General features: G+C 46.2%; 2 protein-coding genes across 2 annotated transcripts in view; both read right to left on the bottom strand.

Annotated features, from left to right (window-relative positions):
• The window catches only part of Trpm (transient receptor potential cation channel, subfamily M), a 223,019-nt gene extending 204,067 nt beyond the window's left edge, over positions 1–18,952 (bottom strand). Inside the window, exon 1 of the mRNA XM_089545375.1 lies at positions 18,171–18,952. Within this exon, the coding sequence (XP_089401501.1) occupies positions 18,171–18,299 (129 nt within the window). The 5' untranslated portion in view covers positions 18,300–18,952. The remainder of the gene's footprint in view (positions 1–18,170) is intronic.
• Positions 18,953–25,697: 6,745 nt separating this feature from the next.
• On the bottom strand, positions 25,698–47,687 carry LOC149342859 (perilipin-5-like). Its single transcript, XM_089542247.1, has 5 exons — positions 47,439–47,687; positions 38,296–38,768; positions 29,872–30,183; positions 27,492–27,737; positions 25,698–25,956 (listed from the first exon to the last, which is right to left on the bottom strand). Exons 2-5 carry the CDS (start codon positions 38,764–38,766, stop codon positions 25,864–25,866), a joined length of 1,122 nt encoding a protein of 373 aa, XP_089398373.1. The 5' UTR covers positions 38,767–38,768; positions 47,439–47,687; the 3' UTR covers positions 25,698–25,863.
• Positions 47,688–72,089: the final 24,402 nt, after the last annotated feature.

Below are 72,089 nucleotides of genomic sequence, written 5' to 3'. Positions count from 1 at the left end.
GAGTACGAAGAGTGAACAGCGCTAGGTGGTTCGCGAAATCATTAACAAAAGGATGACATCATGCACGACTGCCACTGACACTGTAAACTGCCACTGAACGAACACAAATAGCCGCAGTAGCCTGCAAATTATTCGGAGGATTCGTGTACGAGGGCAAGGGTACTCAGCATCACGGTCTGAATTAGAGCTTCCGGTTTGAATTCCATTGTTGAAGTTTCGCCGGAGGGTGGAGACCAGGGTAGACAGGCCTTGCCCCCGAGCCGGCAGCTTTGTCCGTATTTATATAGTTGGCAATCTTTTTCCTGCGGGATGGGGGAGGCTGAGGGAATGGCGACGATGGCCCCGATGACAACGCAAAACCTGAAGAACTGAACTGATACAGGTATTGTGTTGTAAAAAACGACGTTCAGGAAGTTGAGTTTCGATCTGCACGGAGCGGCGAAAGCTATCGGTAATATGAGCTACTGAAATTTAATCGGCCCGGAAATTCACCCGAACAAAGTATAGCTAATTGCCACTGCCAAAAAACACGAAGTTACCACATTCCAAAGGAGGGAAGTTAAAGGTTCGGAAGAGCAAGATAAAAGGTTAGTTTTATCACAGAAAACAATTTCATAATATGGTCTTCAGTTGAGAACGAAAACTAATGTAAACGTTGCCGGAATATAAACAATCCTCGCTAATATTTTGCACCGTGCCACTCCGACTGTCAGTCTGACGACACGACAGAACCGGCAGTACATACGCTTATTTCGAATAAACCTCCAGCTTCTTACTAAAAACGCATTTGTCTAAAAAAACTGCGGCAGATACTTTCCTATATGAAGTTAAAGCCCACCAGAGATAGCTCGCTCAAATTCTTTTTGAATGAAGAAAATTTGAACCCGAGAAGATAGGCAAATTGACGTATATAACGAGCTTCAAATCTTGCACTCTGCCTGTCACGGTGCTACGGTCACGCAAGTACAATTACCCGCTTCTGCAATGTTGCTGACTGTGATCAGCAATATCTAAGCAAACTTTGCACCACTCCACAGTTTTAAACAATGTTTGGATGTGTAGGCGGCAGGCTAAATGGTGCCCCTTCTCCGAAATATTGGTAGCGGTCATGGCCTTAAATTGCGTGCCGCTGTCAGACTCTTCACTAAATATACTAGCAGAAAGTCGACATAACCAATAAACCCTAAAAAGCCCCCTTTAGAGTCACCCATTAATCCACCCTTGGAACTGTTGCACCTGAATCCCCAAGTAGTGGTCGCGAAAGTGGAACTGCTTTCAAAAGAAGTAGAGTGGCACTGCTGTTTTGAGGCAATAAGGTGTTAAATCAGGAGCCCATGGTGGTTACCCGAGGCTCATAAATGGCGTGGTAAAGTTCCACATGCGATAATACACGTTCTAAACACGAATAGTTCTGTATGAGAGTAAAAAAGGAGCAAGGTGTCCTCTGACGCACCCCCTTTTATAAAGGGGAGTGCGCCAAAGGACAGCTTTACTCCCTTGTTACTTCTTTCGGTTTAGAGTGCAGGCATTAGTTAGTTCCCTGAAGCTGCCCATGAGCTAGGGGAGACGCAGCAATAGCGAGATCCAGAATAATTCCGGCTACTCAGACCTCTTTGACGTCCACTGGCATCCCACTGCAGATGCATGTTTTTCGCATTGCGCCTCAGCCGAAATGCATGTCGCAGTGGCAGGTATTCGATCTCTAGACCTTGGACTCAGTACGCAGCCGAACAACATAGCCACTGAGCCACCTGGCAGGTGTTTTACATCCTGCTATATTCAGCTTGACTGCTTTCTTCAAATCAGAACATCAGCCGTCGCCAAGTAATCGGTAATAAGTGTTAGAGCGACAAAAATCGCATGCCGACGGATAGTAGAGCGGCGGCTCTACTTTGCAAAACGAAGATAAATTTGAACTAAAGTGTTTTGGTTTCTTGTTTTTATATGCGATGTGAGTATTTAAAGCCTTGCTCCGTGCGAACGATGTGAACAGGCATACTTTAGGTCCTTGCAGCCCTGTTTCCTTTTTTTTTGTACCAAATTCGCGAGTACACAGTATTGCAAATTTGGTTGCGAAACTGCCCGGGTTCTTGTCCTTTCGCTGCGTAAGCGGGAGAAAACTGCTAGAAAAACGCATCGCATTAAGGCTGCAGATAGGTGTACCCATAGATCAACGTGTTCTCCCACAGGGACTTCAGCAGTCTGCGGGCGTTTGACACCTTGCAACACCGCTGACACGGACGCGTGAGGGTTACACCCTCTTGCGCATGCTCTAGCCCTATATCGCGGGCTTGGTCTCTACCTCTACTCTCTCTTGCTCCTTCCTTCGACAGGGCAGTGTTCCTTTTTTTTTTTTTATGGCACTTCCTAACGTATGTCCCTTTAACGTATGTCCCTAACGTATGTCCCCCTCTGTAATGCGAAAGCCCTGAGGGTAAAATAAATGAAATGAAAATGAAAAATGCTAAATGCTGAGGTCAGGGCACTGTTAATTCACTTTTTTGTTCTTCCCCTCTTTAACGAATGTCTCTGTAATGCCTTTCATTCCCTCCTTGACGAAGCAGTTCGTTTGTTCACTAAAAGTCAGACACTGAATCCTCTTCTCTATCTTCGTGATCTCTTCTTTAACGGCGGGTAGAAAAAAGCTAGCATGTTTGCCTGATTGCCAAACAATGTCATGCACCTTTCTAGTGAACCACAGTCAAACGTAAAAAAAAAAAAACCTTATGTCCAGTGAATACCCGTTAATGGAAAACCACAAAGGACGAACTATCTCACTTGTGTACCTTCGCTAGAGCGTGTAGGTTTTTTCGAAAACTTCTTCACCTGTTATTATTTCGTTCCTATGTTTCCATAATCCACTCATTTCAAATTCTAAACCTTGATTATGACAGCTACAAGTTTTAAATCAATTTCAGGTATCCTGATGTCCGCGTTTTGAATGGCAACGAAACAGCAAAAAGTGGTCCACTATGTGAAACCAGGTGATACTTGTCTCATGCCATTCCATTTCACCTACAGTGAAGCGCAGATCATTGCTTCACCTCGCGTCGTTACTGAATAAACGGTGTCTTATTACCCCTTGACGCCGCGAAATCGAATGACCGTAGCAGACGCTTGGCAACCCACTCCGCGCCTTGCCACCACTTTTCCAACGGCTTCTCAGCGATATTGATTTCAATTAGGCAAGCAAATGGAAGGTCATTCCCTCGGCTGACCACACAGAACAGAAGAGGAGACGTTCGGCCCACGACGTCTGTGACAGACGACTTGTGGCTTCGAATTCACAAAGGCGACGAAAAGCCTCGCGAAGCACAAAAAAGAAAAAAAAAAACTCGGTCGGGCGCACCCCAATCCCAGGACAATTAGAAACCAAGGCACACCATTTTCCTCCGCAGACCAGGAACGAACGGGGCTACACACAGCGCGCGAGCAATGAGTTTTCGATGCTGCGGAAAGAAGAGAGAAATGGCAGTGTTGCTCGGCCATTGGCGAGTGCGAAGGGGACGCCATTAATCAGCACCCGTTGGCCGCAACTCGGCCCGCTCTGAGGGCCTCCGGTCGAGTGCACGCCTCCAATCTGCGCCTCGGCTCTCTCGTGGGGTCCTTATGGATCGGAGGCTGCTCCCAGCAAAGCGCCCCATTAGGCTTGCAGTCCCCGCCATCGCCGCAGCCCTTTTTGCTGCCCTCGGTTTCCTCCTCACAGCAGCGCTGTCGGCCGCGCCGGTCAAGCTACGCCTTTCCCTGGATCGAGCGCGCTAGCTCAGCTCCTATACTTGGCACGTTTCCGGAGAGCCGAACAGGTTCTTGGCCCGTGTATAGTGTGTTATACGCAACACTAGTCATGCTTGTTGTGGCAGACGCGCTAGACGATCCTCGAAGGAAGTAAGTCGAGATATATGTACACCCTCCGTCACTTGTCTCTGCAGGTTTCTTCACCTCCGCGTTATATACGAGTTTTTTTTTTCCTTCTTTCGCACCATAGGTCATTTATCGCAAAGCGATGTCCATAGCAGAACCGCGGGAGGTGGCTGCGTACGTGTAGTCCATTGAGCATCGCAGATATATGGGAAAGGGATAACCTTTCTGTGATGGTTTGTTGTGCTTGCGCCCTCATTCAGCTTTGTTCTCGTATCGCTGTATGTGCGAGGGTTAACCATCTTCAGCTTCGTTTCACGAGCTAAATTATTTAGTCTTCGTGACTGGTTTCCCCGCGAGTAGTCGCCAATCACTGATTTACGATTCCGGAATGTTCAGGACCTCTATCGACAATGTGCGCTTCTTACTGGGAAAGCTCTGCGAAGCTTAACAGCTTCCGAAACCAGCGTAAAGATCGCCTCCACATACGTTTTTAATATTTTTTAGTCAAAGTTATCCGCAATCAACAGTTTGCTCTCGGAACTCTTCGTCCGCCTATCCGTCTGATTGTCGAGAACGCCACGTGGCAATACTGCACATAGGAAGAAAAAAAAATAGCTTGGATGTTCATGATGATTATTTCCCTTTGTGCTGCGCTTAAATGCATTTTAACCTTCCAAACTTAGTGCTCCCGGTTTCATATTGTTTCGTCTCAATCAGGGGCACCTGAACTGTGCGACTTATCTGGAATCATCGCTTATATTAAACCTCTGGCAGTTATTTCTAGCGCTAACGAATTCTCGTGCGTGTGCAGTTGAACGCGACGTCTTATCATTGCTTTTCTTTAAATTAAATTAGCTTCTGTAGGAAAGATGGCGAAACTGGATGCTTGCTAGCTATTTGATTTAACTGCAGCTTTGTTCACTGCTGTTCCTCGTGAGCCTTCAGTGACAATTCACCTAATGCGGGAGGTATTGATACAGCTTCCACGCTCTCCCTAAACGTGTGTTAGCAAATAAAAGAAGCCATGTAAATGTAAGATGCTTTGCATCATCTGGTCCTTTAATGGACGAATATAGGCGTAAAGAAGGCGCCCGTTCAGTACAGTGTAAAAGATGTCAGGCCGCCACCATGCAGGAGATTATAAGAGTACTGCCTAAAACTCAATCAAAAAGGCATTAACAGACTAACTAGCAGAAGACCCTCATATTTTTAACACTTTTAAGAGATAACAAGAGATTGAAGCTATTGGTAGTGTTCGTATCGAGAAGTGCCGAGGAATTAAAGAATAAATAAGTGCTCTTTGGAATAAAAATTGGTAAAGAGCGCGCTGAACACTAGCAGTTGATAAGAATTAATAGTATTTTTTCGGTTTTCGATGGTTATTGCACGTCTCTTGTTGCTGATGGAGATGATGTAAATAATGGTGCTGATAAATTTTCTTCTAAACAATAACTAGAAATAACAGAAAAGGGACACGTCATTTCAGCTTCGCTCCACTACAACAGGTGTACGTGCAAGAAGTGGCAAAGAGCACTGGTCGAGGGGTGCTGGACTGATAACTGACTTCGTTCGTGTCATGTACAACGGCATTTCTCTTAAAGCTTGTTATAGTTTCTTCTGATGACTATTTAAGTCCCGCTCATGATGACACCGCCCAGAAAGTCTGCTGCTTGCACTTCAGTATATGAATTCTCCCCCTGACATTAGGCCGATGAGGGTGTTGCGCCACCATGTTGCATGCGTAGAAAGCCTCCACCAGCTCACATCCGTGTCCCAAGATCGATGCGGTACTAAGTGCCGAAGTGCCACCCTCATTGACTATAACGACCGAGTAAGTGCATCGCCACACCCCTCCGCTCCCACCTAATTGCTAGTAATAATACAACTGCTTGGCGCCGGGTTAGCTTTTGCTTTTTGTTCGCTTTTTCTTTCTAAACAAAAACCCAACGATAACTAAGTGGCGGTCTCTACATGGTAAAAGAGGCCCTCGATTGCTTTTACTTTGCCTACTTCGCATGCTGCGTGCTCTGGGAAGTCACGGAGGCGTCGACTATTTTTCTTTCCTTTCACCTCTTGATTAAACTAACAAAGTTCACGTATGGCCGACATATACACTGTAGTTTGATATGCGAGTATCTGTTGTTCGACACCAGGCTTATTAAATCTCACTATATTTTCCTTTCCAAAATACTCTATTCAACTCAATAAAAAAATTTGAGTCTAAAGCATAAAACACGCCCCCTTGCTTACATGTTTATGTCAGAGCTCGTACTTAGTATAACAGCATAACGTTAAGATGCTGTTAACGTTAACGTTGAGGACGTCAGTCAGCTTCCGTTGTTAGTATGCAAATGTGGATAACAGTTGTAATCCAATTACGTCCTTTCTGCACAATCTCAGCGTATCTTTTGCTGTTCGAGCGGCGAAAGAAACGCTTTGCTGCTCGATGTCAGTCAAGGCATTGACTGCGGTAGCAATAGTAGTGCCATTCTGCAAAATCTCGGCGTCGACGTGTGAGAGCAAAGGAAGGAAGCCACCATACCCCAGAAGCCTATGAGAGGAGTCCACCACCCACCGACACAATCACTCCAACTTTCCACCCCCCTCCAACCTCCGGTGGGCATCCATCCACCCTCCTCCAACCTGCGGAAGCATCCACCCATCAGAAACCCACGCAACTGCGGAACAAAAAGGCGACACGAAATCAAACTCAAAGACGCGATGAAAAGGCGACCAATGAAATGCGAAACGCTAAAGGCCCCGCTGTCGCCGCTTCGCTGCCTCTGTTCGTATAATCCTCCATCAAAGTTGAATTTCATAAGCATGCAGCAGAGTTCACTGTGCAAAGTCTACGATACCGTTAGGCGCGTCTCGAGCTCCATGTATGCTTACTTTTATTTTAAGGCGAAAGCCTTTAATGGCTCATATTCGCGGCCATGACTCGGTCCATCCATCCATTACATCTTAAGTGAAAGTCAGAACTATCATTGCTAGTCACAAGTCATGACTAACTAGTCATTAACCAGTCATAACTAGTTAGTCATGACTGGTTAGTCTTCAACCAATCATGACTAGTTTACCCCGCCGCGGTGGCCCAGTGGTTACGGCGCTTGGCTGCTGACCCGAAAGGCGCGGGTTCGATCCCGGCCGCGGCGGCTGAATTTCGATGGAGGCGAAGTTCTAGAGGCCCGTGTACTGTGCGATGTCAGTGCACGTTAAAGAACCCCAGGTGGTCGAAATTTCCGGAGCCCTTCACTACGGCGTCCCTCATAGCCTTAGTCGCTTTGGGACGTTACACTCCAATAAACCAACCAATCATGACTAGTTAGTCATGACTAGCCAATCCAAGTCGCCCCATAGCCGCCTCGTACGTATGTGCCTACGGCCGTCGTCTCTTTGGTGGCAAGGCTTTCGCCTCGCGCAATTTATATCTTTCAAATGCCACCTCAATTTTCCACCTCAGTTCTCATACCCAACAATTCTGGACAAAAATATCTTCAACGAAAAAGAGTTTATCAGCGCTATTTTTTCATATATGTGACAATTCACTATAAAAAATCAATAAACCATTTTATCTTCCCTTGGCAGGCTTGCATTTTTTTGCTATTAACATTTTTGCAATGGTAAAAAATGTTCCCCATTGGTTTTCTATGGCAGTCTTAACTGCTCGATGCGGGTGATGGAAACACTTTAAAAGGGAGATTTCGCTACGCACAGGAACAATGAACCATTACCTTGAATATTTCCATAACGGTACCTTACAATATTCCAATACTAAAAATTTTATTCAAGAAAGCTGCACATGCTAGGCACAGCAGCTATGGCTCAAATTAACTCGCCAAATTTCATTCATGAAATGAAACATGTCAGCTTCGTCACAAGCACCAACCAACTTCAGTTCTAAACAAAACCTTTTTTGTCGACTACAGAAAGCCCTGTAATATTTCTTAAAATTTAGTTCTTTTTATACGATGAAATCTTCTGTGTTACCGAGCAAATCAATTCATGAGCGAATTTTGATACGCCCTCCGCGTTGCCCAATCCATTTCGCTGAGTAATCTGCGTTTTCTTTCAGCTAACGATGACGTCAGTGTGCAACGTGGTGTCTCAGATTGCAACCACGCTTACACACTCCCACGACTTCCACCGAATATACGGAGACATAAGTGTTTACAGTAGCGTGAGGTGTGCTTCGTCGTGCAGCGACGGCAGAGTATTCACAGCTCTGGAGCGTGCAGACGCAGCCAGTCGCCTCTCTGAACGGGGAACCCGAAGCGCTAAGCTGTGCACACAAACAACGCCTGCGTGTACGAAAATACAGACAGGAACCCAAGCAAACACGCGCGTATGCAGGAGCCTATCTTCGGTAGCTATAATAAACGACGCCTGCGCATCCTGTCGCGGTCTTCGCTCTCTATCGGCAAACCAAAGCCGAAAAAGCCCGCATTTGCTATAAAAAGAAAGCAGCAGCCGTCTTTGCAATGCTTAGTATATATCGAAAGGGCTCGAATACTCTGCTGCTGGGGGAATGTGGCGACGTTTAGTGGCTGCTACAGAGCTTCATAAAGTAATATTCTAGTAACATACTGTACTTTATTACACTCAATTATATGCTTTACGGCACTATTCTAACTTACTGTGAGCATATGTAGTAATCTAAAACTATATTTTATTGCTAGCAATATTCCTAACATGGTTTTCTCGTACTACTGCACTTTTCTAGGAGGAAACCACTGAGGAACCACTGCACTGGATGAACCACTGCCAAAACGGTTGCCGCTGAGCATCTGGTAAGAGGGTTTAAAACCAAAGTCAAAAGTAGCCAGAAGTACAGGGTTGGCCAAAAGTTCTCAGGCCACAGGGTCTGCTGTTCAGCGGCATAATATGCTACTTGTGATAGAAATAAAGTTATTAAGGTTAACCTCAGAGGTGAGCATGATACTTCTGCTACCCTGTATAAAAATTTTGGGCTTCGGTTGTGTCGTAACTACTCGACTATAGCGCTCGAAAGCAGACCCTATGGCGTGGCAACTTTTGACCGACACTGTACCTCCGTCATTCATTTCTGGCGACAGATTTGTTGTCAACGACAGCGATATAAGACTAACAGCACAAAAGAATCTCTGCACGCTCAATCACCCGGGTGGAATAGATACTGACACCCTGAGTGGAATTTAGATTCATTTATTTATGAGCTGGCTAGGTACTTCGAAGATTGGGGACTTCTTTTCTTGTATCCTCATAGCAAGCTATATTCGGAGAACCATCAGAAGCATGTACACGCTCATCACATTTCGAAATTTTGATGCTGTTCTAGCCACCTGAGTCGCTTAGAGTCGGCGTTTAAAATTGAAAGTGACAGGGCCTTCAGGAAGCTTTCCGAATTGAGAAGGGCAACGGATGTTCACCGAAATGTCTTTGTGAGCCGACAAAGACATTTCGCCAAAGCCGCTCCGGTGCCAGAAACTCGAGCAACCTAAGTCTCAGGTGCTAGAAACTGCCTGCTAATGCCGGGCATCTTACTATGTATTAAAACAAAGCACCGTGTAAAAAAAAAAATGAAATGGCCGTTTCAACATATCCGCACGGCTCTTAGGGCTCCTAAAGGCTCCTTGATTTATACAGTTCAGCCTTGGAAGCACCGAACCAGCATTGGGAAGCCGCTTTCTGGGAAAGATGTCAGAGGCCGGAAAGATGTCAAAGCTAAAGCCTAAGGACCCAACCGGATCTGTCAAGGAAGAACAAGACGTACTGCAGCTAATGGAGCTGGTGACCGGAGTTTTGCGTCCCGAAACTGCACGCCAGCAACGAGGGACGCCGTCGATGTGGGCTCCGAGTTTAGACCACGTGCGATTTTTTGAAGTCCGTTGACATTGCACAACCCACGGGTGCCTTTTCGCATTTCGCCTTCATCCCCGTGATCTTCGTCTCAGCAGCCCAGAAAGTTCACGCGCTCTCTGGAGATTGGGGATTTCAAATAAGAAACATAATTACGTTATGCAATGTTCGCTGAATCAAAACTATGCATTTGGTTTCGCGCATAGCAAGGAGTGAAAAAAAAAAGATCTGAGTTACTCTTACAAAAATACTCTTACAAAAATATTGAAGGTAATTGTCCATTCTTCTGATATGCAGCAAAATCATTATTTTAAAGTGTTTCCATCGACCCCATCGAACAGTCAAGACTCACATAGAAAACCAATGGCGAACACTTTTCGCGACAGCAAAGACGTTAATAGAAAAAGATGCAACACATCCGCCGGGTGATCTGCGGATATATTGATTGTTATAGTAAAATTTTACATTATATGAAAAAAAATTGCGTTCATAAAAGGTTTCCCGCCGAAGATTTTTTTGTCCAGAATTGGTGGGTATGCATAAAACATGAAAGCGATGTATAGTGTTCGAGTGTTAATAGAATATGACTAACAAGTAGTGAAAAAGTAGCCAGGAAGCGAACCCGAACTTTTTTGCCACCGAGCGTTCCAGAAAGTGGCCAGCTTGGCGCGAGGTAGCCAATGACGGCAATCCTAAATTATTCACCCCGTATGCCTGTTCCTACCGGCCTCAAAGTGGCCTTCCGAACTCGGTCAATGATGAAAAACTGTAGCGCTCGAGACAAGGACACAACGAAGACGACAACACATGCGCTATTTAACGTATGCAGAACGACAAGGATCTTGCTCTGCACACTGCTGTTGTGATGAGCGACACAGTTTGAATAGGACTGGTGGGAAAACACACAAATGGGCCCGATGAACTAGAAATGAACTTGATCAGGGTGGATGTTTGGGCGAGTTGGTCGCTCATGATGAAAAACTGTAGCGCTCGAGACAAGGGCACAACGAAGACATAGCGCATGTGTTGTCGTCTCCGTTTTGTCCTTGTCTCGAGCGCTACAGTTTTTCATCATGAGCAACCAACTCGCCCAAACATCCACCCTGATCGGACAATGAAAATGTGTGTCTTTTAAAAAAATCCTCCTGTGAGCCGGTAAATGTCTCCAACATGACGACGGAGTATACCGTTAGAGCGCTTTAGATAAGCGCGCTTCAGACACGAAGAAAGTGGGGCACCTTTGCAGTAAGCGGGACCTCAGCCGCATTATACGAACAATGCGTGTAAAGTATGAACGGACGGTCTGCGTGCTGGTGCCTTTTCTTCCAGTATGTTCCCTTATGTTTTGAAAGTAACTTCATTTTTAATGTTTTGACATTACTACTGTCGGGAATCGCGAGGTCGCAGCGAACCGGGAGGAAATTGCAACCAGCGCAGTAGGCTTCCGGAACTGAACTGCTCGTGCCGTGCTTGCGTACACAGCACGCGCTGCTCATCTTTATTCTTCCGTTTCAGATCTCAGCTGGCGCCAAAGTGCCTTCTGTCGATATTAGCGCCTCCGCGATGCGGCAGAAGTGGGCGTTACACTACCCTCGCTTCAAAGCGAGGTGGAGTGGATGGAGACCTCTGGAGGGCTGAAGGCAAGTGGGTAGTGGGCGGAGACCCCCTGGAGGGTGGCGGCTGCATCACACAATAGTCGGACGAACTTGGTCGTCTGTCCGTCTCCTGTGTGGTACCATCGCTATCCTCCAGGGGGCCTCCACTCACTGCCCAACCAGCTTTGCCCTTCATACATTTCTACCCTCAATGATCTTCCACCTACCATCAAACAAACCACCCTTAACCGTCCAGGAGCTGCACCTGCATACTGTAGGAACTGCACCTACACACTCGAGAAGACCGCCGCACACAACCCACGCATCTTTGCCCTCTACCCATCATCACCGTCCAGAAGGCGGCACCCACCACCAGCCAACCCACATCCACCCTACAGATGCTTCGCAAACAAAGAGAGCTGCTTTTACACTTATCCCGCATATCCATGAACGAAAAAAAAATAATCTTGATGACGCGGTGTCTCCAGATTGCCTATCTTTCTCAAAGCCGCTCAGTCTTCGAGCTGAAAATTTTGTAACCGGTTAAGGGGCTAAAGATAATTACTTTGCACATTTTGTCGCTTTATTACCTTAATAAGCAATTGACGGGAATGAACCAAAGTGCCAATGACATAACTTCAGCCATTCGCATGCATAAGGTTAGCTTTTTTTTCTTTTTGTGTCTTACCCTAATTTCGCTCTACCAATGTGGCCGCAGTACTTGCACACTAAATGAATTTCCAAAAACAAATTCTTTTTACAACAAAACTCACCACCCATAAGTGAGAATGAAATCACTGACTAAATGGTCACGCAGGTAAAACCGGTGTGTTCGGCGAAGCAGCAGAAGACAATGCACGCTGAACTCGAAACCCCGATTGGAGGAGAGGTCAGCTTCAGGGCAGATAATGGGCAGTCCCCTTTATGCAAGTGTAAACTAATGAAAGTGAAAGGAAAGTAAAAAAAAACTACTCAACCCAATAAGAACTTGCTTTGGGGCTAGTTGGTTCATGATTGTAGTTCAGAATGGCGCAAAAGACACACACACAGGAAAAAAGGGGATGACACAAAGAGCGCCTACTACCAACTGAATTTATTTCAGAAACACCCTCTTCTATAAGGCAAGACATATCAACCACGAACCGGAAGCAGAAAAAACACATATTCATGGTTTGAATTCATATTTCGAAACACCATCGGCGGAAAAGAAAACCACAAGAACAAAAAACAGAAACTAGAACTACACGTGCCCGTCCAAGAAACCCAGCTCCTGGCGGCATAGTTTAATCGATGAAGTGCTAATGCACGTGGACCCAGCTTTCTGTATATGGTATGCTTCTATAATCTCTCTTTCAAATCGCTCCTTGCCTCTGCCGATAAACGTTGCCTGTTCCAGCATCGGTCCGCAATCTCTGCACTCCCTACAGTGATCCGGCAGGTTGTCCCTGTCATTGTTTTTAATTGTTCTTCTGTGCTCGCTAGCTCTCTCGTTGAAACACCGGCCAGTCTGGCCAATGTAGGCGGATCCACAGCTGAGCGGTATGCGATACACGACTTCGGACTTGCATTCGGTGAACCGTATCTGATGTTTGATAGCGCATCTTCGGGGTCGTCTGTTCATCATGGAGCAAACTTTTGCAAGCTTGCATGGTGCTGAAAACAACACATTTACACCATATCGACCCCCTACCTTCTTGATATTGTGCGCTATCTTATGCATGTACGGAATTACCACCACAGGCCTCTTGTCTTCCTGCTTGCTTTGCGTATCACCGCTAGAAGTGACCTTGATTTTTTGTAGCAGAGATTCACATATCGCTGTTATCATCATACACGGGTAGCCAGCGCTACCCAGTCTCACTAGCTGCTTGTCAAAGCCGGCCTGCAAAGCCGGCCTGGATGACCCTTTCCTTATCCGGAATTCTGACTCCGTTTTAACTGAAATGAAAGCAGGGTTGGACAAGGCATCGTGTGCCTTTTCAATAGATGTAGAAAACCTTTATTACTCTGTTCCTCACGATGGCCTCTTTACAGCTATTAGCGAGAAGTTAAACGAGTCTGATGAAGTAGAATTTCAAAACGCCTGTGGCATAACCAGTGACCACTTTATGTCATTGCTAGAATTTTATCTTCACTCTACTGTCATTGATTTTAACCAGAAGTTTTATTTGCAAAGAGATGGAATATGCATTGGCTCGTCTATTGCCCCTATTTTAACCGACATCTTTTTATCATTTATTGACAAGCGCATTAGTGCGCAGTTGAATGGGACACCTGTTAGACGGGTTTTCCGCTTTGTTGATGACTATTTTATTCTTTTTGACGGGACCTCTCCTTTTATCTTTGACGATGCTGTTGCTGATGTTCTTAACATTTTTAGAGACAGTTCTCAAGGCCTTACGTTTACTTGGGAACTGCCTCAAGAGGGCAAAATCCAGTTCCTGGACATTCTGTTTGATTTCTCTAAAAAAGACCATGTGTGTTGGGTGTACAACCCCCGTTCTAAGAAAAGCCTCATGCCGTTCAGCAGTGCCCACTCCAAACTGGTCAAACGCAGCATTGCCATCACGTGCCTACACGCAGCTCTCTCGAAATCCTGCGATCATTGTGTGCAGGCCGGCTTTGACAAGCAGCTAGTGAGACTGGGTAGCGCTGGCTACCCGTGTATGATGATAACAGCGATATGTGAATCTCTGCTACAAAAAATCAAGGTAACTTCTAGCGGTGATACGCAAAGCAAACAGGAAGACAAGAGGCCTGTGGTGGTAATTCCGTACATGCATAAGATAGCGCACAATATCAAGAAGGTAGGGGGTCGATATGGTGTAAATGTGTTGTTTTCAGCACCATGCAAGCTTGCAAAAGTTTGCTCCATGATGAACAGACGACCCCGAAAATGCGCTATCAAACATCAGATACGGTTCACCGAATGCAAGTCCGAAGTCGTGTATCGCATACCGCTCAGCTGTGGATCCGCCTACATTGGCCAGACTGGCCGGTGTTTCAACGAGAGAGCTAGCGAGCACAGAAGAACAATTAAAAACAATGACAGGGGCAACCTGCCGGATCACTGTAGGGAGTGCAGAGATTGTGGACCGATGCTGGAACAGGCAACGTTTATCGGCAGAGGCAAGGAGCGATTTGAAAGAGAGATTATAGAAGCATACCATATACAGAAAGCTGGGTCCACGTGCATTAGCACTTCATCGATTAAACTATGCCGCCAGGAGCTGGGTTTCTTGGACGGGCACGTGTAGTTCTAGTTTCTGTTTTTTGTTCTTGTGGTTTTCTTTTCCGCCGATGGTGTTTCGAAATATGAATTCAAACCATGAATATGTGTTTTTTTCTGCTTCCGGTTCGTGGTTGATATGTCTTGCCTTATAAAAGAGGGTGTTTCTGAAATAAATTCAGTTGGTAGTAGGCGCCCTTTGTGTCATCCCCTTTTTTCCTGTGTGTGTGTCTTTTGCGCCATTCTGAACTACAATCAACCCAATATTTCTCTGTAGAACGTCAGGACTAGTGCATGGCCAATCGGGTGGAAAGCTCATATTGTTGGGATGGTTGAGACATGCCTTCTCTGCTTTTCTTCCCGGTGGTTCACATGCAAGCGACAGAGCGAATTCAGCGATTGAGCGGCTCGTCGCAGCGAAAATTTCCAACTTGTTGGAACCTTGTCGCTCTCGCCGCGACGACTCGAAACAGGCTTTTGCGCCGCGGCGACAGGAATCGCTAGGGTTTTCGCTTGCATATGAAACAGGCTTTACGGGCTAGAGTGTATTTCGCTCACATACAACGCCATCTGTTGGACGCCACGTGACATCCATGTCTAACTCGTTCGTCAGTCGCACTTCAGGCTTTTCTTCTCGATCTAAGCCTAAACATAGGAACAAGAAAAATCAAAAGAATTCCAAACTTCCTGCGCGCCTTTGATGCAGAGAAATCAGGGCAATAGTTTGTATGCACCGAGTCTCTCCACCCCGCTCCATGATGTCCACTCCAATGCTCGAAGTGACCGCGACCACTTGTGTCACGTGACCTACATGGGGCACTTCTCTAGAACGTTCACTTCGCATTCTAACAGAATAAAGTTACGCCGGAGTCCTTAAAAATTTCATGCACAACTGTCCGGTAAAAATGCACACACAAAACCTTGTCCCTGTATCTGTTTTCTGCCGTTTCTGTTTTGTGAAAACGCTTCCAGGACGGCGCGTGGTCATAAACACACTAATCAAAGAGATGGACGTAAATTGCACTCGATAGCGTAATACTTGACTGTCTCTTGTGGAGAACCTTCCAAAGGAAGTTCCCATTTTTGCTTTTGAGAACAGAGTACAAGCTGTTTAATATAGATGCGTTTACGGTCCACGCAAGATATGACAGACGACGAGAAACTCGCTAAGTAATAAGCTCGTCAGAAAGTACCACAGTAGCCTGCTTAAAACTGTCAGCGATGCGCCGACCACCAGCCTTCTTCAACCGTTCCGCATCGACTTGCTTGAAACTGATGTCAAAATTCATTAATTCGTATTCTAGAAGAGTAACGCTTCAACAACTAGTGTAAAGTACAAACCATGCTTATGAATGTCAGCACCGCATGTCTTCTGCAACTGCATACCTTGCTTCATTGCAGTGACTTATGAACGGGTTTGATGCCAGAAAAAAAAAAAAACAAGTGTACATTATACAAATATATACAGCACATTGTGAAGGGTCTAACAGGAGCACTTAGCTGAAAAGAAAAAATTTACAATTGCACTCTTAAATAGCAAAAGCTTGCCACTACCACTGCACTGACAGCAATTTTCAGATGCAGATATGTCCGAACGAAAAAAAAAAGAATGAAGGAGCTCAAATGGGCTGTTGGTAACAAGGGCATTTTTTTGCTGAGCATTTTAATAAAATATTATTCAACAATCAAGAGTATGTTTAGGAGCGAGCATGAGCAGGTGGTTACGTTCGAATATGTCTTTTCTCGATCACCATAGGAATCGGAACGCAACAAGAGTAGTAGCGTAAGTCATTGATGATTGACACAGGCTCACCTTGGCAAAGTATATTTATAATTTTTTTTTTGCAATTTTATTAGAGGGGACGCATCGGCACATCGGGTTCATATAAGTTTGCAAAAAATTTCCCGCCGTTTCATTTTTTTTTTCTACTAGGCTCAAAGGGCTGTCGACTACCCGCAAACTTAATATCATGTAGTGGTGGAGCATTTGTATTGATCGATGCAAAAAGAAAAAGGAAACATATATGATCGTGCCATTCATTTACGTGTTATCCAAAGAAACCGCAACGGCCCTTAAGGCTGGAGCTTGCGGACGTTCAGCTCAGATGTTATCGACACTTCTTGATGAAGAAACGCGAACTTTCTCGCTTGTCTTGTGCATGCAACAATGCGTCGTGCACCTTCTATGCTAGGGCTCATTGATGCTTTCTTAGCGAGGGCGCTGGGAGCGACGAAGAACGATGGCGGGAGACAGTGTAAATCAGTGCAAGTCGAGCACCACCACGGGACCACCGCGGAGTATCGTGGTGTGTCTGGTCTCGCTAGGCCTATCCAGTGTCGGGCACTGTCCTTTTTCAAAAGTTCCGAGGACTTAAAGTTTGCTTCTGGGCTCTTGCAGTGTGGCTGGTGTCGCATCCACAGAGACCTTTCGAACTTTGCCCGTGCGACTAGGCCTCATATTCATGCATGGCCCAGCAGCAAACTGAGCGATTGGCCACTTTTTAAAAGACAGGTTCATCGAGAGGAAGAATGTGTGTACCGTGCAACTAATTTCCCTCGGTCGTTTTGCAACTAGTCTACAGGACCTAACATACGAGTGGAATGCGCATGATATAGTGAAAATAGTTTTACTTATACTAGATCATCCAAGCCTAAGCTTTGCTAATAGAGAAATTAAACGTTCATATCTGCGAATTGCTGATATCATTTTATTTTTTCAGAACTGACAAGGCGGTTCCGACTGAGAAAAACAAACTAAAAAGTCAGGTCTCTCAATGCAGATCGGGATGTCTGGCACAAGGCTACAGCTTTCGTGGGCCTTTTCTTTTCCGATTCTACACATAGGAACAGCGCAGCAAGCGGAGCTCAAGCTGTCAAAATCTGCGCTGTACGTTTTCTGCCTGGCTATTAAACCACCCGCCATGTCTTCGCAATTCCAAACAATGCGCTGGGCTCATTCTACGCCAAGCAAAGGTCGAACTGCTTCACCGTGTCCAACGGCACGATCTGCTCTTTCGTACAGCCTACTAAAGTAACTTTTTTTTTGCGCGAATGAGCTCCGTCGGTGAGAGACCAGGGTTCAAGGTATGAGCCATCAGAGCCATGACTACGCACTGCACCGCCATTGAAAGACACTGCACCACAAAAACCTAAAACATGAAAATCGAGCGTACACGTACATGCATTCGTTTGTGCCCCTGTTCGACGAGTACGAGACATCGTAACAAACCAATGTCCTATCATATGCACCACCAGGCCACAGCGTAACCACCCGGCACTGGTGCAGTCTTTGTCGAAAGTAAAGAGACCACCGACCGCATGACCGAGGCTGCATGAGGACGGGTCGCGCACTACAGGCTTCTGCAGCTGATTAGGCTCTACAAATTTCTTGAAACTGAGAACAGTTGCGCATATTCAGAACTTTGAAACACCTGAACTGTCGCATGAGCTTCGAAGCACAGCCTGCTGACGTCAGCTCCTATCGGCCGCGCGTTGCGTTCTGTATTTTTGAGAGACTCGACACTCAACGCCCGGTGAAGCGTCGATCCCAATCTAACTCTAAAAGCAGTGACTAACTTTCGGAGGTAGAAACTTCGCGCACCACGTTACGCTACAAAAATTCCACTCTTCGTCCCAAAGACGCTCACCTTTCTGTCAGCTGCGAAGGGTATGAGGCACACACTCTGTCGGCCGTCTCCACCCATGGCTCCGGCGATGCTGTATCGCACACTCCTCGTCACTCCCCCAACTTGGGGCACCTGAAGATTCATGGCCATCGCACAAAACCGCTTCTCGGGCAGCGGTGACGACGATATGGGGCAATGTGCACCAGAGACGACGATGATGGCACGAACAAGGCTACCACCTCCGCACGTCCACTCTCCCCCATTTCTCGCTTTCTTGAGCAAAAGTATCCGCAGAGACGCCTCTACAGACTCTCCCTGAAACGAGAGGTCACCCCCTCCGTGGCATGGGAAGTCTTCGCAAAGCGTAGCATTTTTCTTTTCTTTTTAACTCACTCGGTTCCGTTTAAATTCACGCTTCTGTTTTCTTCCTGTTTAGTCAACGTTGCTACCGCGAGAAACTTACTGCCTTTAATCTCAGCGTAAAGCAATGCGATGTCACACAGCGAGCTGTTGATCACACTCTTTTGCGCGCGTTACCGAAGATAAACTTCCCTCAACTTGAGCAACGGGACAACTTTCTCGGAGGCGCGGCGGGCTCTCCAAAAGAAACTGCATCCCACGCACGACAAAGTGGACCGACGCTCGCGGGACACTCCGGCGGAGCTTGTTGCGCGGTGACGCAGGTGCACCTGTCGCCGTAATCCATGGCCGGGATTCGCCGCCGCAAGCGCCGTCTTCGATGGTGGTGGTGGTGTTAGGTCCGAGCGCCAGTCGAAGAGCGCGCGCGCGCACAGCTGCCTGCGCTCGGCGCAGGGCTTGAGAGGAGACTGCTGGTGGTTTCTAAGCGGCGCCGGGATGAACCTGGGGCGCGCGCGGTTTGCGACGACGGAGAGGAGGAGGGGGAGAGTGCACCGCCGAGGACGCGATTGCGGCCCGGTTGGGGAAAGGGAGATCGATTGCGCGCTGTGCCTTGCTGGAGTCCCGGAGCTGCGCGTGGATGGGGGGAGAGGAGGGTAGAAAAACTGGGCACCTTTTTCGCGGGAAAGAGAGGGAGAGGAGATTTCAGGGAAAGCAACGGAGGTGTACACCTATGCCGGTGCGCATAACGCTTGGTGTGCTCGCTCCGTTTGTTTTTCTCTCTCTCTCTCTTTCTTTCTCCCTTCTTAACTCTTTACTCCCCTTTTCCCTCTTTTTTTTTAACCCTTTACTCTTTTAGTACAGCTCTCTGGCTCTGGTTCTGGATGAAGGGTTATAACGGCTGCAGTAGTTAGTACGTGCTCGGAGAAACATGAGGCTGTTTGTTTTGCCCGTGCTTTGCACTCCGAGTTCGGAACTTCAGGTGGGGTTGCTGCTTCTTTTATACGTTCCTCTCGCGTTTTATTCGAGCGTATAAAATGGAGCTGCAACACCGCTTCAAAGCAGAAATTTTCGGAGTTTTCCTCTCGCGGCGGCCATCACCTTGGCAGCGGTTAGCGTGCTATAAGTCGACAGGAATGTCAAAGAAGTTTTAGTTTTCTGGGAAGAACCAATGTCGGTTCCGAACCGGGATTTTAGAGTTATATCTCACGTTACTGCTTCAGGCGTCTGAGTTGGCATGCGAAGATTTTGCGCTCCGGGAAAGACCGCAGGACGTGTCTTGATGTATTTTATTTCTGGGAATGAAGCCGATTTGTATGTCTTTGTGGGTTAGTTGGTTCTTTTTGTTACTTTAGACTGCACCTCAGCGTCAGGTGTGACCACTTGTAGGTGAAGATCAGTACTTAGCCGACCAGCGCTCATTTGAAGCCTATGTTACTTTCTTCTTTGATTTCATTTGCGCTCACCTATTCGAATATTTTGTTCGCAGCACTGAGCACGCCAATTGGGCTGATGAGATTAGGAATTTGAAGGTGATGAGCTGGCTGAGGCTGGCGCAGGACAGGGTTAAATGCACAGATATTGGAGAGGCCTTTGTCGTGCAGTGAGAGTAGTCAGGCTGATGATGATGATGACGACTTAGTGCAAATGATAAAACAGTGGCGTAGCAGTTCCATCGATTCTTTCTGGAGGCAGGTCGTCGTTGGGCATGACAGTGTAAATACACTCCGTACGTATTATAAAGCGCCGATTGTCGACCCTAATGCGATAGTCCCTGAAGAGGAAAGAGTAGATGTTCTGGTAGCAGGGCAGACAATAATGCAAAGAGATTTTTGCGTATACCCTAGTGAGACTTAATCGGGGCGTGTTTTGTAGTTAAAAAGACTGCAGTGCTACGATAGCGCTAAACCAGGTATTCACGACCCGGATTAGAATGTGCATCGAATGCGATGCGGAGACGAATACATTAGAAGCATTTCTCGCTCGCATCTGCTGCCACTTTATGTGAGGAAGGAAGTCGACGTCATCTTTTGTTCCAATGAAATAAAATTATTTTTCCTGACCTTTGACAGGAGGAGGTCATGAGGTATGGAGGCATGTGTCCAGCGCTATTCAATGCATGTGAACTGAAAAAAATAAATTCTGTCATGTCTTATCACCTAGCACTGCAGTCATTGCGCCAATTCACTGGACCTCCAGCCGCATCAAACACACCCTAGCCGTGTATCTTCCACATTCCCAGGTGAAGACACAATCCAACTCCTTTTTTTTTTTTTGTAAAGACAGCCATCGGTTGGAACAATCTTCCCGTAAACGTCACCCTTCACTCTAGTTGGTTCAGTATCATGGGGTCTAAAATCCCAAAGTGACTCAGGCTATGAGGGACGCCTTAGTGAAGGGCTCCGGATAATTTAGAATATCTGGTGTTCTTTAACGTGCACGGACATGACACAGCCTCTACTATTTCTCCTCCATCGAAATGAGACCCCATCGCGGCCGGTACCGAACCCACGTCTTTCGGGTCAGCAGCCGAGCACCATTACCAGTTAGCCACCACTCCGACTCACCCTTCCCTCTGATCCCAGTCACTTCAATACCACCATAGAACAACTTTTCTGTTAATCTTGTCTAGCCCAACCCTCATATAAAACCCCGCACCTCCTGGATTGTGCGAGGTGCAGGAAATAATAAAGTAAATAACTAAATGCGGTAGCGCTCCTTATCAGTGTCGCCGCTGTGCAAGTGCTGTATAGTACAGTTTCTTCCTATATTGTCATTATGCGCGTACAAAGCAACAAGGTGCGCAAACATTTAAAGCGAATTTAATTTAACTTAGCACAGCATTCAGCCCTTTATACTTGGAGCAAGTAATAAATTTGTGCCGAGTCAAGTTCTCAGTCCTGCAAAGAGAATATCTTGAGCTGCATATTCATCTCACATGTTCATCTAACATGCAACTTCCATTCAAAATTAAATACAGCCTCTCAAGAAAAACCTCCAGCTACAACCTGCAGCTCCGCTAGCTTCTGCGCGCCGGCAACCAGTGACGGGTTTAGTCCCTGTGGGGCCTCAATCGAACATTGTCATCAGTCTATTCTTGAAAATTTGCTATTAAATATACATCTCATTGTCGGTGGCAGAAAGAAGTCTGCCATCTGTCGTTTCGCAAGCAAACTGCAATGTCGTCAAGACATTTTTTTCGCGGATCCCTGAAGCTAGGTCAAACAGCTACCACTTCCAAACGGTGATCACGGAGCCTTTTCCGTCTTGACGTCACGAGTTTAAATCGAGTAGCGGGAAAAAATTCACGGTTCTTAAATCCAATATTCTCATCAATAATTTCATGTTTTGCCGCCTATCAAACATCAGCATAGCCAGAAACAACCACAGGGCCGGTGTGCGACGGCCAAGTGAGAGAGCGTGCGTGTGTCGGTGTCGCCGTACGCAGACATTGGCCCCGCGCGATGTTTTGCCGGGCGCAGGACGTGCCATCAGTGCCGTCATGAAAGACATCGCGTAGGCCGCCATCGGCCGCTCGCCCCCACCAAGCAATTTGCACGCCCACGCGCCGAGAGCTATTGGCAGCCAACTGCGGGCGCCGCACCCCGCATTTGTTTTGTATATCTTTTATTTGTATGTAGTGTACATTATCGCCCTACCCCTATCCTTTCTTCTATAGCTCCCCCCTTTCTTTCCTTTCCCTCTTCCTGTCCTTTTATACCCGCTAGCCGCAGCTCAGGTGCTTCAGGGCCCGATGGCAGATTCCGCGGCTAGCAACATCTTTTCCTTCCTTCATTATTTTATTAATAAAGAGCCACTAATAATAACAAAATGAAAACGGGATGTCCTCACTGTGCACTTAAGTAATGGTGTGGGGTGTCTGCGGTGTTTGGTCATTATCTGGGAGCTAATCTCAGCCCTGCGTTTTCATGATAGCATCGGCCATGTTCTGGAATTCTGATTCATGCTAGAAACAAGATGAGCTCTTCTGCTGCCAAAGCCTCCCCATTTCTTAGTCATCTCATGCACATGGCGCCCATCCGATGCTGGCGAAGTAGACACATTTAGGTGCGAGATTGGAAAAACTCGTTAAATAACATCATTTTCGGAGCCCAAACCAAATGAAGGAGAAAGAGAGGGAAAAAATTTTTTGCCGTTATTGAAAATACCTGCAGCATAACCTAGAGAAAAGCCATTAATTACTCTCCCTATAGAAGTAGTTGTGTGGCGCCTTAGAAGTAGTGTGAAGTAGTTATTTTCCTTTGCTTTAACCCCCTAGTAACACAACTCTCTATTCACACGATAAAGGAATACCGCGTGTGCTCCGATTACTCACGGCGCAGCGAGCGGGCACCCTAGGAAAAAGCGAGGTTTACGAGGCCTGGGGCGTCTGCAGGTTTCTCCAACTTGTTCCCGCAAACGAGCTATGAGGCTCTTCTGGGCTGAATACCACTTCTTTGCTGTGCTTTGCTTCACCTTGAGGCAGTGATGTTGTTAGTGTGGTTTCAATTTTTGTTTTGATGCGATCCTTGCTGTACTTGCTCTGAACATTGCCCGAGGCGCCAACAGGCGCTTCTCTTGAAAGATAGAATGTGTGCCTTTCTTAGACTGTATGCTTGTGTGCTGCTTGATGCTTATGCTTCCGGAAGCCAGATCTTTTGTCGTGTACGGGGTGTTTCGCTTTCTAAATGCACTTCCATTCATGAGTAAACTTTCTTAGTCGTTGTTCAGGTAATCGTTTAGCCCTCGAGTGTTCTGATAACGGTTTCATCTCATGCAGCGGGATGAATGTTCGTGTAATGGCTCGAAACTCCGGACATTTAATATTGGTAGACTTGCAGGAAACTTCCAGAAAGAAACTCAGTCGAATAAGAACCATACTCTGACGTCTATCAAGCCAAACGCTTGCACGCATAGTGCGCAAGCGTGCATGTTATGGTAGTTAATTTCGGTCTATTATAAAACGTTTATTCCTCAACCAAAAAAAAACTAAAACACTTTCTTTTTTTTCTTACTAGTACATGCAGCTGCCGTCAGAAAAGCGCCCTTACTCGGGCACAGTGTTTCTTTTTATTTCAAGCAATTAAATTCGAAATTAACTTGATTATGTCACAAAGTCAGTGATTTATTACATACAAAGCTGCCTGAAAGATATACGTATTCTTCTGGACAGACCAAACAATGTCAAAGTTGGTGGTCTGTACCTATTATGACAAGTTTTCATTAAAAAAATCTGCATATTTAATGCCATGCACGATGAACGTCATCGCTATCATCGTTTGTGCCGAATCCTTAAAGTCTATTATTTGTTTATTGTAGGAATCAACTCAAAAGACGAAGGACAAAAAAATGAATGCACACTTGCGTCTTTCTCACTGGCTTCCTCTAATAAGTATGGAGCAACTGACCCAGGTATCGACTTGTGTCATTCTTTGTTTCGCATCCTCGGTACGACGAGCTTAAATTCATCAAGCTGTCACAATTCTCCAGTAACGCGTTAAAGGCCTTTAGAGCGATAGACACTGGTTCTCAGTGGGCTTCCCATTTCACGATCTCAGAGGAACCAGCGCAAAAGGGCAATGGACAAAAATGAAGACGATATGACACGGAAAGAAGGGTTGAACTTTCAACTTCATTTCGGAAGAAACTAGTGCAACGTATATATACAGTTTCCTCTTAGGGAGCATGACGCACAAGCAGAGCTGAACCATTTAGATGAGAAAAGAAAGAAAATGACTAAGGATATAAAAAGGGTGGCACAAGCGAGCAAAAACCTACACAGCTCTTTGCTATAACACATCAAGGAAATAAATTAAGGAATGCGAAGATGGACGGCCAACAATTAACACGCCACAAACCAACGGTGACACAAACATGACCTTGAAAAATCGTTTTTTTTTCTTTCAAGGTCATGTTTTTATCACCGTTGGTTCATAGCGTGTTCCTTGTTGGCCGTTTATCTTCGCATTCCTTAATTTCTTTCCTTGATGTGTTATAGTAAAGAGCTATGTAAGCTTTTGCTCGCTTGTGCCGCTCTTTTAATATCCCGAGTCATTTTATTTTCTTATCTAAATGGTCCAGCTCTGCTTGTGCGTCGTGGTCCCTGACAGGAAACTGTATGAATACGTTGCACTAGTTTCTTCCGAAATGAAGTCGAAAGTTCAGCGCTTCTGTCTGTGTCGTCCGCCTTCATACTTGTCCGTTGTCCTTTTGCGCTGGTTCTTCTGGTATCATGGGTTACCAACCAGCTCACCAACAAATGTCGCTAAAATTCATTCCCATGTCAGTTTTGCTAGGTGTATTCATGGTTACTCACTAACAAAAACAAACTCCATCTGTGACCTTAGTCAGTGAACAAGATGTTCCGTCGCATAGAGAACGGTTACCAATGCCAACGAAGAAAAAATATTATGCGGTCACTTAAGTTTAGGATAGGACGCGATAAAGTTAATGGCTCCCTTCAGCGGCCTAGGGTCCTGTTTGGATGCCACTACGCATACAGGGACGCTGTCGTACAAGACTCACAAAGCCTCCACTTAACCAAGTAGAATGAACGTGGCTCGGTGGCCTATTTACATGACCACGGCACGTAACATGAATTCGCTGTGATAAATATCATGCTTAAAAAAAAGTTTCTCGGTGAATCCAAGAGGCACGAGTTCCCACCTCACCCCAATTTTCTTTTCAGTGCGGTTAATTTACTTTACATTCTTACTAGTCACAATGACGTTTGAGTCATGTTGACTCCTTATAATTACAATTTATGTGATGTTTAATCACTTTTCAAATCTGCCGCTCTACGTGTGACGTCACTACCTCTTCGTCCAATCCGTAGTTCCTAGCATGGCCTGGTTCTCGGCCGGGTTTTCACATTAGAGAGATTTAGCATACCGGAGACGTACTAGCGGATACTTATACAGATTTTACGTACGCCTTTTGCGCACGCGCAGTCGTCCCACCCGGCCACGCATTTGCCACTGCGCATGCGCAAGTTCACTTACGTAAACCTGGCATACATCTCCGCTAGTACGTCTCCTGCACGCTACATCTCTCTATTCGCGTTAATACGAGCAAAAAGACAACACAAGCATGGATGTTTTTTTTTTCTTCTGAAGCACTGTCACTTTAATTGACATTCAAGAATTGTTGAAGAACACATGTTTTGATACTGAGATCAGGTTTTTACGGCTTCCGTGTTTACCCAGCACAAATTCAGGTTTTTCTTAATGTCAATACCTTATTCGTTTAGACTCAAGTGCCTGTATTGGTAAAAATTCGCATACAGTTGGACACGCGCGTACATATATACACCTGCTTACTTCCACTCTAAAACGTACACAAACGATCAAGGCTGGATTCATAATTCCTCTGAATCCGTCGATGTTTCGTCGTCATCATCCTCTTCGTTGCTCTTATCTTGCTCAGCAGGCTTTCTGTCGAAAGGCGCACGCTGGAAAAGGAAGTTAGAAGAAGAAGTCAGTAAGCTACTTCAGCTGTATAAAACAGTCTCATTGCAACTCCTTCTTTCAAACGTTGCAATAAAGTGTTTCAACGCACTTTGAATGTGCCGGTTCGAACTTCGCTGCAATTTGGCGACAAACGATGGGCTCGTTCGCACATCAGGTGTGATTGACTGAAGACCCCCTCCAATGAAAGTACGGTAAACATACTGTTCGGACAGGCTGTGTATCCCCATCGTCATGCGAAAATTACTGCTAGTTGTTCAGACAACAAAAAAAATCATCGCGTGTGAAACCAGCCGCATATCAAAAACGCATTGCCTGCCAATCTTTCCACACATGAGCTCGTTATTTTGTTTAATAATTTAACAGCTCACATTTAAAATTATGCTTCTCGCAATACAAAAAAAATACGTTACACAAGTACGCAACATGCGCAGAACACTAGGCATGTGTTCTTCGAGCATGTTCCCTTCTTTTTCCCAACTCCTATGTTAGCTCAATTCATTTGTCTGTCAGTGCGAAGAATTTATCTTTTGCACTATTAAAAATTAAAATTACATGTTTATTCAACCCTAAAAGAAAGGGAAAGAAGCAAAAAAGGTGCAGGGAACAATGAACAGAGTTTTTTGCGAACGGCTGCGGGGACAAACTCTCTATTTACCTTCTGCGATGGCTACATGCTTTCTAGCTCCTCGAAAAGCAACGCCTAGCGCTCACCCAGCTGTTTGTGCATTTTTGTGTATTTTGTGTGTGTGTTTGTGTATTTTTTTTTCGTAAAGCTGAAAATATGAGCGCACGTCGTGCACGCATAACTGTGAGCACACGATGGAAACAAAAACTTATCTTCAGTACAGAGCTGTGTAGGGGGAATTTTTTGATAAAGTAGATTCCCGTGCGATCTGTGAACAGTATGTAAGCTAGAACTCCTGGAAGCACTGGTTTCATGAAAAAAAAAACTGTAATCCTGACAGAATTCTGGAGAAAGGGCTTTCTTTTTAAACGTTTGATATACATGATAATATTTGACACATTTCTGAACTTTGAGGTTTCATGAGCTCCCGTAACTGAGCGAATAAGGTGAAATTGATGCTACTGCCGTTCGGACAGGAGGACACAGCAATACGCTCTCCACCTTGCTTTACAACCATGGCTGCGGTAAAGACACTTTGCAGGGTTCGCGGCGCTGTCAGACAAGTGAAACTAAAGATCGCAGGCTCCTTGCCAATCCCACCTGACAAATGATTGTGATCGACGCTTGCCGTTTCATGAGAATTTAGCCAATGAGAACATGTCATCTATGAACAAGAGATCGTTAGGCTATATGTGCTATATGGGTCGAGAACCGGGTGTGGTCCAAGAGGAGAGGGGAAGAGACGTATGGTTACGCAACGTAGTTATTACTGTCCCTTCTTTTGTCGTGGGAAAAACCGAAAACTCTGAAAGTTTTCCCTTACTGCGTTTTCGCAGTTAGAGCTAGGCTTCGCTTCGGATGGCAAAATTGTTTTGGTTTGCTTTAATTTACCAGGTGGCTTAAGAGGGCGTCGAGTGTTGATCGGAGGCTGTCGGTGAGGTAGGCAAGCTGGGCGTACGCCCTGGAGGCCGATTCGGAGGCAAGGTGAGTGAGTGGTGAGAGCCGCTTGTTCAGTTCGGGCGAGATCTTGGCGTACGTCTCCTGGATTCCGCGGGCCAGTTTCGAGTTTTCAGTGACGACGGTGACGGCTTGGTGAACGGCGTTTTGGGACACGAGCAGGACTCTGCCGGGCAAGGCCTGTGGAGGAATAATAAAGCAAGACACGGCTGCGCGTCAGCTAAGTGCATGACACTCTTCCTGCCGCAAATAGCCGCGCGTGATTCTAATTACCGCTTGAATAACACATCGCGGGCTAGTTGGTTCGTCACAAGGCAGAACAGCGCAAGCTACACACGGACAAGAAAGTAGACGAGACACACACAGCGCTGACTTACAATTGAAGGTTTATTTTTCCAGACACTTCGGTAAATATACCGCAGCATCAAGAAAATGACAGCAACCAAGTCTGATAAACAGTCATCGCCACCAGAAATCACACAGGAGAACTCCGATCATCCAGCTGCCGATAAGAACTGCAAATTCCTTAGCTATAAGGGCAATGGAGGGGGTGCTGAAACAACTTTCTTAAGATGCGCGATTTTCACGGTTTCAGTGATTTCTCGCGTGGTTTTGCAAGCGCACCTGCGCAGCACGCTCGTGTTACCTAGCTCAGGGGCACATTTACAATCTCGGCAGTGAATGCCCAGATGGCCTGAGATTCGTTGCGTCACATTGTAAGAGATTGTCCGAGCACAAATACAATGTGACGCAACGAATCTCAGGCCATCTGGGCATTCACTGCCGAGATTGTAAATGTGCCCCTGAGCTAGGTAACACGAGCGTGCTACGCAGGTGCGCTTGCAAAACCACGCGAGAAATCACTGAAACCGTGAAAATCGCGCATCTTAAAGAAAGTTGTCAGCACCCCCTCCATAGCCCTTATAGCTAAGGAATTGCAGTTCTTATCGGCAGCTGGATGATCGGAGTTCTGTGTGATTTCTGGTGGCGATGACTGTTTATCAGACTTGGTTGCTGTCATTTTCTTGATGCTGCGGTATATTTACCGAAGTGTCTGGAAAAATAAACCTTCAATTGTAAGTCAGCGCTGTGTGTGTCTCGTCTACTTTCTTGTCCGTGTGTAGCTTGCGCTGCTCTGCCTTTTAATTACTGCCTCGAATTTCCCGCTTTAAAAAGAGCGCATTTGATTATCTTTACTGCACTCACACCCCGAACAACTAAAATCTTGTGCAGCAAAGAATATTGCAAGACCTGCCATCTGTCACGAAAAAAGAAAAGTGAGCGTCACGCCTTGGCAAGTGTATAGCGAATGATCTTACCAAAAGATTCACACCGCTGAAAACTCGCTGCTCAAGGTGACATTTTAATATGTTGCGAAAGTTAAAAATAGGACATGCTTCAAAAACCCTTTATCGATAAAAGTTTTTCGGCAGTAGGTGGACAACTAGTCACAGCAATGAAGACAGAAGCGGGCGTCAGATAGTAATATATAAAGGATGTTTCAAATGTGTGGTTATTATCTTCGTGCGTGAATAGGGAAATGCGGTAAACACACTGCAGTATTAATACCCTTTACCTATGAACCCTTTGTGACATATCCTCGGCTTTTTGTTCTTCATTAACCATTGCTTTTCAAGCTAAAGTACCCAGAAAAGCATGCCGAAACTTCTACAGAATCAGTTAGACGGAAAACTCTCTTCTGGTAGAATTTCTCTCTTTACTATTTACAGCATCGAAGTGGAATGTTGTAGTCTCAAAACTCGCACAAATTTTCAGATGTCCCGAACCTTAGCGATGCAGAATTCTAAGGACGTTGGGGCACTTTCATGCTCGGTTGTAGTGCATACACTAAACATATATACAGACCGTAATCTTGCTTTAGCCGCACCATTGGGCAATCTCGATGCTCTCCCTGCCCTGGCCAGGCAGTCCAGAAATGGAGTCGAGACAATTGAAGGATCAGAGCAAAAACATCGCTGTCCCCATCCCGATCCACAATTTCTAACCCCTTCCTGATAACCTTTCAACCGATCCTTTGTACCCATCCTTCACGCTACTTCCCAGTGGAGATCAGGGGAGTTTCCCCTGGCCCGCTCCCCCGGCTGTGGGTCGCTACAGTAGCTTTTCTCTTTTCTTTTTATTTTCCACCTACGGGTGGTAAAATTACCATTTGCTCACGGGCCTATTCTTTTATTTTCTAATTGGGTTAAGCCTGTTGTACGTATGTGGTGCAGGCAAGGGGCTTATTATTTTCATTTCCTTTTAGGTCACCCCAACCTATTCTTTGTAGTGTATGCAGATACAGTAAGCGCACCTTGGCCGTCTCCGGGTTGGGGTCGTTGAGCAGAGCCTTGAGCCAGCCAGCGTCCGAGTGCAGTTCGTCGAGGATGTCCTTGAAGCTCTTGGTGTTGTCCAGCAGGCCGTCCTTCATCTTGTTGAGCAGCCCCAGCGCCTGCTGAAGCTGGGTGGCCAGCTCCGAGGCGCGCTGCTGGAACAGCTGGTACTGCTGCTGGCCCTTGAGGGACACATACTGGCGCACCTTGTGCCCTACGTTGGCCACGCGGCTAGGCAGCTCGGCGTCCTCGTAGTGGCTCTGCTCGACAGAGGCACCCAAGGCAGCCAGCTCCTGCCGAGGGTCACAAGGAAAGGACATGTAAAAAATCATGCAGGGCACCGCCTAGAAGGTGCAAGAGCTGCCAATCATGACGCCCACGTCAGTAGTTGCTAATAGCTGGCTGATAACAACAGTGGAAAAAAATGATTTCCAAGCCCATTAGGTCATAGGAAGGTAACAGGACGAACTAGACCAGCAGCAAGTGCTCTTAGACTATATTTCTAGTACAGTGGGCCCTTCCTTTTGTGTGTCAGCTCCACGTCCTGTTACCTTCCTATGTGCCTCGTCTGTTTTTGCGCCTAAAAACTATTTCATTAGGTCATGACCCAAGTCCGCTAGAATTGGCCCCAGTCCACTCGTCCACTAAAGAGTCGTGTTTCGATGGAGGCGACGCGGTAAAGGCGCCCGTGTGCTGTGCGATGTCAGCGCACAATAAAGAACCGCAAGTAGTACAAATTAATCCGGAGCTTTCCACTACACCGTTCCTCATAGCCCGTGTGTTTGCTTTGGGACGTTAAACGCTAAAATTAACAATTTCTTTGCACGAGAGAGAGAGAAATGGATGGAAAGGCAGGGGGGTTAACTAGGCAATGCCCAGTAGGCTACCCTACACTTGTGGAGGGGAACAAAGGGGAAAAAAGGAAAAGAGTGGCAATGAAATTAGTTTTTCAAAAAAAGAAAAAATAAGTCCAGATGGCGTGACTACTACGAGCGATCTGCTCTGACCACTAGGATGTGCGTGTTTGGTATATCTCCGCTGAGCAAAAGACAAAAAAGGGTAAGGCACGTCTACTGGGTCAGGTAGGGGAAAATGAACGAATAGAGAGATTTAGCGTAGCGGAGACATATACCTGATAACTGGACGCTGGTAAGCATGCGTGCAGGGGGTGCCCGGAAAACCTGTATACGTCTACTCTACTACGTCCCCGCTATGCTAAACCTGTCTCATTACACTGAGAGGAACTACTGTGGAAGCACTGTGCAAGTCGTTCAGCCGACGAATGCCGAAGAAACGGTGCATGGAAAATCAAATAGGGAACTAGAGGCGCCGGGGGCACTAACACATTCCCTCAAATCGCATGTTCGAGAAATACTTCCACTGCGATCTCTTTGGATCTGTTTGCTCCATTTGCGACCGAATATGGCTCCGAAAGAGTGCCTCCATGATCCTGAAGGAGCACGTCGTATTTCTGGAGGGCGGTTTTACCGAAGATATACACACTTATTCCGACTGCATCATGAGAGGCCTCACTCAATATCGGAAAGATACCGAATGCATGCTCTGTGCAATTTCCTAGACGATCACATTCCTTCACTGTATAAATACAGTCGCATGCCATCTTTATCACCAAAGAAGACGCATATACTACTCTGCCCAGTTCTTATAAGTGCTCCTCCTTCAAGCCCCTGAGCGGCCTGCAAGAACAAAAAAAAAATGCGATTTATCGAATGTGACCGAGGCTAGCAGTCCCAAATGGATCATGGTAAAGTTACTGGCAAACACCGTGACAGAGGTAACACGTTGTTCAGCTAAGGAACAGCTCCTTGATCCTTGAAAACATGAACCTTACCCAGAACAGCAGCTTGGGCTTGTTGGTTGCTGATCTTCATGTAACAGCGCAAAAACACAGACGGGACACATAGAACGAGAACACACTACGAGCGCTGTTGTGTGTTCTCGTTCTATGTGTCCCGTCTGTGTTTTTGCGCTGTTACTCGGAGATGAACGCTACGTTTTGGACGATAGCGGTCTGCTACTGCCTGCGCTCGTTCCATATAGGCATCCGGTCATGTGTGAACATTGTGATTTTCACTCCAAGAAGTATAATTCGAAGTTCTCACCACAGCGTTACAATCACAAATGATCTTCTCTATGCTCTCTGTATATACCAACTAAACGTGCCTTACTGTTTCATTGTTTTCATCTGGTGTGCTTGCCAGGTTTACTAAATAACAGTCTTCAGTCAAAATTTTCATGGCAGCACTTGGGTGTTCAGCAGGTTGCGCACAGAATATGCATACCAACGGTTCTTCACCAGGCCGTTTGATGCCGTAAGAAAGTTAATTGTACGCGTCCGCGTATTATGCGAGCAGGGTTAATTAGAGGATTAATTGTAGGACAGAGTTAATTGGAGAGATATGGGAGAGGCCTTGGTCCTGCAGTGGACGTATTCAGGCTGATGATGGTGACATGAACGTGCTACGCTACAATCGTGCCGAAGCAAGAACTTGTGGTATGTTGTTAACATAAAAAATGCGCTCGAAACAGAAAAACTATGCCAGTCTTGTTGCTAATAACACTGATCCCGCTGCCATTTAACAAACTTAAGCCTCCTTCTTCGAATAACTAGTTTTGGGCCTCAGGAGTCTGCATTAAGGAGGAGTCTATATCAAAGCTTCGTGGAGAAATGCGTGGAACTAAAATTCGAATTTTCACATTTTTATGTGAGAGCAAAATCGCAGTTCTTTTCTTAATTATCGTTTCCGCGCAATCTCTGAGCTCAAACAGCACGTCGTTTTGTTATTGCTTCTGTGGCGCCAAATTACTAAAGGACTTCAAAATGGTCCCAGCCAACATTTGTCATTAGGGTCGTCATTACGAGAAGAGTAGAAAGACTCAATTAGCTCTCTCGTCAGATCCTTCCCTTAAACCTCTTTGAGGTATAATCTCTAAATTGCTCGATTAGGAGGCTCAGGGGCGTCCGTGAAAATGGAAGCCGTTCAAATTAGACGTGAAAACTTGAACTCCCATTTCAAAAAAGAGAAACAGGATCGAAAATACGGTCGAGAGGGTCCTGCCAGCCAACTTCAGTGCAGGCTTTTAAATGAAGTCTCTCGCGGACCTGCGAATGAGAATGGATAGCAGGACGGCGGAAGAAGCAAGACAACGAGAGTGCCGGCATGGGACTGACGAGAAAGCTCTCACAGAGAAGATTAGCAAATGCGCGACAGACATCCGCCGTCACGTGACAGCAAAGGAAGAGAGCAAGGTTGAGATAGCAAGGTACTCGTCCCGCCTCTTCCTAAAGCAGCATTTAACACGTTTCCCCTTGCTCAAAACCACTTTATCCAAGCAAATCTTTCTTCCTACCAGATAAGGCGAGAACTGCAACCACGTTATGTGTGTCACTTTAGGCTCTTGTTTTATATGGTACGTCAATGTTCATTATGAAAACTAGTTTTGTAACGTTTCATCATAGGAATCTCTTTAAATGTTTAGTCTGTTCGCCTCCATTCCCTTTACGTGTGTCACTACCGATGATGTAACAAGAAAAGTTAGACTGACGTGTTATTCAATATGCACATGGGCTGCATTTAGCCCCATCCCATTGTAATTGAAGCCGCACCCACTCTGCCTCATTATGACTCTGCGTAGCAGCCCGTGAGAGAAATCTCTTCCACAACTGCCAGAGTATGGAACTTTCCTCTTGTTTTTCCCAAAGCGGCGATGATTTTGCTCGCAGCAAATTAAATTTCTCTCAGATTACGTTGTTATATTTTATTCAGCGGCATAAGACCGCACTTTGTTTTGCAGTCGAACCTCATTATAACGAAACGGTTTATAACGAAATAATGGATGTAACGAAGGAAGGAACACACCCCTTGGAAGCTCGCTCACGAAGTAATAGCTGGGCCCCTTGAATTTTGTGACAACGAGAATAACTGTACATTTTTGTATCGTGTGGTACAGCATTGTATTGTATTGTATTGTATTGTATTGTATTGTATTGTATTGTATTATATTATATTATATTATACTATATTATATTATATTATATTATATTATATTATATTATATTATATTATATTATATTATATTATATTATATTATATTATATTATATTATATTATATTATATTATATTGTACTACATGACATTGCGTTGCAGTGCATTGCATTGTAATTTGAATTATCATATCGAAATGTGTCGAGCGACGGCTGTGATTTTAAGTAGCATGAGCGAGACAAGTAGTAGTTCATTGCCTACTTTTTAAAAAACTGCACCAAAAATTAGAGATCCATGGCGAAGCACTACGCACAATAAAACGGGCGCGCCTACACAGGGGAACGAAGATCTAACACAAAAGCGCATTGGCGCTTCATTATAGATCCTTAACTTGCCCGTCTAGCAAATCTCTTACAAAAATCAGAAAGCTTCGCCGGATCGTCTTAGCTACACAATGCAACGCACCGACCTCGCCTCTCTTTCCTCTCTTTCTTTCTCCCTTTCTTTCACTGTAGAGCCCATTTGCAGAGGTACTAGTCATGTCTTTGTATCAGTCTCTGTAGGTAAAGATGACAATGATCACGGAGCCGACTGACTCCGCGCGCAGCGATTGCCATTTTCTTTACCTGCCCCCGCGGCACTAAGCACAAAGGAAATTCCTCCACGTGCTCTTCCACTCCACTCGGTGCCCGCGTTTGATCTCGCCGTCAGACACCAACCTTTCTTTGCGGGTATATACAGGACGCTCACAAACATTATTTTCATTAGAGATTAATCAACCCGTAATTACACTGAGCGGCGTTTCTTGCTTATTACTTCGAAAGACCACAAAGCGTATAGATCTAACGGTTCAATTAGGCTACATAAAACAATCATCTCTGTCTCTCGTTATGATAATAAATGCGTTGTTACAAGTGATCTCATTTTTATCTCGTAATAACCTGTTATCCGACGTTTTGGTGCATTGATCTAAAAATATGCAGTTTCTACCTCACTTAATCGGCTGTCATGCGCTGCTACCTGATCAGCTATTGCGCTAGTCCGTAGTATGATCTCGCCAATCAAAGAACTTCGCGATGGTTTGGTTAAGGGTGCCACTATATAGTCGCATCCCAGCGTCACCAGAGAGCGTTGATTGATGCGCTTCCCAACGATGCGCGGCCAACCCTGCATCCTTTCATACGCGAGAGATACGTTACACGAGGCTTCGCAGGAGCGAGGGTCCCATAAATCACTGTGGATTGCCTGTCAAGCTTGGCTCACTTCTCTCGAGCAAACTGCGCTTTCCGGGAGCTCGCCTGTCGCGCGTCTCCATTCTTATATGAGTATTTGGGGAAAAACTGTGCGTAAGCATGCGGCCCGGAAGTCCCACTAGTCACTAGTTTGTCAGTTGTTTCAGCGAACGCTGGTTACGTCATCGTCGGGGGGACTCAAGACGAGAGTGGAGAGAATTGTGTAAAAATGAAGGAAGTTTCTTCAATTCCACAGCTAAGAAGACGCCATAGTACTCAAGTACTATGGCGTCTATAATTATACTAGTACTATAGTTAAGTACGGAGTACTTAAATAATTAAGTACTCCGTACTGCAAAGTACGGCGACCACACTGTGTTGCTTCAAAGTGCACTTGCACACCTCTTCAAACCAGCAGGAGTCGAACTTGCAACTTTATTATCAGCGCCGATAAACGCGTTCTGAACACTTTAAGGTTGGTTAAAACTGCTCAGTACACTAGAGAAGTGCATGAGTAAAGTCGCATGATGTTGCAAGAATAATGCAATATACCTTTTTACATCAAATCATGCAGCCTCCTGAGTATCTCGGAAATAACATGTTTTGCTGGTGTGTTGAGGACGCAGTCTAAAAGACCTTTGTACAGCCTTCACAAAGAAATAGGGGTCGTCTATGTGGAAGTTACATTGGAAACGTATTTTCAAAAACGTCGTTTGTTAAAGCTATTCTCATACCAGGCCGGAACTTAACAATTATACCACTCTCCACCCAGTTTGCCTAACGTCTACTTCCTTTCACAAAGAGCAAGCTCACACAGACGCATGGCATATATCTCAAAGAAGCACTTCAATAATAGGCCAACTTAATTAAGCGAACTTCCAATTCTCCATGCACTGAGCAGAAAATTTGAAACCTCAAAGCAACGAGGCGTGTCTCGCTCTCTCGCCCTATCAGCTCCAGCCGACGACGATGGAGAGGAGGATACTGGGACGTTAAGAAAGTCTTCTCAGAGCAAAAAAAAAAAAAATTAAAGAGGGGGTAGGGTTAAGATAGGGGCTCAGCCTTAAGTGACTCCCTGATCCCGCGAGTCCGCGTAATTGATGGCTTCTCCGCAAAGGCGAGGCGCTTAAGACATCGTAAAACCCTGGATCCACTTTCCCCTCCGCCGAGTGATTAACAGCGCCGTACGTCTCGCGTTGAGTGTCGCCATAAACGAGCTGGTTCCGGAAGTCTGCACGCACGTGTTTGGCGCGTGACGTGCGGTTGACGCGCGCTCAACGCGGAGAGAGCTGTACAAAGCTGGGCTGCAGATCATCTATATGTGTCCGGAGCTATACCCTCCGTAAACGAGCTTGTCAATTGATTCGCCCACGAATAGCTATCGAAAGAAGGGAGGGCTCAATGATGGTGCACTGATTGATCAGCTGCGCGTCACATTCGAGGAAACTCAAAGAGGTGGTGTTTCCAGTTACTGAATGACTTAAATCGCTTACCATGTCGTTGAAAGTTCGACGGAAATTCGTCTGGTCAGGCATAATGGTACGTTTAAATGAAGAAACAGTCACTGACCATAGTCGAAAAAAAAAGGAGAGATGTTTCGAAACCCGCACGGCTTTCGAAACTCCTTTTCTTTTTTTTTTTTCCTTTTGGTCCATGTCTGCTTCGTTATTTCTTATGAAATAAAGTATCAAATATAACTCATTGATCACGCGAGTTGCGACACTCCCCATCGGGCGCATGCGACGGAATCCTGCACTCTGAGTAGTGCTAAGCTCAGGCGTTAGCTGACTTTTGAGCCACTATAGTCGTATGCAATTCAATAACGAAACGGCAAATGCCCCTCAAAGGTGCTCTTCCGGCCTGCAGCGTCGACCGATTTCCCTCCTCTCCCCCTTGACCTATCCCCTTGGGTCGGCTAGCGCGAAATCGAAGAGGGTGGCAGATTAAACGGGAATAACTACGGTTTAATCGGATTAACCGCGGTGTAATGAATATTAGTCGACGCCATTGACTGGAGGACCTCCCCTGAGCGGCATCTGCCGCTTCGTTCTGGAGTTGTATCCGACTATAGCTGTGGCAGTAAGACGAAGCGCCCGACGGTGCTCGAAACGTGTACGAGATAGAGAAAGAAGAGTCACGGGGTGCCTCCAAGAGCTATGTACTCGTGGGTGGCGCTACCATCTTCTGTGAACTGGCTCCAGAAATCGTTCGCAGGGCTTATTGCATAACTGGACAATGCCAAATCGTCATGCCGAATGCTAGCCTTTGCTTTTGAGGCACTTGCCGCAGACGTAAGGGTTTCAATCGTGGCTTCGTCTTCGCCTTGACGAAACGCCAAACATCGTGGAGAAAATATCTTAGTCTAATTCAGAAGCGCTTGTCGTCCTAGATTGTCGCGGCGTTTGCTATCGGCACGGGGAACACTGAGCTCTTGCATGCCAGCTTACTGACTATTGGCCCAATGCATGCCAGCTTACTGACTATTGGCCCAATGCATGCAGAGCTCTTGTGTCCCCCTGTTCGGAACTCTTCCAGTGCACCCGCCTTTTCCTTGCATCTTGTTCAACAGAATATGCTGAAACGCGCCCCGACTCAGCAGCTACCTTAGTTATCTTTCTTTTTTCATGTAGTACCTGCTCGTTGTGCGTGACTTTGGGTTCTCCCTATCTTTAGCACTGTGTCACATCTGTGTCATCTCCTCTTCTCTTTTTTTTTCATGTTTTCTCGCTCTTTGCCCAAGTCCAGTTTTGTTTACGATCTTTCTTCTCATGTAAAATAAAATCGTCCTTATCATAGTGATCTCTTTTCTTGGTATTTATGCCATGCGATACTTGAAATTCGGAAAGATTAAAGCACGACAAACGAAGCTAAAATTGCGTTCAAGCACACTCGTTCCACTTATTTGTGGAGCTATCCTCATCGAGATTATAGAGGTACCGTCAGCACTATACTGACGTTTCTCCATTTTTTTGTACCGCAGTTTACAACTAGTCTCGCAGCGACAAAAGCGGCGGCAGATGGCGACTCTTGCCTCGCCAGCGAGCTATTGTACCGAGTCTTCATATACCACCTGTTCTACGGTCAGCAACGTGACCTTTTCCCCCAATTTCCACTCCACCTGGGCTGAGGTTAGTACCACACTTTGAAGCGATGTATAGGCAGTACCTTGTCCAAGGTGTCCTCCGCCGCGGCCAGCGCGTTGACGGTCTGCGTGCGCGCCTGCTGGCTCCAGGCGGTGTACGCGTTGGCCAGCGTCTCGCGCGGGTGGCTCACGGCGCGCACGGCCTGCGAGGCCAGGCTGACGCCGTAGTCGCGCGCGTCCTTGATGATGTCCTGCGGCGAGTTCTGCTTGACGGCCGGGTAGCTCTGCTCGATGCGGTCCAGCCCCTTGCACGCCAGGCTGTCCACGTAGTTGATGGGCCTTGCGAACTTCTCGAGCAGCGGCATCGAGTGGCCCACGGCGTACGCCGCAGACTTCTCAGCCGTGCTGAGCGTGTAGCCCAGCAGGCCGCTGCGGTCCTTGACGTAGTTGTAGGACTGCTTGGCCGTGTCCAGCGTGCTCACCACGGCCGGAAAGCTGGTCACGCGGCTCACGAAGTGACTCCGGATCACCGGCTGGCTCGTCGCCTCAGGCATGGCTGCCGAACGGCAAAAAGAAGAGTCTGCTTCAATGCGAGAGCTTTAAAACCTTCGTAAGGGAAAGAAAATTTGTCGTCAGTCAAAAAATTCACCCATTGGCTGGAAAGAAGTGACGCCTCCAAAGCGCATAATTCTTATTGGCTAGGGAGGGACGTCGCCAGAACGGAAGTCGTCAATTTCGCTACAGACATCAACACTTTATAATGATTTCGTATTGCCAACACATAAGGTGATTAGCTATCCCTGTGACTAATTTATTTTCATAAGTTATCTTGGAAAGTGAGAAATTAGCAGTGTAACGTTAATTTTACTTGAATGATATTTTTCGCATAGAGGGAAAATCAACCAAGAAAGGACGACGTAAGGCTTAAGACAGAACATCTATGGAACAATACGCAATTTACGCCATAGAATGCAGGATACAATCAAGTAATGTTTGCAGTGAATGAGAAGTTAACTATGAACAGTTCTATTAACAATCATGTTACGGAGTCAGTTTTTACGTCTCTGTATTCCAATCCTGCCACAGCCTCTATGAGGCTGTAAATTTGTGAATAGATAAAATCTGTAAGTAGATAATAAAATTTAAAAATCAGCTGAATTATTCAATCAGAAGCCGTCCAGTTCCAGCTGGAAACCATCCAGTTCCAGCTGGAACGTCATCTGCTTTCAGCAGCAAAATGCCGTTTCCAGATAGAGCATTTTCTTTTTCCAGCTGTCCCTCATAGCCTGAGTCGCTTTGGGACGTAAACCCCCAAAAAACCAAAACCAACCAAACCAGCTGAAAAATTGCCACCTCGAGCTGCCTACAGCTTGAATATATTCCACTTGCAGCTGCAAAACACCATTTGCAGCTGTTCCAGCTGAAGATGCAAAAATGGTTTGTTTTGTAGCGAGAGCTACACTACGCTACCCAGTCGAACATTTCGCCGTGAGACTGGGAGGCCGATAGTGCGCATGCGCGTGACCAGAGAGGAGAAGCCGGTGCGCGAGAGTTCGTCGCCGCCGCGGCTGCGTGTGGCCTCGTGTGGATAAACTGCGTATGTGCGGCTGTGTGTATAAAAGCTAAGGTGATACGACAACATGCGTAACCAGGGGGGAACTGTAGCACTCGCTACGTATATCCTGGTATAGCTGAGCTAAGCCACTGCCAATTTTCTTTTTCTAATTCGAACTGGTGTGTCTATTCTGATGTGGGAAAGCAATGTGCAAATGGGTGATGACCAATCATATTCCAAGTCATATGTAAGATGTTGGTGCTGTGTTTCTTTAATTATAAAAAAAATCCCTTGAGGAAACGGCAACAATGTCGTGATTCCAGATGTTAGCTATCATTCCGTAGATACGAAGAAGTCACGTCAACCATCTCTAGGTTCCGCCATCAGTAAAGATAACGGGAAAACCATAACTCGCAGCACTGAAGCAGTAAGCAGGGTTTTTAACTTTAGTTAGTAGCAGAAATGACAAGAAATGTTTAGGGATCTCTGTTTATTTTGATTTTTTTTAATGTGCATGTTACAAATAAAAGAAATCAGTGAAGATAGCTCTCCCTATCTTAAGGTGATAGAAAGGACCAATTGAGAACGGATTTTCAAGGACATATAAAAATAAATTTTATCTCGTCTTCACGGACAAAATCGACATGGGAGAACGTCAGCTTTCAGCGATTCAGTGTGCGCAACGTAGAACTGGTTTCCGGAACGATGTGGCACTGCAAGACGCGTATCTACGCGTAGCTACTGAGTATGCAAAGCAGTCAGGAAAGCAATGATAGAAAAATTCCTCCGCGTAACGGGCACACATTCGTTGGGGAGGCGTAAAACCCCAGGAGCTCCTAAGTGCATATGTGTTATGAATTATGAACTATGTGAATAGAGGAGATAATCAGGAATAACACGCAAAACACTCGTCGGTTAATATGAGAGCTTCAAAACTGTTGCGTTAAACATTCATTGGTGCTATATTGATTTCTAAATACCGATTAACTATTACCATAAAAAAGTTAACAAGAAGCTTAGGTTTGCAACAGCATTAGAGATCCCTTCCGCGCATGTGCTGCTCTTTCGCTTAGGTTCTGACTTTGTTTACTCTATCTTAAATATCACTGATGCTAATTCTTGTCATTAACTGGTTACGCTAATTAGTGACCCTAATCACCTAAGTGTTCCTGTAATCTAATTCGCCTTCTGTGCACCGTGAGGTGCTCGTACTAGACCTTCATTTATCCCACGGAACGAACGTTCCTCAATGGTGTATAGTTAGCGTGCCCGGCTCCCAACTCAATGGACATCGGTTCGGTTCCGCTTAACCACCCGTTTTTTTTTTTCTTTCCAGTGAAACTGCTTTCCTACGTCACTATTCGCTCGACCAATCAGGATTTTCCAGTCACGCCGGCGCAGACGCCTGGTTTTCCACCGTGAGTGACCTATAACGCTATCGCGTAGAAATGTGCGTTGCTCGTAGGCCGCACGCCTCACAGGCGCTTTCTGCAGAACAGCGTAGTGGGCACGAAAGATTTGCAGGATAGGCAGCCTACCAAAGAACTCTTACATTCGAAAACTTTTCAACTTAACGAGAACGTTTTTAATCTGTCAGACCTTACAAAAATTTCTTCAATCTATATACTGTCCATACACTTCTCTCTATAGAGTCTATAGACTATATAAATCCTACATACTAGTCTATAGGTAATACAAATCCTTTAGAAAGTATATAGTCAATCTATAGATTTATGGCCAAACACATTTAGTAGACTTTTGTCTATAGACATGCAGTCTATACACTACGAATAGACAAAAAGAAATATCTATAGGAAGGCAATAGAGTCTATAAGAAGTTTATAGATTGTTTATAGATCATTTTTATAGGAGATTGGATTCACTGCATGCACGCTTCATGGGTTCTTTAAAGTAGGAGTGATTCGTCCATGAGACCTGACCCGAAATTTCGAGTACTGGATAGAGATCACGTGCATTACGTGTGACTAGTGGCGTGAGCTCAGAATGGACGCTAACGCTGTGCAGGATTGGAAAAAAGATACAGTGTGAAAAAAACGCTGCTCGCTGATTGATAAAGCAAAGCCGTTGTCGCTTGTAGGCGTAGCCGAACGCGTAGTTTTTTTTCATACCCCCGGTGATAGCGCGTATCACCGCTTGTTGCTGCAATGAAACTTCCCGGAAAAACGGAGGAATGGCCTCTTGAGGGGCACTCGAGCGTCCCTGGAACAGCAGAAATGGGTATTTTTTTCACCCTTTCCTTTTCTCTTCTCACGTCCAAGTCTATTTATCTCTTCCCCTCGCCCCCTCTCTGTCTTTCAGGCTTTGTCCATTTAAAGCCCCAAGACCAGAAATGTGCAAAGTTTCCACTCTGTCATCCTTCGAAATCATGTAGAAATATAAATTGATCATAGTCATCTTCACACTGTTATGCTGATAAAATTTGGACGCGATGCACAATGCTCAAGAAAAGAAGTCCATTAATTGAATGGAAAAAGCTAAAAGAAAAATTGGGAAGCTAGAACCTTGAAGGAAAACTCCAAAGGACGATGAAGAACAGATAACATAGATTACAATCATGCGATAGCTGTTGGCTGCCTCGTTCAGTACAGTTTAGTATTGCTTCGGACAAAGCACTTTAACCTATTCTCACTGACAACGATCTCAATTCTTTGTACGCCGAGTTAACGCCTCCGTTTTATTAGATCGGGCTGGAGACTTAGAAGAGGCGCACCTTCGTTTTGCTTTGCAGAAAGATTTTGCTCTTCGATGTTTTATTTTATTTTTTTCTTTCACAGAATCCAATCTCCTGCACTGAAGGTTGGTAAACACGGGTGAAACAATTGAGCTTCCTGGAAACACAGGTTCACGGACGTAATTTTGTTCTCAGGATCAAAACTAAACGGAAGAGTACTGGTAGAAGAAAAAAAAATCATCTCGAAGTACAACTGTCTACAAAATGGTAGTTTAGTTTATCTCGTTTTTGCAGAAGGGGAAGTTATCGCGTTCCAACCGAGAGACGCCAACACAGGCTTTGAAGCCTCTAAAAGCTTTTTTTCTTTTGCTTTCTTTTTTTCGTTGAAATAAGACATTTAAGGTGAAATCTCCCGTGAGCCGACGTCTATGCTTCCTTATCATACACCTGACGCCTGTGCAAGCTTTTTTTTTTCCTTTGATATTATTTTCTAAATATGAGCTTAATGCTTGGGAGAATAGGAATCTACCAAACCTGCCTGATCTGCGCAAGTACTTGATATATAAGTGGACCAAATAGACATCACTGGTGTATCGAAGGATAGAAAGCAAGCTGGTATAAAAGAACCAGCACGCCACCTGTAAAAGTGTATGTTTCACTTCACTGCGGTGGCTTCAAGAAACTTTCAAGAACAGAGAGATTAGTAAGCTTTATACTTTAGAAATAACTCGCTTTCAGCTTTTTTCGCGCTAAAATAGGCCCTGAAGGGCACTTCACGGGCGATGCGATTTCTTCGTATCTCAGGCTTCTTTTTTCGTTATCTTCCTAGCTAACGAGCTTCTTAGAAAGCCCGGGGACACGCGTAGAGAAGAAGCGCAATCCTTTACCATGTGTCGGTTGGTTTATGGTTGGTTTATGGGGTTTAACGTCCCAAAGCGACTAAGGCTATGAGAGACGCCGTAGTGGAGGGCTCCGGAAATTTCGACCACCTGGGGTTCTTTAACGTGCACTGACATCGCACAGTACACGGGCCTCTAGAATTTCTCCTCCAAAGAAATTCTAGCCGCCGCGGCCGGGATCGAACCCGCGTCTTTCGGGCCAGCATCCGAGCACCATAGCCACTGAGCCACCGCGGCGGCCTTTACCATGTGTCAATATACTGAGTATTTTTTTTGCAGTTTCTTTGAAGAAAAGAAACCCATCAATGAGAGAAGGCCTCAAGACAATTCATCCTTACGCCACATGAACTAGGGCGAGCCACTGAATCTAACGAATGTCCGGGCCAATGAGAAAGCTTTCAAGAAAGCGGCCCCTTAGTGGATTTTCGGGAAAATGACATAGGCCGGCAACATTAAAGGCATTTTATGGTATTGGGAGCACAGGAATCTTATCGAATAAAAAACGCAGATACAAGGGCACTACAAAGTAGTAGCACACACACAAAAAAAGAAATTTACACCCCCTTCATCAGCGAATGTTTAGGCCTTCACATTTCACCTATCAGCATTCACATTGCGCGGGCTCTGTTGTATGATAATTGAACCGCTGATGTAAGAAGCAACAAGATGATTCAGGGTCAACGTTTTCAGGCTGAGAATGCAGAAAGCGTAGCGTCTCAGCGCAATAACCGGTAGTCATAGAGCAGGGCACCGTTTTATCGGATCTGGTTAATTAGAGTTTAAAAAAGACGTAGTGCTTCGTGGTGGTGCACCTCTGATGAAAACTTCAGGATGGCCACTAACGCACAAAAGAGAGTAATCCTAAACATGCATACGAACGTACAGCCTCTGTGAAAAGTAAATAGGCCAAGGTTCTTGCTTCTTGTAGCATCCGGGGAGTCCTATCTGAGAGGTGAGGACGAGATATCCTTTTGCTTTCAAGAGGAACGCTGGCGGTGCGTAACGGCCCCCACAGCATTAACTCCTAAAGAAAACCTCTCGGTCTCTATACTTTTGACAGAGGGTGTTGACGTTACTATTAATCACAACGAGAGCTCCAGTAGTCAATTGGGGTTATATTTTCTTTCTCCTCTTCTTCCTCTTGGCCCACCAATCTTGCAGTGCATTGTAGCTTCTTCTACGAAGCCCATTTGGATAACATACTCTATCGAGATTGGAGAAAAGGAATATTCTTGAAGATATCAGTAAATTATAAAGGTTCGGCTGATGAATGCTTCACGTTTAGTGATACAGTTGCGGTTTGAGTCCCAAAGATGTTGCTATGTCTTCGTGCGACAGATAGGCTCGAGATATCTGGCGCCCTAGCTTCAGATCTTTTCGGGATCAATTGGCCAAGACAAGGGGCAATCACGGCATTCGCATAAGCTTTCGTCTTGCTATTGTCGTAATCATTAGCACATTTGAAAAGAAAAGAAAACACACTGAGACGGGAAGCTGATGAGGTCGGTACAGCAGGAGCGAGTTGTCTTGCCGCCATCGTGTCGCTGCATGCGCCATTTCCCTAATAATAATCTCGCACCAGCTAGCCCAAATCAGACCATAGACATGCTATCGCGACCGACGATAGCGCTGGCCTCGGCTTCTATAAGCAAGCAATCACATGTAGAAAGAGTTAAACAAACTGTGCAAATGAAATAGCTTCTTTACAACAGACATTTACATCACGCCGTCACGATACGGGCTTCCAATGCGATCGCTTCGTCGGTTACTCGAGGTTACGTGATCTCGCAGTTGCCTAAACAAATGTACAAGTAAATACAAAGGAAATAAATAACAGCGAGCGGTGCCGGTAGGAATTAGAGTCCCTCTAGTTGGCATGAATTAGAGGCGCCCCCGAGCGATGAAGCCTGCGCTTTCCGAAGAAGTGCTTGCCGATTAAGTTGTATAATATGGAATGTAAAGGAAACTTACTTGAAACAGGCAGTTTTTGCATAGCGTATGCGTACTAGTGTAGACGTATAGCGGATTAGTGGATGAGTGCTGTGAATGCGCAGTGACAACTGCGCCTGCCTTGCTGGCATCCAGTAATCCAGAATATATTTATGCTAATACGTCTCTACTGTGTGAAAGCTTTCTAATAACGCGTAATGACAAGGATGGTGAAAATACAATGCTGTTGAGATAGATTTTAATGATAATTGCACATTATGCACGCCTGCCAAGTAAGGCGTGATGTTTTGAGTGCGTGCGGAGAAATACTCGCTCGGTTACTTTTCGCCTGTGGTGCTAGTTGTATGCAAACGCACAAAAGGTTCGAGGTTCGCACACTTTTCCGTTCTGGTGTTTAAACTCCCTACCCACGCTGTCATCGCCTTGCGCTCGTATTGCTTTCACTTCGCAGCAAACAAGTTGTGAGACAAAGCACAGTTCGACTCGAAGGTGAGCGTCGTACACTGAGCCTGTCGGGCGGTCAATAAAAACCTTTCTGACAGGTGCCCTCACTGCGGCACTGCACGGGACATTTGTGATGTGCGGCACCTGTTGTGGACTTGCCCAGCGACGGCCCCTATTAGAAACCGGCTCCTCGGGGAGGTCGGCCTGCGGTGGAACCGCGAAGGGGACTATGTGAAGTGGACTATGGACAATCACTTCACAAGCAGCCTATGCGAGTACCTCGCCGAAACTGGTCTACACTCCTTCTTTTAACTTTCTGTAACCTACATTCCACTCCCCTTTTCTCAACTTATGCCTCATGGCAGACTTCTCGAATAAAAAAAAAAAACCTTTCTTAAGAAAGAAGGACCTGGAGCCCACATTTCGGAAGCTTTATAAGCCTTGGTTACATGAATGCGACAGAAACCTACTCCAGTCAATTTTTTGAGAGGAAGAGTAGGTTTTGAGAAGGAAAGGAGTAACCCGTCATCTACCTTCTTCCTCAACCTTTTTTTTTTCACTTTCCCTTAAAAAGTTGACTGGAGTCGACTTCTGTCGCAGTCAAGTAAAGGGGCTATAGTCACGTATGGTCTCGCGCTCCTGTAAGATTACGCGAGCTCGAAAAACTGTGTAAGTGGCTGTATGAACGAAGGAAGAGAGAGTGAACGGGCCTGTCGGATGGCATCAAACGGGTCGCTATCACTGCCTCGAGCGGATAGAAGGGAGTAGAAAGTATCAAGAGGTTCTTAAGAGAAATAAATAGAACAGACGCACACCGCGCTGGAGCGTCAGCGATGGCTGCGGCAAAAGCCAGATACTCCTGCGTAGGCGTATCCTCTATCTTTGGTGTCGCGACAAACTGCCACCGCATAGTCTGAGTCGCACAAACTGTGACTATACTCGCTGCTCCGTGGCACTGTGAAGTTATGCGCAGCTTCTTCAGTTTAGCATGCAGCAATTCGTGCAACACTCGTAAAGCAGAAACTGTAGACATGGCAGCATTTGCTTACATGTGCCCATATTAACAATGCACTGAGAACATGGAAGTTGTGACGGTAAGGGCATATACGAAGGCGATGGCATGTCCCATGACTAAGCAGAGGAAGAGGAGTAACGAAAAAAGGAAAGCGCGGGAACCATCTCGCTCTTGAACAGCACCTTGGGGGAAGGTATGAAGAGACTGCAGAGAGGAGGAGAGGAAGAAGGGGTGGTCAGTCGTGGCCAGTGTTAGCAGTGTCATTCTTACACAGATCCAACCCACTTGTTCACTGGACCATGGTTTCGAAAACTTGTCACACGTTCCGACAATAACCAAGACGTGTGTATGTAGCCAGGCGCATATTTTCCGAACGTTCGAAACTTTTGAAGTACCAATTTTCTCATAGCGCGGAAGAATGAATGCATAAATCATGTACTGTTTTCGCTATAAACAAAGTAGAACTCCAGGCAAACAAGGTCACCCACCGCTCCGTAAAACAACGTTGAGACGCGCGCGCCAAGGGGCATTTGACCAGCTTAGTTTTATGGCCTACTAAACCCCGCTTTTTTTTTCTCTCCCCATCGCATCGCTCTGCGTTCGTATAATCCACATGGCCACGCACCGCTTACCTCTGAGCTCAAAATTGCTGCAAGGGCGAGTGCACTTACTTCAGTTAGCGGAGTGCGATCCAGTAGCAGTTGAAGCTCCCAACGAGAGGGCTCGGGAACAACTTGTGCGTCCTTATCTGACGGGCGCGACACTTTTATAAAGCCAGGCTTAGAGCTCCGCCCACGCTGGGCAACACACTCGCCGCTTGGGGGGACACGCTGAGGCGGCGAAGAAGAGGGAAGGCTGCACTGGGATTGCACTGGGGCTCTATCGGGGAACTCGAGCGTCACTCGCGTCTTGCACCGAGCTTTGCAGACGGCAGCGGAGGGTGCCCAACTTCGTTCGCACTTTACTGTCGCGTGCCTCTCCTTTCTTTTTCTTCCTTTCTTTCTTTCCTTCTTTCTCTCTTTCTTTCTTTGTCTTTCTCTCTTTCTCTCACTCTGTCCATCTTTCCTCTCCTCCCGTCTCGTTCGTAGTGTGCTTGTGGCGAAGAGATAGCCAAAGAGAGAGGGGCAGCGATTAGTTACCCGCTCTGAGAGAGGCGAGACGATAGCCCGCGCTGGGCCTCCGTTATCTCGGGGCTAGGAATAACTTCTGGAATGTTTTGAGGCTCGACGCGTCGGACACCGAGCCCTCTCGTACTCCGATATCGGCGTTGGCCCCGACGTCCTTGGCGCGCCGCTAAAAAAAGCCGGCGAACGTGCACCGCGCTGGACGCACCGCGTTGAACGTTGCGCAACGTGCATCGCGCCGCGTCGGCGGCTCGCGCATCTTGCAATGGAATTCCGTCCCGCTTGGTCGTGCATTCATTATCTAGCATTGTTTCCAAACTCGGCGAGAATGTGACTGCGCGTCGTGACTCAAAACGTCGTGCCCCGTTCGGGTGTGACATCAGTGGTGGTGGAGATGCAGCAACAGTAACAGTGTGGATTCGACCAGAGTGCATGGCGCTTGAGCTTATTTCAAAACTCGCTGTACGGAGTGCCCAACTTTCCTCACCACGAAGGCATTAACCGCCGCGGCAGCTCGGTCGTTATGGCGTTCAATTACAGGGCACGAGGTTCCAGGTGTCCGATTCCCGACTGCGGCGGCAGTATTTCGATGGCGGCCAAATTTTAAAACGCTTGCGGGTGTAGTGGGTGAGGAAACAAGCGTGGGTTAATGACATCCCAGTCGAAACCACAGGAAGAAATGGGCTTGGGCAGGGCATGTAATGCGAAGGCAAGATAACCGGTGGTCCTCAAGGGTAACGGAGTGGATTCCAAGAGAAGCCAACTGTAGCAAGGGGCGACAGAAGAAAGTTAGGTGGACGGATAAGATTAAGAACCTTGCGGGGATAGGGAAGCAGCAACTGGCAAAGGACAGGGTTGATTGGAGAGACATGGAGAGGCCTTTGCCCTGCAACTGGCGTAGTCATGCTGATGATGGTGATGATGATGATGATGATGATGGTGATGATGATGATGATGATGATGATGATCAGTGCAGTTTGAAGAGCCTTAGGGGACCAAATTAATCCGTAGTCCTCCACTACATCGGGCTTCAAGAACCTCAGTGTTCGCTTCGACAAATAAAAATCCGCAAATCCCTGAACGATTATATTAACAAAAGCATTGGAGTTATTATCAGCTCGTCAATGGCCGACAGCTTTTTGCCGGCCAATCAAAAAAGCCACTGACCAATCACGAGACACGCCCTTTCCTTTCATTGGCTTCTATGACTTATAACTGCACGTGGTCCGGCCATTCACGAACCATATTTATGTAAGAATGCAGGACGAACACCGCTGCGAGTATACGCCAATATTTTCAAAGAGAGCAGTCGTCTATTCAGCTTTCATAATAAGCCTACGCTTTTGCGGCGGCCGCAATTACGCAGTAGTCTTGCGTGAGAAAACTTACGGTAACAAGGCTTTTGATATGAACATATGTTTTTTTTGTTTCCTTTTTTTTCACTCCATTCACTAAGTCGATTAATTCTCAAAAATTATATGCCTGAAGTTCTGCCACATAGCGATATACGGTCGTTCCTTTCATGTCTATGTTCCTTACGCATCAAAAACAAGCATGACGGCAGAGCTGCAGAGACTTTGTCCTTACTTCTGGGCAGGGTGTTGCCACGCGACACCAATTACTGTCGTCATTTTAGATCAACGAAATTTCACCTTCGCCTCCCAGCTCTTAATTTATTGTCTTATCTATAACACTTGTTATCTGCTGTCATACGTGCTATTCCGGACAGATGTCTATTAATTCCTGTGTGGACATTTTCCGCGATTCTTACACTGAGCTCAGCGTTTACGCATCATCGCAGAGAGGGATATGAATCATTGCTGATTTTATTACTTTATTTTACCTTCATAGATTTTTACACTCGATTTCTCTACGCTGGCTTCTAGAAAGTAGAGGAGCAAATTATCTTAACGAGCACGCAATCACTACACTCATCTTTTGCGTGCTGCCACGGTGCATTCGTGCTCACACTTCTTCCCTGGTTTCTTTTGCAATGCTCTATGCAAAATAACTTAGCGTGGGTGCGCTTTATTACTGTGACATGACTCATTTTCAAAGCTTATGTTCCTTCAAGTTGTTCTGATTGCAGCCGATTTCGAATACTTTTGTTGATTATATTTCCTTCATTCCGCTCACACATCCCGTTTGCCTACGTAGGAGCCAATGGTGACATCCATTCGTCCATACGTAATAATGCTCTCTTCATAATGCTCTCTTTGGCATTCCGGTCGTCTTACTAGACAAAAAGCAATAAAGGGAAAAACTGTTATCACTGTGCCAGCGACAACTTGACGACATTTCATTGGTTAACCATGTTATCTTTTACATTCAGTACACGAGTTCTTTATTGTTATTAGCAGTGTGCGCTGACGAACGTTTATCAACACCTGGCTTCTCTACGTCTATGCATACGAACGGCCTTCAGTATTCGGAAAATGCAGTCAGCGTAGATAGCGGATAACTCATTTAGATAGCGGTCTGCAGTTGAGCTAGCTGGTGAAAAGTAGACGTGGCAGAAAACAGCGCATATAGAGAGGACAAGAAGGGGACGACACATGCCTGTTTCAAACCAAAAATATTACTAGTGTGCCAAAAATTGTATGATACTTAAGAAATTTCCTTCTTTTCTAGGTAACAAAAGCACATGAACTTCGCAGATCTCATTAAACCTAAGTTCTGAATTCCAGTCGTACTTACTATTTTTTATCTTAATTTTAGCCCTTTGCAATATTGTTCTGTTGTCATGTTTGCGTGTTGTTATGCTAATCGTTCGTTTTTCTCAAGAATGAGCTAAGTTCTTATATGAAATCGTTGCTCACAGTGCATTAATCATTTCAAAATGCCGGTACTTACGTCACGCTACAACCGGTATAAGTTAATCTACAAATAAAAAAAAAAGTGGCGCTGCGTAAGTTGCCAACTTCGCTAAGGGGAAGCAGTAATTTCTTGGATGATTTAAGAATTTTTTAAAGCGTAATTTCACTATAACCGCAGACAGCGGAAAAGGCAGCGCACGTGTCATCTTGTGGTTTGCATGACCTTGAGGTTGACCACGGCAAGCCTGCAGAAATAAAATAAATATTTCCGCGACTAGGTTTCGAATCCGCGGCAGCGCGAACAGGCTGAGATTTGCTGGCCACTGCACGAGAGTACAATGCTGTCGCCGCAGCCGACCACGCCTCGTGTTATTTGGTACTGCGCCATAAACTAAATAAACTCTCCGAGCTTTCCGTTTTGTCGGAATAAAACGGAATAATCCATGCAGCGAAACAACACACATTAATCATTATTACTGGCAAAGGAAAGAGTTAGTTGGAGAGACATGGGAGAGGCTTTATTTTCCCTGCAGTGGGCCTAGTCAGGCTGATAATGATCATGGCTTTTTGTCCCGACTTTGATATTTCCCTTGGTTCAGGCTTTTATCACTGCCAGTTGACTTGTTAAAAGTAAAGAAAACGCGTGACCGTTTTTGCTTCTTGTTCTTCGAACAAATCCGAACTTGTCGACTTCAGTCCCGCACTAAAACTAAGAGAGCGCCATTGATCTCAGAGGACCTGTGTAGTGGGGCACACTGGTCCAATTACTGGGCAGAAATGGCAGTGGCACTAGAGGTGCGACAGTCTGCGAACGTCCACACCGAGTCAGATACGTGACCCAACTGTTTGAACGGAAGCAGAGGGAGAGAGAGAGAGAGCGCCGTGCGAGAAAAGGGGGAAAAATCCCCACTCGAAAGCTCGGCGCGCAGACAACAGTGGCGGGGTAAACACAGCCGCGTCGAAGTCAAAGTACGCGCTTGGTCGAGGCCCCAGGAAATTGTGCTCTACTGTAGTTAAGCCCCTTTCCAAAGATAGAGACAATCTCTTCTCTTTGGAGAGCCTTTCTGACTAAACTGTGTACTGCCTGCTCTGATCTGGGCTTCGTTTGAGCCCAAATCTTCTTGATGGCTGGCAGTTTTGCGCGGAGAACACATTAAAATTAAAAGTTTTTCATGAAACGATACCGCATACTTGTGGAACATAAACTGTGGAACTGCGCCGACCGCGTGCGTCACTCCCAACCAAGAACGGGATAAGGGCGCTGCTTAAAGCATTCATGATTTCTATAGGCTGCAAATATATAGAAAAAAGCCCATGTCGATGCTGACACCGAACGGCGCGCTACAAAAGCTATTAGTAGTGAACCTTAATGGCTCCTGTGACGTCACCAGCATCCCATTTCGGCATAGGTGTTTCCCATTTGTTGTAACGGCACGTGAGAGTGGGTTTCTGGGGGACGCTAGCCTTACCACTGTCTGGTTATCGCTAGCGCGAGAGGAACGGTCAGCAGGGGATGACGCGTCCACACGTTAAGTCAACTGCATATGTCCTCAGTGCACGGGCGAAGAGAAGGCTCCGCTTATTGAGACACAAGGACATGGCTATTATATATAATCAGTTGTAGCCCTGTTTCAATTTTATTATGGTTTGGTTTGGTTTGGTTTGGTTTATGGGGTTTAACGTCCCAAAGCGACTGAGGCTATGAGAGACGCCGTAGTGAAGGGCTCCGGAAATTTTGACCACCTGGGGTTCTTTAACGTGCACTGACATCGCACAGTACACGGGTCTCTAGAATTTCTCCTCCAAAGAAATTCCAGCCGCCGCGGCCGGGATCGAACCCGCGTCTTTTGGGACAGCAGCCGAGCACCATAGCCACTGAGCCACCGCGGCGGCTTCAATTTTATTATGTCAGCCCTTTGTAAATGGCTCAAGAGACACCATGGCCTTGCTATAACCGGGATCTAGCAGCAGGTGCAGCCGAAGATTATGATGGAACAGAATCAAAGAAGTAGAATCACTGTATCGGAAGGATCATTACAAAGTAGTGGCATCTACAAAGTTTATCATCCACAAAGTTCCTCTACGAAGCGCTGAGGGGCCAAACATCATAGCCAAGGAAACGGTTACCCAATGATGGTGGCGGTCAACGCGACAGAAGCCAACTGATTCTGAGATTCACACACACACGAGAGAAGTTTTGTGAACGCATCCAGGTTTAACTCAACCGACCGAACGTTTGTTGGGGTGTGTCAGCGCCGTGGTACAATCAATGAGGGCAGTCGGTGATAGCATGTATCTGATAAGATCAAGAACCACCCACCCCAACTCCCGCCTGACTACTCATTACGTGTCATAGCCGTTGTTTTCTCCCAAATATGGGGCAAGGATCAGATCTACTGTGAGGCGATTTCTTTGCCTTTCTTCTACTCCACTCCTTCGGCTCCTATACTGTCAATAAGCATTTTATTCTCTCTCGCTTAAAATAAAGCATCTTTCACCTGGCTCATATGTCCACATCCTGATCGTTTGGGCCCCTAACAGGAAATATAGATTTCCCTGATAAGCTCAGTGGCTGTGCTACATAACACCATGGGACGCTTGCACAAGCATGAACTGATTCCAAACTTAAATCCGAATCTCGTCTTAATTTAGCCTAAGATAAGCCTGGTCTTCTCTGCAGACATAGTGCGCTTGTATCGGCTAGGGAAGATTAAGACTTCAATGAGATTAAATTGAGCCTGAAGATTAGAGTAAGACTGCACTAAAGATTTTTGTGCAAGCGGTCCCATGACTCCTCTTCCACTTCATTCGGTCGTCTGCTGGTCATAACTTTTGTTTTGACAGCAATGACACATGACTGAATGCCGGGACGTGCACAGTCAGCTTTGAATTCAAAATGGAAGCGCTACCTAGTCAGCCCATTTGCACCAAGTTCCGCTGGTCAGCCGAGACACAAACACCAGAAAAGGTTCAAGAGATTCGCAAAGCTTTCGGGAGCGATTACTAATGAGTGGAACTCGGACAAAATTATGGACTCACCAGTTTAGTGACGCCTTCTGTTCTAAGTGAAGAGTCGTAAAAGAGGCTCTTCGCTGTGTGTGTGTGTGTGTGTGTGTGTGTGTGTGTGTGTGTGTGTGTGTGTGTGTGTGTGTGTGTGTGTGTGTGTGTGTGTGTGTGTGTGTGTGTGTGTGTGTGTGTGTGTGTGTGTGTGTGTGTGTGTGTGTGTGTGTGTGTGTGTGCGTGTGTGTGCGTGCGTGCGTGTGTGTGTGCGTGTGTGTGTGTGCGCGCGTGCGTGTGTGTGTGTGTGTGCGTGCGTGGGTGCGTGTGTGTGCGTGCGTGCGTGCGTGCGTGTGTGTGTGTGCGTGCGTGCGTGTGCGTGTGCGTGTGCGTGCGTGCGTGCGTGTGTGTGTGTGTGTAAGAGAGAGAGAGAGAGAGAACGCTCGTTTCTTCTGAAGTTTGAAGTTTATACTTTAATTATATGAAAAATAGATACAATGATCATACAGAAAGAGGTCCCAAAGCAATATGCTTGAATGGATCCTCTTATAATAAAATGGATAAACTAATAATTTTTAGACATATTTTGCCTGGCAGGCTGTGTTCGTCTGCCAAATGTGCATGCGAAGATCCCTGAGGTTTTCAGTTTAAGTGATGACGCAGTTTGCCTTGTGAACAGTTTTCGTCGAAACTGTATTTACTATGTTCGTCTTTTATGAGTGGCTAAATGTGCGAAGCGTGGAAAAGGAAGGGTGTTTGCTAAACTAGTGGAGAATGAATTTACTTGTGTAGTATTGGATGGGAAAAACTTTTCTTCTTTCCTGCATCTCTCATTTGCTTATTCGTCCTAGCCCCAAGCTGTGATTAACCGAGCGTTTCGAATTTGACCTAATTGGTTGTTATCCCCACTGAGGGCGGGGACATCAAGAAACCACCAAAGGAGGCTATTTTGGTGGTACAGGGTGCTGGTTTCGTCTGGTCTGTTGGCGAGGCAGTCACCTGTATATAGTTCGCTGCTTGTTATTTTTCATTCTGTTTTATTTCTTATCTTTTTACCTGCAAATAAACAGTTAACTCTCCAGAAGTTAACTCCGAGTAACGTAATCGAGCAAGTCGAACATGGGAGACGTTCTGCATCCGCTTACCATTATCACTTTTCCTTTCCTCTCAATGACATCAAGAGAGAGAAGGGAGGAGCTCAACTGAAGGGTTACACTGTCATATCCGCTGAGAAGTCCGACCCCCAGGAGTCCGCACCACCGCGGGGCATAATAATGGTGCCTTTCGAAGATAGCAAAAACGAGCGCCCGTGAAAGCAATTACGACGTCTCTTCGTAGAGTCACCCAAAGCGTGGAAGACAGGACCGACCGTTCCTATCTTGTTCACCGGTCCCCTCGTCACCCTGGGTGTAGTAGCTGCGTTGCTCTTTCCCCTTCCCTTTTTGTTGTTGACGTTTTGCTGTTGGAAGCACTCCTGTTTGAACTAGAAAGCAAGCGAGTGTGAGGGAGGCAAGCGTGAAGAAAACCCCTACAGAAGAGGATGCTGATACCCTTGCAGAAGAGAGCGATGTGATATGTGCTTTTGATATACTTTGTGCTGTGGGACCCTCGGTTCGAGGCTGAACCCGACCCATGGGGGAGCGCCCACCTCGCAAGACATTTTTGATTGGTGAATTTATGCTCTGGGCGGACCACTGAAAATGACCGCCCTATTCTTTCGTTAACCAAAGCTTTAGAAACGCCAATGAAAGGGCGAGGGAGCAGTCCAGTACAGTCTGAGTTGGGACTCCATGCTTAGCATGTAACGCATTTATACTTAGGCTCTTACCATTTAGGCCGATGAGCAAAGTAACGCAAAGTTTGCTTTTGGTGTAAATTCATTTCTGCTGCTTACAGTTTTACTCTCCGTATGTATCTTTATTGGAAACATATCCTCTGTTGTCATCTTCTACAAGTACACTTTTCTGGTCACCTTCATCCACGCCAGACTACACGACTGGAAGGATTTGGAAACCTTTATGAAGGAAACTAACATCGGAATTGTCAGCATCATCATCATCATCAGCCTGACTACGCCCACTTCAGGGCAAAGGGCTCTCCCATGTCTCTCCAATTAACCCTGTCCTTAGCCAGCCGCGTCCACCGTATAGCACCGTCCGCTGCGTTACAGGTCTGACCGCCACCCCGGCCAGCTGCTCCGCAGCCACTGGGGACTGAGGGCCGAGGGTTAATTGGGTTGTTCATAGAAGGTTGCGACCAAGTACTACACCAGGGTGGCCAAATCCTGCTCTGGTGAGGAAGTGCGTTGTCGGTTCTAGGCACCGAGATCAGGCCGCACCCCAGGCCTGTTCGTATAGATTTATCGACACATGGATTGACCTCTCTCTAAAAGGAAACTCCATGTGTCGGAATTCTACTGAAGCCAGAACTTCTCCAATTCATCTTTTCTGCTGTAGTTGCGTCTTTGGTTCCGCTTTTTCATGAAATGGCCGGGGGGCGCGCTCATCGAATGTCGCGGACTGACGTTCTAAAAGTTATAATGCTACTGTGTCATCATGAGGACTAACTTAACAGACATTGTGACGCGGCATTTAGGCGCACGCCACGAGAGGATCAAAATTACCCCTTGACTTTGCTGCACAGGGTGAGGACAGCTGCGAACAGCGATGTGGATTTGGCGATGAATAACAGGAAGTAAGGCGCTGCTCTGCAGCTACCATTCAGAGAAGAAAGCCCAGTCCACAGACTGGGCATAGACAGAGTAATGTAATCTTCCACTCACTCACACCAAACAGTGAAAATTAAGAGTAACTCCACATCGCAGCAAGACTGCAAAACGGAATAGTGCCTTTAAGTTCGTTTCGACGTTTCTATTTGGTCTCCAACGCTTTGCCATGAGTAGGCACCTCTGTGTCAAACAAAACAAGTATTAAATTAGAACTCATCGCCGTATCAGTGATTTCACGATAAAAAGTACGGACCGACTCCTGTAAAGGCCGCCGCGGTGGCTCAGTGGTTATGGCGCTCGGCTGCTGACCAGAAAGACGAGGGTTCGATCCCGGCCGCGGCGGTCGAATTCCTTTGGAGGAGAAATTCTAGAAGCCTGTGTACTGTGCGATGTCAGTGCGCGTTAAAGAACCCCAGGTGGCCGAAATTTCCGGGGCCCTTCACTACGGCGTCCCTCATAGCCTGAGTCCCTTTGGGATGTTCAACCCCCATAAACCATAAACCAGACTCCTGGAAATCCGATCACTGGAATCTTAACCCCAACAGCTCCCCTGATCGCTTCTCGTGAGAGATTTTTTGGCAGAGCACGGAAACACACAAGTCTACAAACTTTCCTTCCTGAGAAGACCTGTCTTTGCGGAACATATGGCTATCTAAAACATGGAGTAGCATAGCGCGCAGAACTAGCGAGAAAATAAAATACAATCCAGTAATGGAACTGTGACCATCATAAAGAAATAATACATCGCACTATGCACCGAGAAGCAAAACGATACAGTGTGGGCTTTGGAGAAAGACGAAGACGGCGTTCCGAACGGTCGCGTTTTTTGATGCTCTCCGCAGAAATGGATAAATCGGCCCTAGGCCGAGGTACTGTTGCGGCTTCTGCTGCCAGTAATACTTACCGTACTGTTCTTCCCCGTCTGCCTGCTGGTAAGCTGGTTTTTAACTCCGTATTTCTTCATGCGGACCTTGCTGGCCGTCCCTATCGTGCCCAGGACTTAAGAGATGCCTTACGGGGTGTCGTTGACCTCTGTGACATCAGCTCTATCGGACAGTTTCAGATGTCTCACGTATGGATGATAACATGCAAGACAGCGTTAGCGAAAGCTAAGCTCGTGAGCACTCAGGAGTTACAAGTGAAAAACCGCCGTTGTCTAGTAATTGACCCGGAACCGAAGACAGTAAAGCTCAAGATACTTTGGCTCCCTGAACATCTTGAAGATTTTTACATTCGGGACGCCCTTCGCGCTTGCGGAACGATTACGTCCATCACAGTGGAGCACTGGAGGGTTCCAGACATGGAGGGCATGCGCACCTTGAATCGAGACGTTGCCTTGACTCTTGCTGATGGCGTCACTGTCAATGACGTGCCTCACATTTTGACAATCTGCGGTGTACAATGTCTGGTTTTAGTGCCAGGAAGGCCACCACTGTGTCTCCGTTGCCACAAGGTTGGCCATATACGCCGTCATTGCCGCACTCCTCGGTGTGATGATTGTCGGCGTTTCGGCCATACTACAGAGTAGTGCGTAGTGTCGTATGCTGATAAGCTACGCGGTGGCACCCGTGCCATGGACGACGCATTGCAGGAGCACTTGATGGACGCAACAGAAGTTTTGGATGCTGCTGGTGGCACGCCAGCCGTTGCGCCCATTGACTCAATGACTACTGACCCGCTGTCTGGCCCCGTTCCTGTTGTGCAGCATGAGCCTACCCAGCCTTCACAGATGGAGCAGCTGTCTGCAGATGATGAGCGCGATGCCTGGCGGAGCAAGCTCCAGCTATATGTAGCGTCAGTGATGGCGCTCTTGGCGCACGTGCCTGTGCTGTGCGTGGGCCAGAGGAAGACTAGGGCGACGGTGTGGCTCTGGTGCCGAGTGTCTGCACTGCTACATCTTCTGAGGCTCCTGCCGGATGTGCAACAGAGTGCCAACCTGTCACTTCACTCCCCGTCGGCAACTGTGATGCCGATGAGCAAATTTTAAGTGCGGCCTCGAAGCGCGGTGTCTCTCCGAGTTCTGCGTTCTCTGAGGAGGACAGTGTCCCCGCCAAGCACAAGTCCCGCCGTCGAAATTCAAAGAATAAGAAACCTCCTCGGCGCTCCAGATCAAGGAGAAAGGGCGTCAACTCTAGGGAGGTCTCACCTTCCGGAGTGATGCCCCCAGACACCGTGGATGCCTGATTGAAGCTCCAGTTAGCCACCATGGCGTCTAACCAGCAATTGACTGTCGCAACATTCAACATATGTGGACTCCGTTCAAGGCAGAAACAGGTACAGTTACGCCGATTGCTTTGGGGCAATCGTCTAGACATTGTCGCTATTCAAGAAACTAAGATAGAAAGTGAAGTGGATACAGAGATAGCCCTGCGACCTTTCCTAACAGATTACAACGTCTGTGTGTCGCACTCAGTGGGTCTTTCGGCAGGTTGCTTTCTTTTCTTAAAGAAGAGTCTACCTATTTCTGACTTTACGTACCAGGTTGACATAGAAGGGCGTCTGATATGTTGTGACTTTCGACTGCATGGCGAGTCGTGGAGGGTTATCAATGTGTATGCTTCAAATAATCCGGTGCAACGAGCAGTTTTTTTTTCATGCCATTGCAACTCTCCTAGGATGTGATCGTTATGTCGTTTTCATGGGTGACTTCAACTGTGTCTGCGAGCCACGCGATCGCACAGGTCCTAACCAAAACGCCGATAAGAGCTCTGGTATATTATTGTCTATTACCGAAAACGCAGGTTTAATTGATGCCGGATTGCCATCCGCCTTCACATACATCAGAGGAGCCTCACATTCACGCCTTGATCGCATTTACGTTTCCGTAGATCTCCATAAACGGCACATTTCATGTGATGTCAAGCCTGTTTCTTTCTCAGATCATGCTATGGTCATTGCGCGGATTGGAGAACGCGCCCGTCCCAAATTTCAGCCGCAGTGGGAACTGTGGAAGCTTAATTCCGAGCTTCTAAATGATGAGCATTTTCAGCAGCGCGTGATGACAGCTTTGGAATCTTAATTGGTCATGGATGTCCCATTATTTGCAACTTGGGAGATGTTTAAGGTATAAGTTCGTAGCATAGCTATTGAGATCGGCTCCGTGAAGTCTTATCTTAAGCATGGTGAGGAGAAACGGTTACTTCAGAGTCTTTATAATCTGCATGCGCTTGAATGTGAGGCTCCTGGCTTGTACACAGAGGAAATTGGTGCTGTTAAGTGCAACCTTCAGAAGTTTGATGCAGAACGCTATCGTGCGGCCCGTGTACGATCCCGCAGCAACCGTTCTCTGCACTCTGAGGAGCCTACTAGACAGGTCTTGCTAGATGAGCGTCGTCACGTGGCTGCCAAGCGAATTTCTGAGCTCTACTGTGGTGGTGCCCTGGTCACAAGTGCAGATGTCATAGTTACCGAGTTTGAAAGCCACTATAGCTCTCTGTTTGCTGCCACGTCTAGCACTGCTGATGATGATCATATAGCGCGATTGGTGTCCATGATTAACCCACTCAATGAGGATGAGTGCAAGGCAATAAGTGGCTCTTTAAGCTTGGGTGAATTGCAAGATGCAGTTGATCAATTGCCGCTCTCGAAAACTCCGGGGCCTGACGGCCTCTCAGGAGAATTTTACAAGGCATTTCAATCCGTTCTAGCCCCTGTCCTGCTCCAAATTTTTGAGACAAGTATTGATGTTGAATTTCTGCCTCAGTCATTTACGAAAAGTCATATTGTCTTTATACCAAAAACCGAGGATAAGGAAAAACTTCGATTTGTAGATGGCTACAGACCAATCACGCTTTCTAATGTAGATTATAAGATTTTTGCTAAAGTACTGTCAAATCGGCTGCAGCTTGCAATGTCTACTTTGATTGGGCCTCATCAAACATGTGGCTTGCGGGGACGATCAATACAATCTAACCTACATGTAGCGCGTATGGTGTTGCAGTATTGCAGTGACGCTCAAGAACAAGTAGCAATGCTGCAAATTGACCTGGCAAAGGCATTTGATCGAGTGTGCCATTCATTTCTTTTTGCACTTTTAAATCACGTCAATCTCGGTTCAATACTTTCTACTGGCATACGCCTTTGTTAGAAATCCTGTACCACGCGCTTGATTGTTAATGGCTGTCTCTCGCAACCAGTCCCAATTCAGTCTTCGGTGAAACAAGGGTTCCCACTGTCTACGCTCCTGTTCGCATTATACTTGGAGCCACTTTGCATAAGTGTTATAAACAGTAGAGCTGTCAATGGTTTCCGAATAATGGGCCACGAACTGAAGGTATTGGCTTATGCAGATGACCTTGCGTTTTTTTGTACTGATAAGCCAAGCATCGATGAGGTTATTCGTTTAACGGAGGACTTTGATTCGGTGTCAGGAAGTCGGATTAATCGCTCTAAGAGTTGCGGTCTTTGGTTTGGTAGCTGGGGTTCGACACCTGCTGAATATGCTGGTATAACATGGACATGCAGGCCACCAAAGTACCTTGGCGTCCCTCTGAGTGCCTATAAGCATAGCGCACATTATTGGAAAGACCGCGTGTCAACTCTTCAGCGCTAAGCTCAAACGTTTGTCCCCCATGGCCTCTCAATTTTTGGCAGGGCGACCGCCTGTAATCTGTTTCTCGCCACTAAAATATATTATGTACTGCAAATTATTCATTGCGCAAGACTTCCTATCCAGCGTTTTCACAGGGTTTTCGCTACTTTTGTGTGGGATTCGTCTTTTGAATCCATGAGGCGTGATAACCTTTTTCGGCCTGTAAGCGCTGGCGGCCTTGGTCTAGTTCACCTGTATGTCCGACAGATAGTGTCACGTTTCATGTTTTTCCGTGACACTACACACCCAATAGTACGTTCATTCCTGCAAACAAATTTAGTTCATGTTTTACCCAACCTCATTGTGTCTTCCAATGTTTGTGACCGTCCGTGTTTGTGGGGCATAATGCAAGAGGTGTATTTGGCTGTCCGTTTCCTACTTGTTCGTTTTTCTCCTGAGTTCCTTTTTTTAGTGTCGAGGAAAAAGTTGTATAAGGATTTGATTAGTATGCTCTTCCCTCCGCCCATGTACCGCTCTCTGTATGTTGGTTTACCGGGGCATGACGTACTCAAAAGAGTACGTAAGATGCCAGTCTCGCCGTGTACAAAGACCTTTTTTCTTTAAGTTACACACCGGTACGTTGCCCGTTAGAACATGGTTAGATAAAAAGGGCATTTTTGTGTCTACCGTAATTGCCGCCTTTGTGATGAACCCGTAACAATTGAGCATTGTTTCATCAGTTGCAAAGACGCAGTACTCTTCTGGGATATCCTGCAACGCACTTTTAAAAAAAGAATTCATCTGACTCCACATTCTGTTCGCTATCTCACTGCGCTGCCATTTGTTTATGAACCCCTGGACATGTTCTTTCTGATTGGACTGCACAGCCTCTGTAAAACCCGCATGATGGACAGACACTGTGAACCTGTTGTGTCTACAAAGGATCACTTCAGTCGAATGGTTGTTCATCTAAGAGACGTGTATGCCCAGACTGAGTACGAACCGGAGTGGCACTCACTATTAGTGATGTGCTCTGCATTGCCCCTTTCCTAGTGTATGTCTTTTGAATATGTATTGATTACCACTGTTTTCATAATGGCTTGTATATAGTTCATGTACATAGAACATAACATCACTGTAATAAATACCATGTTGAAGAAAAAAAAATACAGTGTGGGCTTTCAAGAGTGTACCATGAATGGACGGGATGGTCGTCGTCCCAGACTGCCATTATTTTTTGTTTTCATAAAATGCGAAGAGGTCGGAAACTTTACGGACACACATATTATTTGAGTGGTATTAAGCGATAAAATTAAAAACGCAAAGAACGTGCCTCTCAGCAACTAGGAAATTGTTCGTTGGTATTTTGTTTGAGGTCTTGATTTGGTCACTGCACAACATGACTCCATCCATTCGCAAGCTAAGTGGCACCTGCGGCATCAAATAAGTCATTTTGCTGTAGGGAACGTATCAATCACCTACAACATCTGAAACACCCGGATATGTGTCTTTTTTTTTCTTTTTTTAAGAATAGAAAGCCCTCTTCAGCTCCTCTTTTCTGTAAGATTGCTTGTTTCGAGTAAAGACTTGTTTCTTAGTATACTAGGGAATAGAAAGAAGTGTTTCTTGTTTAGTCCTATCTCTTCCTGCAAGGAATGTCCATCGTACCATTACTAGCCAAGCTGGAATGAAAAAAACAAATAAAGAAAAACCGCACCTGTTCTAACGCTAGTTTCCATACTCACATGTATTTGTCAGGTACGAAGCGAAAATATGCTAATATGGAAAGTTAAAAGAAAAACAGAAGAGGGGGAAAGGACGTGTGAAGTTCTGCACCCAGCCGAGTGCAGTTCCTAGTCTCGTGCGCACGGTGGCGGACGTCCGCAATCTTTCTGCACTTTCACCTCGCGCAAACTCCTTATAAGCAAACACAATCGTAGAAATAGTGTTTACTTTTCTGGGCTGCTTGTGGGTAGTTTTCGCCCGCTTGTGTCCCACTTGGGATCGCCAGCGGAGTTCCGGATACCGTAGGGCGGCAGTTGTTTCTGCTCAAACAAACAGGAAACCCTCGTCGCCGTGCAATCTATGCGATAACGAGACTACGAGGGGCTTGAATACGAGTACGCTGTTCAGACAGAGACAGCGCAGCTGACGGGGACTTCATTAGGGGCGGCTGCACTCCTCGCTCTGAAGGAAACGCGAGTTCAGGAGGAAATGCACGTTCTATATAGCCTCTCTTCAGTAAGCGGAGAAGGATACCGGCGCGGCGATAAGAAAGGAGCTGATAAGGTGGAGAGCATTGGCCTCAAATGATAAGGGCTTCTGAACAGAGTCAAAAACAGTCCGTTGCTTTCCGATTTGCAGCATTTCTTTGCCGCTGGGTGATCCTGATTTCCTAATTGAAACTCTTTGTGGGCTTCTGCAGAATAGGAAATGAAGGGGGGGGGTCATGTTAAATTAACTTGACCACGTAGAAGCAGTACTAAGGCTGCTGCGCAAGTCTGACGACTGCACGTTGCGTTGAGCACATTTATATGCAAATGAGGAGCACCAGCCGTGCGCTGGGTTCGGTATCGAACCCTAACGAACAGGCCTTCCTTCTAGCAGGTTGTGATTTTCCGGCCTGCGGTACGGTCATTGCCTGATCGTGCCTTCCCGGGCGCTGTTTTCAAAGGTGAGCCCTGCGGTTGAATTAAAACGTGGTCGAGCGTAATTTCGCGGTGATGCCGATTGCACGCGTTAAGGAACGCTGAGGCGCGCACGCTTCAATGCACCGAACGGCACGTATAAAGAGGTCCATGGACCCCACTTTGTTTTGCTACTGCTGGATCGGACCTTTCCCTGCACCAACATTAATTTGAAGCTGATGGCGTAAACTTTGACATGGATGTTTACACATGTTTAACAGTGTTATCCAAGACACACGATTATTAATGTTATTGCTGTAAAGGAAATTTTTATATTTGCAACGCACTTACCTGCATTTTAACCTTTTCCCTATTCGCAGTGTTCTCGAAAAAGGGAGCTTGGGATATTTTTAATTATTAAATGATTGACTCGACACCTATATTCTTTTTGTTTCTTTTTTCTGAAGTCTCAGTCAAGTACTATGCTGAACTGAAAAAAACCAGAGACCATATATACGCCGAGGCTACAGTTCGCAAAATTCTAAAAGGATGCTCTGTTCGCTTGTCGTGTCTTCTACAGCGCACTGCTGAATACAACTGAATTAAAGCGTATTTTACTTCTAGCGTTGTGCATGCCTCTTTTCAGTTTTGTTTTTTTCGCTCTGTATTCCTCTATTCACAGTGGTGGATAACAATACTTTTAGCCCCTGCCTATGTCTTCGTCACATATACTCGACGGAAATATCTTTCCTCCCTCCATTTTGTAATGAATATTTCTCCACCTCTCTTCTTTCATTGTTGTCCTAGCTTATCATTTTGGAAGTGCACAACCGGCAACATATTAGACGAAGCCAAGAAGAATTCCTTGGCAAGTTAAACGTATGCAGTCGCGTAGGGTCAGCGACGCTCAGAAACCCCTTGACGCTGCTGAGTGTTCAGTGCGCGGCCACTGCAACGTCAGACTTCGCGTCTATACGATCTCATCCTTGACCAAAATAGCGTCATATAATAAACCTCCTGCACTCAGCAGCAACCACAACGAGAAACCGGAGGCTGCGTAAGCACGCTATGTTTTCTCACTTCGACGCAAGGGGTCCCTTGTGACCTCGGTCCGGCAGAAATCGGTTAATGCGAACAAGACTAGGTCAGGTTGTGTCAACTTGACCTCTTTCCCAATCAGCTCGAGTTCGGCTCATATAAACAAACTTTATGATGAATAGGTGCAACCCAAGAGAACAGAAGATGCAGTGATGGGATAGAAAAGCAGCGATGCGGGAATATCGCATGCGTTACGTGTTGCCCGCGCACATTTCGGACATCGAAGTGCTTCCACATGTATGCAGCAGATCCAGTATGCATTCTGAATTGCGCCAACTTAGTAGACAGCAGCCAAAGGACGATTTGAATTATTCAGATTGTTATGAATGCGGTGAATAACCTTGTAATCACTGAGGCGTGATAAGCTGGATCGAAGAAAGATATGCCACCGGACAAAACATATCTAGAAAATGCGACGCATGTTCTGTGAATAATGAATGATTTTGAGCTGGTCTAAGTCTGCCTTAGCATGAGGTGCAACTGCCATTTGCTAGCTTTTTTTTACTTTTTTTTCAAGCAAGTGTGTGAAGTGCGTATTGTGAAACCACGGAGGCCTCGCTTCTAGTGAAAATAAAAGTCCTGACCGAAACTGACCGTCTCTCTCAGAGTAGAATAAAAGTTCAAGCAAAAATATTTAAAGGCACGTGAAATCACTAAGAGAAAATATTTGAACGATAAAGGAGAAAGAAAAATGACAGAAAAAAGAGTGCAACATTTTTATAGTGGACGCAGTACTACCGCGAAGTTTCAAAACCGTCACGAAGACGCATAAAAAAAGTACTCCGGAAGTTATATAATATAGAGCCGTAAAAACTGGCTTTAACTTGCTTATGACTAACGTGGGTATGGGCATATGGAGTTTAACGTCCCAAAACGACGTGGGCTATGAGGAACGCCGTAGTGCAGGATTCCGGATTAATTTTGACCACATCGGGGTTATTACTAACGTAAATAGCGTGGACGCGGAGAGAGGGATGCTAAACGTTTCTTAACAAAGTTTTATCCGAATATGTCTGGTTTGTTTGTTTGCTTGTTTGTTTGTTTGTTTGTTTGTTTGTTTGTTTGTTTGTTTGTTTGTTTGTTTGTTTGTTTGTTTGTTTGTTTTTTTTTTTGTTTGTTTGTTTGTTGGGTTTTATGGCACATAGGCAACGAATATGTCTGGATCGACCCGTTTGTTTTCATGACGGGTTAACTTGAGAATGTTTTTTTTTTTATCACACAGAGGCAGAGCTATATTAAAGTCTAATATAATTATTAGATTATTTACAAGCAATATGTCAGGTTTCAGAAAACATTGTCCCGAATGAGTAAAACTCTAGCCATGTGCCTTGGTGCCCAAAGAATGACCTAGCAGATTTTTTTTTTAATATGTTAGGTGACATTCGGATACAGCAAATACTAAAACAACCAGTGCGGTGGTCGAAACGTATTAAATACACTGAACAAATTATTTTCGCACCGTTCAGCCATTCAGCCATCGGAGATATTCAGTCAGTATGTGATGTTTTTGTTGCTACCATTGGATTGGTCATCACAAAACACCTTCTTCGTCTTCGAATGACTCTCTTGGGCCATACGTGTTCTCGCCTACCAAGATGATGATAGCGGCTTTGCACATATCTGGTCTTTGAGCTTGTCGGCATTCGTTTACTCTTTTTCATGCGGTAAAAATAAACGTCGCCAACAAAGTGCAGAAACGTACACGGCTCATCCAAAGGGCCCGCTGCTTATGCGCATCGTTTGCTCACGCTGGCGCAATCTTATGCTGAAACACTGAGAAGTAGAGGGAAAGGTAACATCCGTGCTCAGTTGCTCCTAAGTGTAAGATAGGCATTGAAGGAACCGAGATTTCTCCGTTGGCATACCTCTATAAAAACACAATATAAGATACGCTTGCCCTACGAGAAGAATGAATGAGTGAAAAAGAATTTACTGGCTGGACAGCTTATTGTTGTGAATATTGAAGAGAGGGCAGGAAAAAAAGAGTTCTGCAGAAAAAAAAAACGGAATTAGAATAAGAGCAACGAAAAAACCTTGTATTAAATTATTCTTACGATTCCAATTTTTTTTTAATTGTCAAAGGGCCCGGGACATGCTCATGGGTGCTCGATTGCGGAGCGATCCGCTTGTCGTGTGCTTCTACCATCCCTCTGTATTTCTGGCTCCAGGTCACGAACTCAAGGCAGTCCCAAAGGAGAAAGCGTACACACTCGCGGTATAGTTTGGTTCTTGACGTGCGGGCCAATCAGAGTTAGGTTTTAGCTTCCGATTGTTCGCGTAGTCTTCTGGCATTCCTTTTTTCATTAGCGTGCCTTCGAGCCTACTGCTGCGTCCGGTGAGAGGGCAAAAATAACAGTGAACGTCGTGCGCTAGGACGTGGCGCTTCTACGACTTCCCTGATGGTGGAGATGGAGCGTGGTAGGAGATGTGCGGGTAGTTTCTTTGAACTGCGTATTTGCTTAACTTGATTGTGTGCCAGCTGCGTTGAGAAAAAATATCGGGACAAGTTCAAGCGGGCAAGGTGAGTGACAGTCTAAGGTACAGAGAAAGAGCTGGATTGATGGGCTAACCAGAAAAGCTTGCTGTGAGGACGAAGGAAGGCAAGTAAATACTATATCTCAAATAACGAACCTTAAAAAGCGCTAGAGTACGAGAAAACTTCGACATCTGTATAAAAGAACGCGAAATTGTTCGAAATACTTTGATGTCATTAGGATAGTGTCAATTCGACCGTGAATTTGCGCATAAACTACTCGAGAAGTGAGGCATTTAGTTTTAAGCACGTTCAGAAAAAAAATGAAAAATATGGCTGCCAAGGCACAGCCAAGCCGTATACGGCACCAATTACAAAACAGCAGTGAAAGAACTTACGTAATATCTCATATGACCCAGTAGTAGATAAAACACTCAGATCGCACCTAGGCTGGCGGCTGCTGATGTAGCAATTGCAACTCTAAGATATTGGTGATAACCTTGCAAATGGTTCTAGCATAACGTTCTATCTATATAACTGTTCTAGATTAAGGGGAGAGGGATGTCTGACAGCTCTCTAGTCTAGTACTGGGTGTTGTTCGAGTCCTTGGATTTATCACGAAGGAGAGAAAATTTCGCATATTCTCTCCCATCGCGCCACAAATTGATCAATATTTTTCTTCCTTTGTGGTGCACACATCCCGATACTAACCAAGAATGTACAACTTTACTTTAATCTACTATTTTCCTCCGGGGCAAGAGACGTAATGCGCTGATTCAGTTTGTCTTCGGAAGAAAGTTAAAATCCAGAAGCGAACCGTCTGCTTACTATGCGTGTCAAGCTTCCGAGTTAGAGTCACCTTCACAGCACAGCAAGAAAGCATAATGATGAAAAACACATCACATCGATGACTGCGCCCTTCGGCCCACAGCAGGCGGTATACTGAGTGCGGACATTTTGGTCGCTAATGTGGATCTTGAACGTTGATTTGCTCCCTTGACCCGGAAGTGAGCAAAGTTTCCAGATAAGAAAGCGGGCCTGTTTTGTCGCTTTCCCGTTAATCTGCGATCTGCCGCCTCAGTCCGGACCCCGAAACTCGAACAGTTCTTCATCTGATACTATATGTGGGACGACTGCGATACACTTCGCATTTATCTTCTGCTTGTTGGCACTCGGAAGTAAGTGTGCCGGAAACAAGCGACATCAGTTCTGATAGCGTAAGCAGGGCGTGTAGCGAGTATAACCAGCGTCCTTCGAGCTATTGAAGAGTTCTGATATTACAGCAGTCTTCCTGCTTCTGTTTCTACAACAGTCACAAATTTTGTGCACAGCTCGGCAAGACCTGAGATAATGTTTTCAGTTAAAACAAGTTATTACCTTAAAATAGCTTACACTGCTTTTTATGCAAGAGACGTCCAATGAACAACATGCGGAGTCCTCCAGCGAACATAACAATATGCTGTGAAGCTATAAAGTTACTGACTTTTTTCCCCTTTTTTTAAGGCGAAAAAGCGCCAACGATCGCTCTACCTCCCACCCCTCCCTTCCTTCTAGCGCTATATCCTTTCCTAGGCATGGGTATAGAAAATTTTGCAACTGACGAGACACAGTAAGGAAGGCAACAATTGCGTTGTGTAATATGGATTACTGTGTAATTACTTGCCCAACAAGTTGCCTATATTATACGGAATCGCAGACCTGGCAGCCGTGGAAAGAGGGTTAGTGGCATAAAAAGTTATTTCTCGGCTTCTTTTAGGACCTGTGCTTCTGCGTAGTGAGAGTGGCTAAAGTCGTATAGCTTACCTCCACTTTGGAAACTCTAAAATGGGTGGGAGTCAGTCCGAGTGCGTCTCAAGGTTGTGGGGATACACATGAATCCCCTGCCCCATTGTAACAGCCGCGCGTAATTATCACGCGATGCTATGCGCGCGCCGTTCGGGAGGTTTTGCGAGGGAGGGCACTCACGCCACCCCCGCTTCCTTTCGCTCCCCGCCGCGGCGCCGCCGCGGAGAACTTGCCCTCTTGCCGTGAAAGAGGGTTAGTGGCATAAAAAGTTATTTCTCGGCTTCTTTTAGGACCTGTGCTTCTGCGTAGTGAGAGTGGCTAAAGTCGTATAGCTTACCTCCACTTTGGAAACTCTAAAATGGGTGGGAGTCAGTCCGAGTGCGTCTCAAGGTTGTGGGGATACACATGAATCCCCTGCCCCATTGTAACAGCCGCGCGTAATTATCACGCGATGCTATGCGCGCGCCGTTCGGGAGGTTTTGCGAGGGAGGGCACTCACGCCACCCCCGCTTCCTTTCGCTCCCCGCCGCGGCGCCGCCGCGGAGAACTTGCCCTCTTTCCCCTCTTACAACGGAGAGACCTCCTCTCCACAGCCCGGGAGGAGACGCGTTTCTCCCGAGGCTCGCTTGTCTTCTGGCGGGAGCCGTGCACACGCACGGATCAGAGATCTGCCACGGAGACCGATCGCCCGGCCACCGTGTGTGACTTGACCGCCGCGGGCCGTGAGCGAGGAGCCACGCGAGGTGAGCGGAACCTTCTTCCCCCACATTTTTGCGTGCGTTCTGCCCTTTGTGTTTTTCACCCCCGTACGCGAGCGGAACACTCTCCCTCGTTACGGCGGTTGTATTGTTGCTGCTGCATTGTATTGCTCGGGAGCAATAAACGCTCCTCCGAGTAGCATACTCGTGTTTGTCCCCTCTGGCCCGAACCCGCCGTGGTTGCGACTCACCGCACCGCGGGTTGGGGGTCACAGCTCTGACTGCTAGGGCTGGCACGCTGGTGCTAGAGAGCGACAACTGCTTCTAGCCCTTTGAACGTTATCACAAGAATAAACCCCCATAAGGTTTAGGTCAAAAAGAAACAAAAGAAAACATATTTACGTGCATTCCGACAGGCGTTAAAATAGCACTCGCAACAGTGCGATTACAAACACGCATAACTACACATTTCAGTGAGGAGGGTGCTCTAGTTTAGCTCTGTGCATTGGAAATGTGGTTTTCTCTATATAGTGTATTTCCTGGCACACAGCCAAGAGTTTCAAACGCAGAAAAAGATTTTTCAATCATGTACTGGAATTTAAATTAGCGCGCCCTAAGAATAAGAAAAAATAGAAGGCGCAGCTCGTACTCCGGATCTCAGGAGTATACAGGGGTGCCCACCCCAAAGTCCATACGACCAGATGAACCAAGCTCACCAAAATCACGTGACCACAAAATTCCTAAAAGCGCTAACTCCCCGCCCTGCAGTAACCATCTCATTTGTCAGCATTTTAGGCTACGACGTGCTTTAACACTAGGGTCAATGCCGACTGCAGCATCTACTTTGCATTGTATCGCAAGACATTGACTATCGCACCGGCATCGCAATGAATATCACCGCATCAACATCGCACTGAATTTCTAACTTTTTTTACACTTTCTCTGCTATAAAATAACCCCAGAGAAAAAAGTCAAGAGTGAAGAACTATAAAGTTGAAAAGGCTCATGACCAATTGGTGAAATTAAATAAACTTTTGCCACAAGTGATTAGTAGCGAAACTAGGCAACCATGTGTGCAATCAACCGAGTATGGGAAGCCGCATTGCACTTAGCGCCCAAGTTTTAATGTGTTAGTAGAAGAATGGACAGAGCGTGTCATCCTTACTAATGTTACGAACACGGTTTTTCAGCACAACACAGCCGCCGCGGTGGCCCAGTGGTTATGGTGCTCGGCTGCTGACCCGAAAGACGCGGGTTCGATCCCGGTCGCGGCGGCTAGAATTTCTTTGGAGGAGAAATTCTAGAGGCCAGTGTATTGTGCGATGCCAGTGCACGTTAAAGAACCCCAGGTGGTCGAAATTTCCGGAGCCCTCCACTACGGCGTCTCTCATAGCCTTAGTCGCTTTGGGACGTTAAACCCCATAAACCAAACCAATCAGCACAACACAGGTGTTGCGATTTTATAGTGATTTTCATTTTCGTCGTCTAGAAATGTAATACAACTGCACGAAGCTCCACCTAGCATTTAAGTAGTTAAAGAGCCACTAATGATTCCTGACGCTTAAAAGGGGTACCTATGCGAACTATACAAATTGTGACCGTTTCATGCACATGATAAAGTTGTACGCCTAGTTTTCGAGACAAAAAATAACTCTGTGCGGTGTCAAATGAAAAGACTGGTGCGACTGCCGAAGCCCCGAGCGCTGCTTAAAGAACTAACAATCTGCAGGTCTTTATGCCGTCATCCCTTCGCCGTTGCCCCGATGAGCTCGAAATGGAGTTGCACAAAACGAAACAAGTCACCCAGCCCATTTTTCTGCCATCTAATCGGTCGTCAGCTCTTCTAATTGTTCCGCACAGCACAAAGCCAAGGGTGCAGGCGCACCGAGAGTAGCTGTCATCGGCCAGTATCTTTCCGGATATCCGGCCTCTACTAAAGCCGGACTGATGCAACGATGCCGCTGATTAGTCCATCTCACGCCCTATCAGAGAGCGCTGAGGTGTCAAAGGTCAACTTATGGGCAGTCTCTTTGGAACGGGGCGTATTGCGCTGCAGCTGACGCAAGAATTGTGTGACGACGGTGTGATTCTCGGCTTCATCTTTTGACGCGAGAGCACTAGTCATGGCAGCGAAAACTGTCCAGCGTCGGCGTGTGAGGGAAACCTGGCAATCGTGGAAGGTGGAAGGTGGCGTTTAGGGAGAGTTCCCGCTCACCACCTGCCACCTGTTCTAACACCGAATATAATGAAACACCGGCGCAAGAAACTTGATAAGGACACTTCAGTGGCAGGTTCGTCGCTAAGTGGCTTATTAGTATATACTGTCATAGTGAAGGTACAAGTAGCGGTAGTGGTTGTACTGGTACAGGTCGTGCTCCAGGCTACATGCAAGCCGATAGCAGAAAGGAAGAGAAGGTATAGGATGCCCTCGCATATCCTCCGCAT

This window comes from Amblyomma mixtum, chromosome 5, assembly GCF_055824585.1.
Source record: "Amblyomma mixtum isolate Tamu chromosome 5, ASM5582458v1, whole genome shotgun sequence".
Classification (NCBI taxonomy): Eukaryota; Metazoa; Arthropoda; class Arachnida; order Ixodida; family Ixodidae; genus Amblyomma; species Amblyomma mixtum.
This window is presented reverse-complemented; position numbering and strand designations above follow the sequence as displayed.

Bases quoted from the DNA above. Each gene is read 5' to 3' on its own strand.
- LOC149342859 (XM_089542247.1), bottom strand. From the start codon at position 38,766: ATGCCTGAGGCGACGAGCCAGCCGGTGATCCGGAGTCACTTCGTGAGC. The intron at 30,184-38,295 runs GTACTGCCTATA...GACCCTCGGCAG, and splicing joins CGGAGGACACCTTGGACAAG to GAGCTGGCTGCCTTGGGTGC. The intron at 27,738-29,871 runs GTGCGCTTACTG...ATTCCTCCACAG, and splicing joins CCAACCCGGAGACGGCCAAG to GCCTTGCCCGGCAGAGTCCT.